The following is a 67,077-nucleotide window of genomic DNA, read 5'->3' as shown; positions in this document are numbered from 1 at the left end:
TAAATTATTTAAAGAAAGTACATAGGTCATAAGGTATCACTAAAACATGGCAAAGAAGAGTTATTTTGAAAATATAATCAGTAAGTTTGCTTCTATTATAACCAAAACATTTACAATAAAAATGTGTTAATTAGTTCAGACTGGACTGATCGTACAGTGGGCAGAGTGCTTGCCTGCTGCAGACAGCGTTCAATTCCTAGCACCCCAAATGACTCCCCAAGCCTCACCTGGAGTCATCCCCAAATCTCCAGCCAGGAGAAAGCTCTGAGCACTGCCAGGTGGCCCCCAAACAAACATAGACAACACATAGAGGGTTTGAGTGAAAAAAATTTAATGACCTGAAGTTAAATTAAAATGACATAAAATTTTCCCTTTAGGTAACAGAAAATATCCAACATGTGAAATCTCTTAGGGGAAAACAGTAAACTGAAAATATTAAAAAATTGGCTACCATTGGATAGCAAGATGATTTCATAACTAAATAAATGTAAAATTCACTGTATCACTGTCGTTCTGTTGCTCATCAATTTGCTCGAGTGGGCACCAGTAACATCTCCATTGTGAGACTTGTTACTGTTTTTGGCATATCAAATACGCCACGAGTAGCTTGCCAGGCTCTGCCGTGTGGGTGAGATACTTTCGGTAGCTTGCCGGGCTCTTCAAGAGGAGCAGAGGAATTGAACCCGGGTCGGCCACGTGCAAGGCAAACGCTTTAACCATTGTGCTATCTTAAATATGAAATTTAATTACCAAAGTTAACATAATTTAAACACTAGGTATAAAAATTTTTTAAAATTAATGTTTTATTGAATCATCATGAGATAGTTACAAAGCTTTTGTGATAAGGCTTCGGTCATACAATGTTCCCATACCCATCCATCCAGTGTACAGTTCCCACCTCGAATATTCCCCATATTCCTCCTGCCACCCCATCCGCACCCCAGCCTGTCTCTATGTCAGTGGCTGAAATTTTTCTTCTCCCCTCCCTCTCTCTCTTCCTGTTTTGGGCAGTATGCTTGTAGGCCACATTTTATCAAGAAGTATAATTTTGGGGGGGAGGGGGGTCACACCCAGCGATGCTCAGGGGTTACTGCTGGCTCTGCATTCAGGAATTACTGCTAGCAGTGCTTGGGGGACCATATGGGATGCGCAGGATTGAACCCTGGTGACTGCGTGCAGGCAAATGCCCTACTGCTCCAGGCCCAAGAAGTATGAATTTCAATCTTGAATGTTTTAATTTTTTAAGTTGAATTCACTTAACATAAATATTAATAAAGGAGACTGCTCCAAATTTCAACATGTAAATATTAAATATATATTACGAATTATTAAATCACTATTCATACAATTATTTAATTATTACTCTTTTTTAAATTTTTTATTGAGTCACCATGTGGAAAGTTACAAAGTTTTCAGGTTTAAATCTCAGTTATACAATGCTCGAATACCCATCCCTTCACCAGTGCTCATATTCCACCACCAAGAATCCCAGTATAGCTCCACCCCGCCCCCTCACACCCCAACCCCCCCACACCCCCTAGCCCCCCCACCCTAAGCCCCGCCCCCCGCCTGTGTAACTAATAAATTTCACTTTACTTTCATTTTGATTGCATACAATATTTCAACAAAACTCACTATTATTGTTTGGAGAGTCTGTCCCCTAAAGTCAGACCTGCTGAAAAGGAAGCATTAGATAATTTGTTTTCCATTGCTAAATTATTTGAAGAAGTCTAATCCAACTTTGCTTTTTCAGCGTTTATTATCGCCCGCACTTAAACGCGGGTGTGGAGAGTCCGGGACTGTGCCAGGCTGCCGCCAGCGCATCCTCCAGGGCTTCTGGCCCCTGGGGTCGCGCCCGCCCTCACCCCGCGGGCATCCCGGGACCTCGAGGCGCTGCAGCTGTGCCCGCGCCTTGGCTCACAATTCGCACTCACGGCTCAGAAACGTCCGATTCTGTGCGAACCACCAACCACGCCCTGATCTTTAGTCTCCCCTCTCTCGTAGATGCCAAACGTTGCCTGAAACGCTTTTGCTGGCGTTTCTAGGCGAGAATCAAGCACCGAATCAGGCGGCGGGCAGCCGGGCGATCACGGGCTCCTCTTCCGGGGAGATGCGGTGGCGAAGGAGTTGCCGCGGCCGCCGGGGTGGCGCTAGTCTTCAGGGAGATAAAGCAGTCGGCGGAATACCTGGAGCGATAGCACAGTGGGTAGGGCGTTTGTCTTGCACGCAGCCGACCCGGGTTCGATTCCCAGCATACATATCGCTAGTAACCCCTGTTGCATCGCCAAATTTCTTCCAAACATTAAGCAAGCCTGTACTGCTAGCTTGGACTCGCGCCGAAACGCCACCTGCGCGCCCTCCAGCAGAATCCCGCTTGTGGGAACCAGTTAAGAGAAAGAGCGCCGCCAGTTGCCATCTTCGTGCCAGCGCATCCTCAAAGAAGCACTTCTGAAGCTCGCCATGGTCCCCAAGTACTTGCTGATGGCAGGAGTGATGCTCTACCTCCTCCCTGAGTGCACTCAAGAATGGAGCCAGGCTCTGGAAAACAGTGAAAAGAAGGAAATCACTACGCTTCTGAGTCAACTGCAAAACATTCCGTCTCACTCATGCCTGAATGACAGAGCAAACTTCCAATTTCCGTGGAAGAGAGGCAGTAGCACCCCAATCCAGAAGAGTCAAGGCGCCTGTTTCTACCAACTGATGCTCCAGCACATGTTCGTGCTCTTCAGCACTAAGCACAGCCGCGCTGCCTGGAACCACAGCGTCCTGGAGAAGCTACTCTCAAGCCTTCATTACAGCCTGGAACATCTACATCTAGAGCCCAGAGAACAGGGCAGCCCAGCTTGTCTCTCCTCGGGAATGAAAGAACTTGTGAGAAAGTACTTCCGAAGAATCAAGCTCTATCTGAAACAAGAGAAATACAGTACGTGTGCTTGGGAGATTGTCAGGGTGGAAATTCAAGCCTCCTCTTTCCTCATGAAATAATCATCAAAGTGAAGGCAGCATGCCAGAACGGTGTACTTGGCACATTCAAAGGTGTATTTGGCACATTCAGATCACCAATTTCTGTATCAGCGGATACAAACATCTGAGAGTAGATCTCAGATATTTTAGAAATATATCATCATTTTAGAAATATATCATCATTATTTTCATTATAATTATTTTAGAAATATATCGTCAAGTATCCGTTAAAGAGAACATGAGCAATTTTATTAAATGAACATTTGTATGACTATATAATGTATTTAAGCAAGGTGTCAAAAATCAGATAGGACAGACATGTAACGCGATTTAGAGATGACCGCTGGACTAGAGCTGATACCAACTGAATTTCACGGGTCATCAAAAGACCACATGGCCACCCACCATGAGATGGTCAGACTTCTTCGTCAAAACCTTGAACAAATGGTTTAAGGCTCTTGGTGTTCCTGGAGCGAACAGATATCATTGGGCTATACTAGCACTCAACAAGGATGAATGGAGACATTACTGGTGCCCGCTCAAGCAAATCAAAGAGCAATGGGATGACAAGTGATACAAGTGATTAGTCATGTTGTATGGACACAGTAAGAAATACATTAGGCTTGTAGAGTGGCTGTCCTGAGGACATCTTCTAGAGATCTCAGGCTACAGTGCTGAGGCCAGATTACTTGTTCCTAACCCTAGCAGTTGTTACTTTTTGGATCATGACACAATTTGTTCATGACCATGCTCTTAACTTATAGTTAAGTACTATGGTGCTTTGACCTGGCCCATTTCAATGCCACGGTAGCTCATAGGCTGTCCTGGGTCCATTCAGTCCTTCATTGAGACCCTGCTTTTGGGTGCTAGGAAGTAGTCCTTGAGGATTAAGTCAAGGAAACAGATGTCAAGGAGTGAATATTTTTCTAAGTCAATTAACTCCCAAATTACAAAAACACAGCGTTAACTGTCTTCCTGTGTTGGGAAATACAAAAAAGACATTACTCTGAATTAGCTGTGCAAAGGACATAAGGAGAAGAGAAAAGCAATATTTACAAGTTAACAGAGTCTGATTAGGAGGTAAAGGAGATTGACTGATTGGGGAAGCAGAGCACAGATAAACACAGAGGAATGGGAGTGTCTAAGGAGCACTGTGAATGGGTGCTACTACCCACATTCCCAAGACTTAAATACCATTTATAGTTATAAAAATTATTTATTTAATAAAATCGACCATGTTCTTCTCTTTAACAGATACTTGATATATTTATAAAATAATGCTATTCTTTGGCCCTCAAATATTTGCCCGCTGATACATAAATTGGTTTCCTTTGGGGTCTTAACAGCATTTGAATTAATTTGAGAATACCAGATATACCCTTCTTCAAGTGTACTAAATTTTCTTCTTCGGTGATTGTTTTATGAAGAAAAAGGAAGCTTGAATCTCCCCGCCCCTTCCCGCCCCCCCCCCAATCTCCCAGGCACACGCACTGTGCTTCTCTTGATTCAGATAGAGCTCGATTCTTCAGAAGTACCTTTTCACAACAGTTCCCAAAAAGAGACAAGCTAGACACGGTTCCAGGCAGCGAGGCTGTGCTCAGTGCTGAAGAGCATAAAGATCTGCTGGAACATCAGTTGGTAGAAACAAGTGCCTTGACTCTTCTGGACTGGGTTGCTACTGCCTCTCTACCAAGGAAATTGGAAGTGTGCTCTGTCATTCAGGCATGAGTGAGACGGGGTGTTCGGCAGTTGACTCCAGAGCATAGCGATTTCCCTCTTTTCACTGTTTTCCAGAGCCTGGCTCCATTCTTGAGAGCACGCGGGGAGGAGGTAGAGCATCACTCCTACCATCAGCAAGTACCTGGGGACAATGGCGAGCTTCAGTGCTTCCCTGAGCGTCCTCGAGGGAACCTGCTGGCACGGTGACGGTGACAGCTACTGGTGGCTCTTTTTCTTTTGGCTGGATCCCAGCAAGCGGGATTTTGTGGATGGCCACGAGAGGGCGCGCGGGTGCCGCTTCTGGGCGTTGGGGCGCGGGTCCAAGTCAGCAGCCCAGGCCCGTCGCTGAGCGGACTCCGCGGCCGGCCGGCAGCTTTAATAGTGCACTGAAGCCCAGCGCCGCCGCGGCGGCATCGCCCGGGCAGAGGAGCCCACGATTGCCCGGCTGTCCTTCCGCGTGATTCGGTGCTTGACTCTCTCCTGGAAACGTCAGCAAAAGCGTTTTTGGGCAACTGTTGGGGTTTTTGAGAGAGGGGAGGCTAAGGATCCGGGCGTGTTTTTTTGTTGGCACGGAATGGGACATTTCTGAGCGGGAGAGGGAATTGTGAGCCAAGGGCGCAGGCACAGCTGCAGCGCCTTGAGGTCCCAGGGATGCCCGCGGGGGGAGGGCGGGAGCGACCCCTGGGGCCACAAGCCCTGGGGGAGCAGCCTGGCACAGTTCTGGGACTCTCCACACCCGCGTTTAAGTGCGGGAGATACAAGAACACTAAAAGCTTAAAAAAGCAAAGTTGGATTAGACTACTTCAAATAATTTCATTCATGATTAATAGTTAAATAATTTTATGAATAGTGATTTAATAATTCCTAATGTATAGGTTTTAATACTTAGATATTGAAACTGGGAGCAATTTTTTTACTAATATCTATGTTAAGTAAATTAAGCTTAAGAAATTAAAGCATTTAATTTAACATTTAATTTAACATTCACACCTACATATTTTATCCCTAACTTTTAAATGTTTCCTTTGGTAATTGAATTTCATATTTATATTTAAATTTATTTAACTATGAAATTATTCTTTATATCTAGTCGAAGCAAGTTTTTTAATATTTCCAAATTTACTCTTTCAAATTTAATCCTTCCCCCGGAGAGATTTGACACGTTGGATGTTTTCTGTTCCATCAGGGGAAAATTTTGTGTACTTTTATTTATTTTTTTTTATTTTATTGAATCACCATGTGGAAAATTACAATGCTTTCAGGTTTAAGTCTCAGTTATACAATGCTGAAACAACCATCCCTTCACCAGTGCCCATATTTCACTACCAAAAAAAAAATAACACCAAAAACCCAGTATACCTCCCACCCTGCCCCCCCACAACTGATAAATTTCACTTTACTTTCTCTTTACTTTGGTTACATTCAATATTTCAACAAAAACCTCACTATTATTGTTAGGAGTTCCCCACTAGAGTCAGACCTGTTGTGAAGTGTTGGGGATGGGCCTAGGCACCCCCTGCCTCTGTCCCTGTAAACAGGGATTGGGTGAGGAGGGGGCCTAGGCACTCCCTACCTTAATTCCTGTAAACGGGAATGAGTATGGAAAAACGTGGCATGAGGGCGACTCATCTCCTGACAGCCGACCTTGACAGGCGGCCGAAGGGCCACCATGCTCTGGCTACCTGCCTCGTGAGAAAAGTTGAAGGGCCACCATGCTCTGGCAGCTGGACTCGAGAGGAGGCTGAAGGGAGGATTGGCTCGCGTCTGCCATGGCCATGCTCAAGGCCACATCTGCTTTCCCATGTTTCTCAAGGCTGAGAGAAGGAACCGAAAAACAAGTAATATTGGCAAAAATAAAGTTGCCTGGGGGCTGGAGCGATAGCACAGCGGGTAGGGCGTTTGCCTTGCACGCGGCCGACCCGGGTTCGATCCCCGGCATCCCATATGGTCCCCCAAGCACCACCAGGAGTAATTCCTGAGTGCAAAGCCAGGAGTAACCCCTGAGCATCGCTGGGTGTGACCCAAAAAGAAAAAAAAAAATTAAAAAAAAAAAAGTTGCCTGCACCGCTTGAGTAATGTTTATGCCACTTATGTAACCTGCTGATCATTGCTAAAATAAGACTATATAAACCCGCTTGGATTTCAATAAGCTTGCTGTATGCCGTATATTGCATGCAGTCCTCCCTAGCCCACTCAACTCTCATTCCCTCTCTCCGGCCCGGGTTCAAGTTGGCCGAATGGGCCGCGGCAGTAAAGAGATATGAGGTCTCATATCTCAAGAGATATGAGGTTTTGGATTTCTGTATTTTAGCAACTAAGTCCAGGGAAATTTCTTCCAGATATTGGATTATTGCAAGCTTGTAACTCTCATCTGTGGTCGTCATAATATGGCAGTCACCATGCCCTTCACCCCTGGCAAGAAAAAAGGCGAGAGAGAGAAATACCTTTCCCGTCCTGGGCAGGCATGAGGCCGAGGCTTAGTTCTCAGTCTGGAGACATTCTACATACCAAAAGTAGTTTAGCTGGCCTCTGGAGTCATGCTTGTGCATCTGCGGAGAGGCCGCTGGGATCACCAAATTTTGTGTAATTTTAATTTAACTTGAGGTCACTAAAAATTTTTTTCACTTGAACCCACTTTGTGATATTTGTGATGTTTGTTTGGGGCCACCTGGCAGTGCTCAGAGCTTACTCCTGGTTGGAGACTTGGGCATGATTTCCGATGAGGCTTGGGGAGTCATGTCTGTAGCATGTAAGCACCCTGCACACTGCACTAGCACTCCAACCTGACCTAGCACATACCCTTGATTGTATATTATTTAGTTATTATGGAAGCAACTTACTGATCATATTTTGAAAATGACTCTTCTTCTGCACCATGTTTTGTGAAACCTTATTATCTATATACTCTCTTCAGGTGCCAGAATCATAGACAATGAGTAATGAAGGCTGTTGTGGAGAAGCAAAATAAGATGAAATATTGCAGAACCAGGTCGGCTTTTAGCCTTTACTGCTGGCCCTGTGCAACTCCTCCCTTTTCCTTCTTGACTCTACATCCGTTTCGTTTTAGCAGCAGTATTTTGTCAGGTCACCAAAATACCCCTAGAACATTCACTCCTCAAAACTTTTTTTCAACATTTTGAAAAAATGTAGGACTCCCTTTTCACTACACTTCCTCTGTGATTTTGCCGATCAAATAGAAACCTTGAAGCTAGAAACTACTAGAGATCAGACATGCCTGTGTGAATGGGAAGTGTAGATGGAGAAATGGAGAAATGGATTCAGTAAATCAGTCCGGGAAAGGGTGGAAGAAAGAGTACCAGGTCTCAGGATCTGCCAAAAAAGAGCAGCAGTCCTTCCCACTTCCCTCTAGCAGACCACTCCTTTTCACACAAATCTCACCCTCCATTGCTGAAGACTGTATATCAGTTTCACCTCCAACATAAGGATAACCGTTTCCCCTATTAAACCAGATACCTTGAGTAAACCAGGTGCCTTGAATTCCATGGAACCCAGCTTTTGAAAGTTATTGACAAGAGATAGAACTACTTCACAGGAATTGAGACAAATACTATTCTGAGGTGATTTAATCAAAACACTTAAGTATATAAGTTTTAATAAATAATACTGGGGGTGGAGCCATAGCACAGCTTGTAGGGCGTTTGCCTTGCACACAGCCAACCCGGGTTCGATTCACAGCATCCATTACGGTCCCCCAAGCACCGCCAGGAGTAATTCCTGAGTGCATGAGCCAAGAGTAACCCCTGTGCATCGCCAGGTGTGATCCAAAAAGCAAATAATAATAATAATAATAATAATAATAATAATATTTTGCTGGAGAGATGGTACAGTGTTTAAGGCACCTGCTTTGCATGCAGCCAGTTCAGATTTGATCGCTGGCATCCTGTACAGTTCACAGAGCACCACCAGGAGTGATTCCCTGAGAACAAAACCAGAGCCATTCCAGGACAACACCAGGTGTTGCCCCAAAACAAAAGAAATGAATAATTTAAATTCAGGTTGCTTCTCTTTGACAATTTAATAAATAACACTAGCATAGGTGAAATAATGTTCCAAATTTTAATGCATCATAGTAACAAAATATATTATATAAAATAATAAATATCAGATTGAGAATCAAATAAATAATAAATACATAAATAAATAACATCTGGGTGATCCTCTCTGAGGAACCTTTCTGAGGCTGAATATTTTTTAACATGTATTCAACATGTATTCATGTATGTAATAACATGGATAAAGTACTAGCTGAATCATTTCAATAAATTATATAATTTAAATTTATGTAAGCGGCTTCTCAAAAGTCCGTAGCCATGTGCAATGTCTGATGACATGTTCCTGATTGAGGTGCAGTTCACGAAGACTCCAGGTCTTCATCCTTAATGCTCCACCTTCCTTGCAAGGCTGCCGAGAGCGTCAGGGATCTCATGATTTCCACTCTGACCACCTCCCACGCACACTCGCTGTATTTCTTCTCTCGCAGGTAGCGAGCGATGCCCCGGAAGTACCTCTTCATGGCCACGGTGGAGCCCCAGAGGCCAGGGGCAGAGCCCTCGTCTGCACTCAGCTGCACCAAACACGAGTCCAGGTCTTCCAGCTGCCGGTGCAGCCCCGTGCGCAGCGGCTCCAGGAGGGCCGGGCTCCAGGCGGCCGCCGAGCCCTCTCTCAGCAAGAGCTGCAAGAGCTGCTGGAGCATCTCGTGCAGCGCAGACAGGGCCGGGGCCTTCTGCAACTGGCCGTCGGCCACCGCCTCCCAGGGGAAGCCGAAGTCTCTTCTGTCCCGCAGACAGGACAACGGGGACACTCTCCTCATCTGGCCCAGCAGCTCCAGGTTCCTCCTGCTGACCAGGACGAGGTTGTGAGGAAGGACACAGCCCAGAGAGCCAGCAGGGCCCCAGCTGAGTGGCCATGAGCAGAGGCAGCAGGAGGGCCATTGGGAGCGGGAGGAAGGTGCTGGTCTGGCTGAGCTGAGCTTAAGAGTCTGGATTCTCTGATGACGTTATCTGAGTGTCACCCTTAAATAGGCTACCACTGCTGTCTATTGCAGCCCATTTTCTGGTTGTCATAGAAGTATTCTCCATGTGACTTCAAGCAAGAGCTTAAACTTTTGATTTGGTGAGTCACAAAATAAATAGAAAATGTGTATGACTGCCAATGAAAAATCTTTTGTTTTCATGGCATTAGTGTGAGTAGGTAGGTATATCTATGCACTCACTGTTTCCTTTACGATTCTTGCTCTTCTATGTCTTAGGAACATAGTTTCAGACCTGTGCCTTCCATTGTGTACACAACCCTTAGATGAGGTAGGAAGACAATCTCTCCCCAGCTTGCAGGTGACTGTGTTTGGGGAAACCAACCTGCCCTTGTAATTTGGTCCTTACAAACCAGAGACGTTTTCCTTTACAATCTGATTTACTTAGAGGGTGATGCATATTAACAAAAGAGCTTCTCTGATACTGTCCTATTGGAGACATTTGTGCATGTCTATTGGTTCTGCTTTGTAGGCTCACAAGGTCAGGATAACACATACTTTATCCTTTTTCCAACTTTTCTTACTATAGAGCTGAGGTGACACCCGGGCTATTCTGGGATCTCAGCAGGAATCCAGGTTCTGAGGAAATTGTAGAAATGTTAGGAATCGGTTAATCCCTACATCCTTTTATACTAAGCCCAGCATTACCTCATACACAAGGCAGACATCGCATCTAGGAACACAATCCCTCTGGAGTTAGAATTCTCAAGCTACATTTACTGCAGCCCAAACATGTATCGCAGTACCTGAAGAATCTAGAATTCTCCAATTCTAGGGGCAATTGTTTCATTGTCCTCCTAAGGTAAACTTCAGCACCTTCCCCCTTGTCTCTGCATTTTCAGGGTGACTCTTCCACTATCCCCACCTTTTCTCCAGAAACCAAGGGATGAAAAACTGAGATGGTGAGTATTTCTGTATAAAAATAAAAAGAAAGGGCGCGGGCGAGGAAAGGGACGCCTCACTGCACCGAGCCAGGCCCAGGGCCTAGGGCAGCAGCTGTCTCTCCCGCCACCTGAGTTCGGTAGCCTCCAGCCACTTCCCCCACCCCGGGGAGGTTGATGGCGAAGATGTGGCAGGCGAAGGAAGGAACGGAGCCATGATGGTTGGTCTCACTTGCAGTTTATTCCAATCTTCCCTCTATACACTCTCTGTCCTCTCTACACCTTTCCACCTCTATACACTTTCCACCTCTATACACTTTCCCCCCTTCACCTTCTCTCCGAACCCCTTTTATTGATCATGGCCCTTCCAAAGGGCGCATACATTGACGTCACCAAAGGCACCAAAAGATCTTACAGGAAGAACATTGAGGCAACATAATTCTCTTGTATCTGCAGGCCGTTAATCTAGGCCCCCCCCCCCCAAGAAGATACAAAACCAAAACTGAAGCCTTCTTTGGGCTGAAAGCACTCGGATTTACATCCCAAAGACCAGGCTGGGCTGCAGCCTGGAATCTACAATGTCAAATCAAGCCTGGCTAGCACCTTAGATCTGCCTGCGGGTCAAAGATCAGCTAGGTTTCTGTGACAAAAGGTTTCTGTGACAAAACTCCAGAAGGCAGCTGGAAAAGGGGAAATATTCCAACAATTTCTGCTTGAATTGTGGTCTATTGAGTCAAGGTTCGGTCTGAGGTAAATACAAGTAAAGGAATTTAAAACAGACAAAGGAGCTGCACCATTCCTTTCTTTTATTTTCAAGACCTTAGACTTTTTTTTTAATTTCAACTTTCTAAGAAAGCAAAATTCTACAAAATTCTTTGTGTAGACACAAAGAATAAATAAATGTAGGTCTGAATGGTATGAGAAGGATAGCAGGAATTGATCTGACCAAGGCCAAAATCACATCCAGAAATTAGCAAAGTACAAGAAATTGGGTAGTAGAGATTATGACAGAGGGGAAGAATAAGAGCAGACACAGAATTACACAGGCAAAACTATGGTGATGTTTCCTACATTTTCATTGAGAATATCTGCTCTATTCTAGGTAGATGATTTGGTGTCCTCTTTGTAAATAGACACCCCAGATTTTCTTTGAAAAATTCTCATAAAAGAATATATTTTGTGTGACTTGAATAAAATGTTAATTTCTACCATGTAATAAAGTAATTTTTAACCCTTTGAGGGCTGATTTATTTTTTGCTTTTTTGGGGTCACACCCAGCAATGCACAGGGGTCACTCCTGGCTCATGCACTCAGGAATCACCCCTGGTGGTGCTCAGGGGACCATATGGGATGCTGGGATTTGAACCTGGGTCGGTCGCGTGCAAGGCAAACGCCCTACCCGCTGTGCTATCACTCCAGCCCCAAGGGCTGATTTTTTTATTGGAAGTTGTTACTGTGACTTCTGTGATTTCTTGGGATCCTAGGAATAAACTAAAGCTTTGCAGAGTCCACTCAGCAAGGGCCAAACAGGACCTGGACTGAGTAGTGAAACCTTTGGATTAGAACCTTGAGATAGGCCTGTGCTTTTATTGCAAACATTGTTAGTGACATAATGCATTGGAGAAAAATTAAGCCCTTACAGTGGCCAAATCTTGCACTGAATTACACTATGTTTAGTTGAATAAAATAGCAGTTATTAATCAAGCGTAAAGCATTGACCAGGTCTTTACTTGCTTATAAGGTTTAACAAGTTCCAACACTCACTGGTCTTGCTTTGTCTCTGTTCTATCACACCTGCACAGCCAGAATACACTAAGGCAGACCTTGGCGGGGTTTGTCCAGTGTGGCTATCATCTGGGTTGAATGCTGGTTGTAATCATATGCACAAAGCACAGTGAGTCATTTCCTATTCTGACTCATTTTGCATAGGCAGCTGATCCCTCTAAGCTGTAGGCTCTTTCTCTTCAAATGGCAGATACTAGAGTCTGAATGTGTGTGATATGCTTCGCTCCCAAATCTATAAGTTCAAGTCCTAGTGTCTGATAGGATGGCATTAGTAAGTGGGGCACTTGGGGAGGTGCTTACATACCAGGGGACCCCAACCTCAGGAAGGAGATTAGTGGCTTAAGTAAAGCCTCAGACATACTTCTCTTTTACAGATACTTGATGAAATATTTCTAAAATAATGGTAATGAAAATAAAGATGATATATTTTTAAAATATTTGAGAGCCACCTTTTGGCTCTCAGATACTTGTCCGCTGATATAGAAATTGGTGGTCTGAATGTGCCAAATACACCTTTGAATGTGCCAAATACACCTTTCTGGGGTGCTGCCTTCTCTTTGGTGATTGTTTCATGAGGAAAGAGGAGGCTTGAATTTCTCCCCTGACAATCTCCCAGGCACACGCACTGTATTTCTTTTGATTCAGATAGAGCTTGATTCTTTGGAAGTACTTTCTCACAAGTTCTTTCATTCCCGAAGAGAGACAAGCTGGGCTGCCCTGTTCTCTGGGTTCTAGATGTAGATGTTCCAGGCTGTGATGAAGGCTTGAGAGTAGCTTCTCCAGGACGCTGCGGGTCCAGGCAGCGAGGCTGTGCTCAGTGCTGAAGAGCATGAAGATGTGCTGGAGCATCAGTTGGTAGAAACAGGCGCCTTGACTCTTCTGGATTGGGGTGCTATTGCCTCTCTTCCAAGGAAATTGGAAGTGTGCTCTGTCATTCAGGCATGAGTGAGACGGGGTGTTTTGCAGTTGACTCAGAAGCGTAGCTATTTTCCCTCTTTTCACTGTTTTCCAGAGCCTGGCTCCATTCTTGAGAGCAGGCAGGGAGGAGGTAGAGCATCACTCCTGCCATCAGCAAGTACTTGGGCACCATGGCGAGCTTCAGTGCTTCCCTGAGCGTCCTCGAGGGGGCGCGCTGGCACGGTGACAGCAACTCGTGGCGGTTTTTCTATTAGCTGGTTCCCAGCAAGCGGGATTCTGCTGGAGGGCGCGCAGGTGGCGTTTCTGGGCGTTCTGGCGCGAATTCAAAAATATTGGAAGAAATTTGGCGATGCAACAGGGGTTACTGGCGATATGGGATGCTGGGAACCGAACCCGAGTCGGCTGCGTGTAAGACTAACGTCCTACCCACTATGCTACCGCCCCAGTTGCTCCGCCGGTTGCTTTATGTCCCTGAAGACTAGCGCCACCGCGGCGGCCGCGACAACTCCGCCAACGCATCGCCCGGGCAGAGGAGCCCGTGATCGCCCGGCTGCCCGCCGCCTGATTCGGTGCTTGACTCTCGCTGGAAACGCCAGCAAAAGCGTTTCGGGCAACTTTTGGAGTCTACGAGAGAGGGGAGGCTAAAGATCAGGGCGTGGTTGGTGGTTCGCACAGAATCGGACGTTTCTGAGCCGTGAGTGCGAATTGTGAGCCAAGGCGCGGGCACAGCTGCAGCGCCTCGCGGTCCCGGGATGCCCGCGGGGTGAGGGCGGGCGCGACCCCAGGGGCCAGAAGCCCTGGAGGATGCGCTGGCGGCAGCCTGGCACAGTCCCGGACTCTCCACACCCGCGTTTAAGTGCGGGCGGTAATAAACGCTGAAAAAGCAAAGTTGGATTAGACTTCAAATAATTTTATTAATGAGTAATAGTAATAGTAATAATTGTATGAATAGTGATTTAATAATTCCTAATATATATTTTTACTATTTAGATATTGAAATTTGGAGCAGTTTATGTTAAGTGAATTTAACTTAAAAAATTAGAACATTCAAGATTAAAATTTATATTTCTTGGGATTGGAGCGGTGGGGCATTTGCCTTGCCCGCAGCCCACCAGGGTTCAATCCTGCGCATCCCATATGGTCCCCCAAGCACTACTGGCAGTAATTCCTGAATGCAGAGCCAGGAATAACCTCTGAGCATCGCTGGGTGTGACCTCCCCCCAAAAAATATACTTCTTGGTAAAATGTGACCTACAAGCAAACTGCCCGAGAGAGAGAGAGAGAGAGAGAGAGAGAGAGAGAGAGAGAGAGAGAGAGAGAGAGAGAGAGAGAAGGACAGAAGAACAATTTCAACCACTGACATAGAGACAGGCTGTGGTGCGGGTGGGGTGGCAGGAGGGATATGGGGAATATTCGTGTTGGGAACTGTACACTGGAGGGATGGGTGTTGGAACATTGAATGACTGAAGTCTTATCACAAAAGCTTTGTAACTGTATCTCATGATGATTCAATAAAACATTAAGTAAAAAATAATATTTTATACCTACTCTTTAAATTATGTTTACTTCGGTAATTAAACTTCATATTTAAGGTTATATTTATTTAATTATGAAATCACCTTGCTATCCAATATTTTAAAATCTAGCCAGTTTTTTTTTAATATTTTCAAGTTTACTGTTTTCCCCTAAGAGATTTCACATGTTAGATATTTTCTGTTGCCTCAAGGGGAAACTTTATGTCATTTTTATCTAACTTCAGGTCTGTCCCGACCCTCGGGACTTGGTCAACGTGGGTAGCCGGGAGAGGGTGCGAAAGTGAAAAGGAGACAGACAAAAGGAGAAAGAGACAGACACAGACAGACACAAGAATGGGAGAAAGCTCCAATTTATTTCTCCTAAGCTAGTCTTTTATAATTGATTATATGAGGAAGTGGGCAGAATGGGAGAATAGCAAAGAATGCAAACATTTAACAAAACTGGATGTGGGCCCCGATGGCAGTTTCCCTGGGCATTGTTCTGCAACCTTTCCCAAGAAGCGGTTGTTCCTAGTTACAGGTCAGTTTGTACTGACATATTGGTTCCCAGGCATGGGTTTTTGGCTGTTCTTAGGCATTGGTTCCCGGCACAGGTCATTAAAATTTTTTTCACTCAAACCCTCTATATCTTGTCTGTGGTTGTTTGAGGCCACCTGGCAGTGCTCAAAGCTTAATCCTGGCTGGAGATTCGGGGATGACTCCAGGTGAGGCTTGGGGAGTCATTTGGGGTGCTGGGAATTGAACGCTGTCTGCCGCAGGCAAGCACCCTGCCCACTGTATGATCAGTCCACCCTGACCTAATTAACACATTTTTACTGTAAATGTTTTGGTTATAATAGAAGCAAACTTACCAATCATATTTTCAAAATGACTCTCTTCTTTGCTATGTTTTAGTGATACCTTATGACCTATGTACTTTCTTTAAATAATTTATGTCAGGTGCCAGATCAGTAGGACAGCAGGTAAGGAAGGATGTTGTGGAGAAGTGAAATGAAATGAAACGAAGCAGGACCAAGTCGGCTTTCAGCCTTTACAGATGTTTCTGTGCAATTCCTGCCTTTTCCTTCTTGATTCTGCAACCATTTCATTTTTGCAGCAGCATTTTGTCCGGCAGCCAAAATGCCCCTAGAACAATCACTCCTCAAAACCTCTTTTCAACATTTTGAAAAAGCCTAGAGCTCCCTATTCACTACATTCTCTCTGGATTTTGCCAAATAGAATCCTTGAAGCTAAAACTCACAAGAGATCACACATGCCTGTGTGCATGGTAGTAAGGTGGAGGGAGTGGAGAAGGAGAAATGAAGAGATGGATTCAGTAAATCAGTCCGGGAGAGGATGGGAGAAAGAGTGCCAGGTCTCAGGATCTGCCAATAAAGAGCAGCCATCAGACCACTCCTCACTCAAACCTGAGCTGAAGACTGAGTGTAAATAAGTTTCACCTCCAACATAAGGGTAACCATTTCTCATATTTTCCAAGATGCCTTGAATCCCATGAAAGCCCAGATTTTGAAAGATGTTTATAGGAAATGAACTACTCCACAGGACTGAAGACAAATACTTTTCTGAGGTGATTTAATTGAAACGCATGAGGATTTAAGTTTTAAAATGAACACTCAGCTGGAGAGATGGTTGAGCATTTAAGATAGTTGCTTGTATGCACTCAACTGAGATTCTATCAGAGGCACTCTGTTTGGTTCATGGGAGCACCACCAGGAGTGATCCCTGAGCACAGAACCAGGAGTAAGCCCTGTGTAACACCAAGGGTGGCCACCCCAAAAAAGAAATGAATAATTTAAATTCAGTTAGCTTCTCTTTGACAATTTAATAAATAACACTATTATAGGTAAAATAATGTTCCAAATTTTAATGCATTATAGTAACAAATAATATTATATAAAATAATAAATATCAGATTGAGAATCAAATAAATAATAAATACATAAATAAATAACATCTGGGTGATCCTCTCTGAGGAACCTTTCTGAGGCTGAATATTTTTTAACACGTATTCAACATGTATTCATGTATGTAATAACATGGACAAAGTACCAGCTGAATCATTTCAATAAATTATATAAATTAAATTGATGTAAGAGGCTTCTCAAATGTCCGTAGACATGTGCAATGTCTGATGGCATGTTCCTGATTGAGGTGCAGTTCACGAAGACTCCACGTCTTCATCCTTAATGCTCCACCTTCCTTGCAAGGCTGCCGAGAGCGTCAGGGATCTCATGATTTCCACTCTGACCACCTCCCACGCACACTCGCTGTATTTCTTCTCTCGCAGGTAGCGAGCGATGCCCCGGAAGTACCTCTTCATGGCCACGGTGGAGCCCCAGAGGCCAGGGGCAGAGCCCTCGTCTGCACTCAGCTGCACCAAACACGAGTCCAGGTCTTCCAGCTGCCGGTGCAGCCCCGTGCGCAGCGGCTCCAGGAGGGCCGGGCTCCAGGCGGCCGCCGAGCCCTCTCTCAGCAAGAGCTGCAAGAGCTGCTGGAGCATCTCGTGCAGCGCAGACAGGGCCGGGGCCTTCTGCAACTGGCCGTCGGCCACCGCCTCCCAGGGGAAGCCGAAGTCTCTTCTGTCCCGCAGACAGGACAACGGGGACACTCGCCTCATCTGGCCCAGCAGCTCCAGGTTCCTCCTGCTGACCAGGACGTGGTTGTGAGGCAGGACACAGCCCAGAGAGCCAGCAGGGCCCCAGCTGAGTGGCACCAGGGCCATGAGCAGAGGCAGCAGGAGGGCCATTGGGAGCGGGAGGAAGGCGCTGGTCTGGCTGAGCTGAGCTTGGGGTGAACCCTGGAGTCTGGGTTCTCTGAAGACGCTCTCCCAGTATACCCCTTAAATAGGGTACCCAGATTTTCACTTTTGCCCTCTACTTTTGCCCTCTACTTTTACTTCCCATTTTCTGGTTTTCATTTAAGTTTTCTCCATGTGGCATGAAACAATGTCTTAAACGTTTGGTGGGGGGTTGGGGGGCAGAAAAATGTAATTTTCCCAGGAAATTTGTATGACTCAATCCAAATGTATGCTTGGCAGCCATTGAAAAAGTTCTTTCTCTGAACGACAGAAGTGTGTTAAGGTAGGCATAAAAGTATACTTACTTTTTTGTTAATTATATTTGCTCTGCTATCTTTTAGAAACAGTTTTAGACCTATGTCTACCACTGTCTACTCACTCCTTAGTTGATGTAGAAAGAATTGTGGGTGTCTGTAAGTGTTTGGGGAAACCAGCCCTCCCTTGCAGTTCTCTAGTAAAAACAAAGGTAGTTTTCATTTACTTTTGATTTACGTAGAGAGTGATGTATATTACCAAAGGAGCTTCTCTGATAATTCCCTATTAGAGACATTCCTATAGGTCCATGTGGTTCTCTTCACTAGGGCCATAAGGTCAGGATAAATAGAAACTATGCAAGAAAGCAAAATTCAACATGTGTGTAGACACAACATAAACGTTGGCTCCAAAGTCTGTATACAGAAATTGGTCACACTGGTCAATGGTTAGAGCTTGTCACAAATGTGTGTGTCTTTGTGTCTGTGTGTGTCTGTGTGCTCACGCCGGGCAGGTGAGAGGGGAAGAGCAGTTAGAATTGATAAGAGACCAGTATGACAATAACAATTAGAATAGATCACTCTGGACAGAACCACTGAGTGTTTATAGTTGGTCAAGTTATATACATGATAACCTTCTGTATTGAGAACCATAGTGCTCAGAAGGAAAGTTAGAAAAACAGATCGAGAGAAGAGGAGGAGAAGGAGGAGAAGGAGAAGTGGAAGGAGGAGGTGGAGGAGTGGGAAAGAGGAGGAGGAAGAGGAGGAAGAGGACGAAGGAAGAGGAGAAAGGAGGAGAAGGAGGGGAAAGAGGAGGAAGTGCAATCACTAAACAACTAGGAATCCCACAGCTCTCTCTCTCCACCTGCAATCTGTAGTCTCATGCCACTACCCTATCCAGGACGCCCAATGCCATGGACGGACGAAGGAGGAAAGAGGGTCAGGCTGGCTGGTGATAAGGTGCTGTTTATTTCATTCTCCCCTCATGCCTGTCCCAATCTCACTAAGCTCCTCATTCCCATCTCCTCCTGTCTCCCTTGCTCATCTCTCTGCACTCTGACTCGCTGCCTTGGTCTCTCTCTAGTCTCTCCCAATTCCCAGCATTGGGGGTAGCAACCACACATCTAGGTGGGGTAGCACAATCAACATATCAAAGCCTTCTGACCACCTGCAGCCAGGAGATCCAGCTCAAGGGCGAAATACCACCCAGGGATTTTTTTTCTCCTTTCATTAGTCCAATAACCATTTAAACATTCATCTTAATTAATAATATTAGTCATGTTGTATGGACACAGTAAGAAATAAATTAAGCTTGTAGGGGACGCTCTCTTGGGGACATCTCGCGAGAGATCTCAGACTACAGTGCTCAGGCCAGATTAATCTTTCCTAACCCTAGCAGGGTCCTAATCTAGTTGTTACTTTTTGGATCATGACACAATTTGTCCATGACCATATTCTTAACTTATAATTATTATGGCTCTTTGGCCTGGCCCATTTCAATGCCATAGTAGGTCACAGCTTGCCCTGGGTCCATTCAGTCCCTCGTAGGGACCCTGCTTTTGAATGCTAGGAAGTAAGGGCAACTGAGGCTTAAGTCGAGAAAACAGATGCCCAGGAGTGAATATCTTTCTGAATAAATTAATTCCCAACTTACAAAAGCATAGCATTAACTGTCTTCCAGTTTTAGAAAATACAAAAGTACATTACTCTGAATTAACTATGCAAAGGACATAAGGAGAAGAGAAAAGCAATATTTACAAGTTAACAGAGTCTGGTTAGGAGGTAAAGGTGATTGACTGGTTAGGGAAGTAGAGCACAAAGAAAGAGTTTACAAATAAACACAGAGGCATGGGAGTGCCTTGCAAGCACTGTGAATGGGTGCTACCACCCACATTCCCAAGAATTTCAATACAATTTATAGTTATAAAAATTATTTATTTAATAAAATTGATCATGTTATTCTCTTTAACAGATAGTTGACAATATATTTCTAATATAATGCCACCTTTTGGCTCTCAAATATTTGCCTGATGATACATATATTATTTTCCTTTGGGGTCTTAACCGCATTTGAATTGATTTGAGAATGCCAAATAACACCCTTCTTCTGGTGTGATATATTCTCTTTGATGATTGTTTCATGAGGAAAAAGGAGGTTTGAATTTCCCCCCTAACAATCTCCCAGGCACATGCACTATATTTCTTTTGATTCAGATAGAGCTTGATTCTTCGGAAGTACTTTCTCACAAGTTCTTTCATTCCCGAAGAGAGACAAGCTGGGCTGCCCTGTGCTCTGGGCTCTAGATGTTTCAGGCTGTGATGAAGGCTAGAGAGTAGCTTCTCCAGGACGCTGCGGGTCCAGGCAGCGAGACTGTGCTCAGTGCGGAAGAGCATGAAGATGTGCTGGAGCATCAGTTGGTAGAAACAGGCGCCTTGACTCTTCTGGATTGGGGTGCTACTGCCTCTCTTCCAAGGAAATTGGAAGTGTGCTCTGTCATTCAGGCATGAGTGAGACGGAATGTTTTGCAGTTGGCTCAGAAGCCTAGCGATTTCCCTCTTTTCACTGTTTTCCAGAGTCTGGCTCCATTCTTGAGAGCAGGCAGGGAGGAGGTAGAGCATCACTCCTGCCATCAGCAAGTACTTGGGGACCATGGCGAGCTTCAGTGCTTCCCTGAGCGTCCTCGAGGGGGCGCGCTGGCACGGTGATTTCTACTGGCAGCGCCTTTTCTCTGGATCCCTGGAAGCGGGATCCTGCGGATGGCCACGAGAGGGCGCGCGGGTGCCGTTTCTGGGCGTTTTGGCACGCGTCCAAGTTAGCAGCCCAGGCGCGTCACTGAGTGGACATCGCGTCCGGCCGGCAGCTTTAATAGTGCACTGAAGCCCAGCGCCGCCGCGGCCGCCGCCGCAGCTCCTTCGCCGGCGCATCGCCCGGGCAGATGCGCATCGCCCGCGCATCGCTACGATTGCCCGGCTGCTCTCCGCCTGGTTCGGTGCTTGACTCTCCTGGAAACGCCAGCAAAAGCGTTTTTAGGCAACTGTTGGGGTTTTTGAGAGAGGGGAAACTGAGGATCCGGGCGTGGTTGTTGGTTCGCGCAGAATCGGACGTTTCCGCGCCGTGAGTGCGAATTGTGAGCCAAGGCGCGGGCACAGCTGCAGCGCCTCGCGGTCCCGGGATGGCCCCGGGTGAGGGCGGGCGCGACCCCAGGGACCAGAAGTCCTGGAGGATGCGCAGGGGGCAGCCAGGCACAGTCCCGGGACTCTCTCACCAGAGTTTATTGCGGGCAATACTAAACGCTGAAAATCGAAGTTGTATTGGGCTACTTCAAATAATTTCATTAATGATTAATAATTGAATTACGATCACGATAGCCCGTTAAACACCGATTTCTCGGGCGGGCCCAGTAGCATCTCATTTTGTCCTTTCCTGAGATCTTTGAAGTCCATCTGGACTTGGCCCTCCCAACGATGTTGCACTGGGGGCTCTTCAGGGTCAGGGGAATGAGATCCAGCTTGTTACTGGATTTTGCATATAAATGCACCATGGGAAGCTTGCAAGGCTGTCCCATGGGGGCAGGAAACTCTCAGAAGACTGCCAGTTTCTCCCAAAGGGAGAAGCAGGCTAAAGATATCGCGCGGCCAAGCTTGCTTTTAAGTCTCTGGATGTTGGCCGTTGATGGGATTACACACACCTGGGTTCCTCTGCTGGTACCTTCATGCATGAGGCCTGTCCAAACATGTAGAGATTAAATAATTGTATGAATAGTGACTTAATTTCTAATATAGTTTTTAATATTTAGATATTGAAACTTGGAGCAGTTTTTGCTTTAATAATATTTATGTTAAGTAAATTAAACTTAAAAAATCAAAACATTCAAAATTAAAATTCATACCTACATAAAACTATATTTTATCCCTAATCTTTAACTAATGCTTACTTAGGTAATTAAATTTCATTTTTATGTTTATGGCCCTTGGTGGGATTACACGGCACTGGGGGCAGTCCCTGGGTGTGACCTTCTAGCTACTGGAAGGTGGGAAATCTGGGTGGAAGAGGCCCAGTCCCAATCAGAGCAGGCTTGGAGGTCTCAGCCCCCAAGTCCCACACACCTGGGACCTGTTCCTTCATGTGTGAGGCTTGTCCAAGACCAACTTGCAGAGACTTTAAAACCAAGCTCCTTAAGAGTGGTGCAGAGAGTCTCTTGTTCCTGTGCCTGGCTGTCTTCCCTGGGCCCTTGGAGGGGGTGGGCTTCAGGTTCCCTACCCGCCCCAGCAGAGTTTCCACCACCAAAGACCTCCGGAGCCTAGCCATAGCCTAGCCATAGCCATGCTCAAGGCTCCTCTCCACACATTCAGACAGCCTCACGCATGAAGGAACCGGCAGGGGAACCCAGGTATGTGGGACCCGGGCCTGAGACCTCCATGCCTGCTCAGATCAGGACTGGGCCTCCTCTGCCCAGATTTCCCATCTTCCAGTAGCTAGGAGGTCACACCCAGGGACTGCCCCATTTCCATGTAATCCCACCAACGGCCAACATCCAGAGACTTTAAAACCAAGCTCCCAGAAGACACCTTATAGCCTAGGTCTCCCTCTGGGAGAACCTGGCAAGTTACCAAGAGCTTCCTGTCCACATGGGAGAGCCTTGCAAACTCCCCATGGCGTATTCATATGCCAAAACCAGTAACAATGATGGGTCTCATTCCCCTGACCCTGAAAGAGCCTCCAATGTGGCACTACTGGAAAGGACGAGTAAAGAGAGGCTTCTAAAATCTCAGGGCTAGGATGAATGGGGAGATGTTACTGAGACCACTTGAGAAATTTGACTATCAACAGGATGATGATGATGATGATGATGATGATGATGATGAAGATGTTTAAATTCATTTAACTATAAAATTTTTCTTGATATTTGGTGGAAGCAGGTTTTTTAATATTTTCAAATTTACTCTTTCAAATTTAATCTATCCCCCGGAGAGTTTTGACATATTGGATATTTTCTGTTCCTTCAGGGAAAGATTTCTGTAACTTTAATTTAAATTATTTTTTCACTTGAACCCACTTTGTGATACTTGTGACGTTTGTTTGTGGTCACCTGGCAGTGCTCAGAGCTTACTCCTGATTGGAAACTCGGGGATGACTCCTGATGAGGAGTCATCAGGAGTCATCCCTGAGGCATGGGGATGACTCCTGATGAGGCATGGGGAATCTATTGGGGTGCTGGGAAATGATCGCCATCCATAGCATGCAACCACCCTGCCCACTGTAGGATCACTCCAGCCTGACATAGCACATATCCTTAATTGTATATTTTTTGGTTACAATGGAAGCAACCTACTGATCATATTTTGAAAATGGCTCTTCTTCTTTACCATGTTTTGTGATACCTTATGATCTATATACTCTCTTCAAATAGTTTATTTCAGGTGCCTGAGTCATAGGACCGTGGGTAAGGAAGGACATTGTGGAGAATTGAAATAAGATGAAACATAGCAGAACAAGGTCAGCTTTCAGCTTTACAGAAGCCCTGTGCAATTCCTGCCTTTTCCTTCTTGACTCTGCATCCATTTCATTTTTGCAGCAGCATTTTGTCAGGTCACCAAAATACCCCTAGAACATTCACTCCCCAAAACCTCTTTTCAACATTTTGAAAAAAATGTAGGACTCTCTTCTCACTACACTTTCTCTCTGATTTTGCCAAATAGAAACCTTGAAGCTAGAACTGGCAAGAAATCAAACATGCCTGTGTGCATGGGCAGTAAGGTGGAGGGAGTGGAGAAGGAGAAATGGAGAGATGGCTTCAGTAAATCAGTCCAGGAGAGGTTGGGAGAGAGAGTACCAAGTCTCAGGATCTGCCAATATAGAGTAGCTGTCCTTCCCACTTCCCTCTAGCAGACCACTCCTCACACAAAATCTCACCCACTCGAGCTGAAGATTAAGTGTAAGTCAGTTTCATCTCCAACAAAACGGTAACCATTTCCCCTAGTAAACCAGGTGCCTTGAATTCCATGGAACCCGAGATTTTGAAAGATATTGACCAGAGATAGAAGTACTCCACAGGCATTGAGACAAATGTTCTCCTGAGGTGATTTAATGAAAGCACTTAAGTATTTAAGTTTTAAAAATTAAAACGCTGCTGCATCTGATGGAGAGGTGGTACAGTGTTTAAGGCACCGGCTTTGCATGCAGCCAGTCCAGATTTGATTGCTGGCACCCTGTACAGTTCACAGAGCACCACCAGGAGTGATTCTCTGAGCACAGAACCAGAGTTAGCCCTGGAAAACACCAGGTATTGCCTCCCAAAAAGAAATATGTATAGGGGCTGGAGAGATAGCACAGCGGGTAGGGCGTTTGCCTTGCACTCGGCCGACCTGGGTTCAAATCCCAGCATCCCGTAAGGTCCCCTGAGCACGGCCAGGGGTAATTCCTGAGTGCAAACCCAGGAGTAACCCCTGTGAATCGCCAGGTGTGACCCAAAAAGCAAAAAAAAAAAAAAAAAAAAAAAGAGGTATGTATAGTTTAAAGTCCGGTTGCTTCTTAGCTATAAAAAATAAAAAATAAAATTTATATAGCTAAGCATGTAGTCATACAATTTCCAATAATTGATGACAGTATGAAGTTTTAGGAGCTTGTTTTCTTTTACATACAACTTTCTTGTTCTATTTGCAGCCTTAATATGTAGAAAATAAAACATGTAATATGCAATTTGAATTTTATAATTAATATACAATTATTAGGTATATCATATATACTTTATACTAATTCATTTTATATTTAAGAAATCTCCCAGTTTGGATAACAATTCATTTTTAGTCTTACTTTTAATTACTGGTCTTATTTTATAATGCAATAATAGAACCTATGAGTTTAGTGTGGTTCATGAAGAAAAATATTAAATAAACTGAGAAATAGAATAAAATTTATTTTATTCTATAAAATAATTTTATTCTAATAAAATAGCTAAGCATTAAGCTATTGAAAAAAAAATGCTTGCATTCGGTAGACTTGGAGCACCTGTAAGGGCGATTAGAGGCCACCCTAAAAAGCTCTGTCGCTCTGGAAGAGCATGGCAAGCTGCTGAGAGTATCCCGTCTACACAGCAGAACCTGGCAAGCTACCCATAGCGTATTCGATATCCCAAAAACAGTAACAGTAACAATAATGGACTTTATACAAATAAAATAAATTTAAAAAAATAAAATTGATCTAAGAGTCTTTTCAAATGTACATAGACATGTGCAACAGTGCTGTGACAAGTTTCTGATTAAGTTTCAGTTCAAGATGATTCTGGGATGACTTCATTAGGGATGACTTCATCCTTAATGCTCCTCCTTCTTTGCAAGGCTGCTGAGAGCATCAAGGGATCTCATGATTTCCACTCTGACCACCTCCCGTGCACACTCATTGTATTTCTTCTCTCTCAGGCAGCGAGCGATGCCCCGGAAGTACCTCTTCATGGCCACGGTGGAGCCCCAGAGGCCAGGGGCAGAGCCCTCGTCTGCACTCAGCTGCACCAAACACGAGTCCAGGTCTTCCAGCTGCCGGTGCATCCCCGTGCGCAGCGGCTCCAGGAGGGCCGGGCTCCAGGCGGCCGCCGAGCCCTCTCTCAGCAAGAGCTGCAAGAGCTGCTGGAGCATCTCGTGCAGCGCAGACAGGGCCGGGGCCTTCTGCAACTGGCCGTCGGCCACCGCCTCCCAGGGGAAGCCGAAGTCTCTTCTGTCCCGCAGACAGGACAACGGGGACACTCTCCTCATCTGGCCCAGCAGCTCCAGGTTCCTCCTGCTGACCAGGACGTGGTTGTGAGGCAGGACACAGCCCAGAGAGCCAGCAGGGCCCCAGCTGAGTGGCACCAGGGCCATGAGCAGAGGCAGCAGGAGGGCCATTGGGAGCGGGAGGAAGGCGCTGGTCTGGCTGAGCTGAGCTTGGAGTCTGGATTCTCTGATGATGTTATCTGAGTGTCACCCTCAAATAGGCTACCCACTGCTGTGTTTTACATCCATTTTATGGTTTTTCATAGAAGTATCTTCAATGACACTTCATTGACTTCAAGCAAGAGCTAAAACATTTGTTTTGGTGAGTCACAAAATTAATAGGAAGTGTGTATGACTCAACCCAAAAGTAAGTTCAGCAGCCATTGAAAAATCTTTGTTTTCATGCCATTAGTGTATAGGTTCTCAACGGCTGCTCCTCACATATGGGAGTATAAAACAAGGCCCCCATAGCCATGCCACCGGACTCCACACCAGGCTGTTTTCACCCGGGGCACCCCAGAGGTGAGCGGGTGAGAAACCTCTCTACCTCAAGGGACCAGCCCTGCCAGCCGACCTCCACTACCCAAGTGCCATCACGCTCTAGGCCGCTTTCCGGATGTTCTGGCCGAGCCTCACGCATGAATGAAGTCCCATGGAACCCAGATAATGCAAAACTTTGTGACCTTGGACTCTGGACTCAACAGACCTAGAAGCAGAGATCCTCTGCTTGCTATCCCCCAATCTCCAGTGATCACACCCATAAACCATACCCTGCCACACCCTGCCGGCACCAGATAATCTCCTCATAGACCACCTTCAGATCTCAATGGCTGTTCCTCCCAGATGGAAGTATTAAATGAGGCCCCCATAGCCATGCCACCAGATACAATCCAGACTGTTTACACTCAGGGTGCCCCAGAAAGGGGTGGGTGAGAACCCTCCCCACCCAAAGGACCGAGCCCCAGCAGCTGACCTCCACTACCCAACCACCAACATGCTCTAGGATGCTTTCCTGGACACATTATAAGACACTTCCTACCCATTTTCCATAATTACCACGCCATACTTGATGAAGCTCAGACAGTAGGCAATAAATCATAGAGAGTAAAATGAATAAATATATATATACACATATATATGCACCTCTCGATGAGCCCAGCAAGCTACCGAGAGTATACCACTGCCACAGGCAGAGACGGGGAAGCTACCCGTGGCATATTCGATATTCCAAAAACAGTAACAATAGGTCTCATTCCCCTGACCCTGAAAGAGCCTTCAATAGTTGGGTAAGATGAGCAAAAAGAGGCTGCTAAAATCTCAGGGCTGGTGGGAGGAATAGAGACATTCCTGGTGCCTGTTGGAGTAAATCAATGATCAAAAGGGTGACAGTGATACAGTGATACAGTGTAAAGGTAGATATATGTATGCACTCACTATTTTCTTTATGATTCTTGCTCTTCTATGTTTAAGGAACATAGTTTCAGACCTGTGCCTTCCATTGTGTACACAACCCTTAGATGAGGTAGGAAGACAATCTCTCCCAAGCTTGCAGGTGACTGTGTTTGGGGAAACCAACCTGCCCTTGTAATTTGGTCCTTACAAACCAGAGACATTTTCCTTTACAATCTGATTTACTTAGAGGGTGATGCATATTAACAAAGGAGCTTCTCTGATACTGTCCTATTGGAGACATTTGTGTATGTCTATTGGTTCTCTTTCATAGGCTCGTAAGGTCAGGATAACACATACTTTATCCTTTTTTCAACTTTTCTTACTATAGAGCTGAGGTGACACCCAGGCTATTCTGGGATCTCAGCAGGAATCCAGGTTCTTCTCAGAAAATTGTAGAAATGGTGGGAAGTGGTTAATCCCTACATCCTTTTATACTAAGCCCAGCATTACCTCATACACAAGGCAGACATAGCATCTAGGAACACAATCCCTCTGGAGTTAGAATTCTCAAGCTACATTTACTGCAGCCCAAACTTGGTACATGTATCGCAGTACCTAAAGAATCTAGAATTCTCCAATTCTAGGGGCAATTGTTTCATTGTCCTCCTAAGGTAAACTTCAGCACCTTCCCCCTTGTCTCTGCATTTTCAGGGTGACTCTTCCACTATCCCCACCTTTTCTCCAGAAACCAAGGGATTAAAAACAGATTTTTCTGAGTATTTCTGCTTGAATTGTGGTCTATTGAGTCAAGGTTCGGTCTGAGGTAAATACAAGTAAAGGAATTTAAAACAGACAAAGGGGCTGCACCATTTCTTTCTTTTATTTTCAAGACCTTAGACTTTAATTTTCTTTAATTTCACTTTCTAAGAAAGCAAAGTTCTACAAAGTTCTTTGTGTAGACACAAAGAATAAATAAATGTAGGTCTGAATGGTATGAGAAGGAAAGCAGGAATTGAGCTGACGAAGGCCAAACTCACTGTCACTGTCACTGTCATCCCGTTGCTCATCGATTTGTTCAAGTGGGCACTAGTAATATATCTCATTGAGAGACTTATTGTTACTGTTTGTGGCATATCCAATACGCACAGTAACTTGCCAGGCTCTGCTGTATGGGCTCCATACTCTCAGTAGCTTGCCGGGCTCTCCGAGAGGGGCGGAGGAATCGATCTCCGGTCAGCCGCGTGAAAGTTGAAAGCCCAACTGCTGTGCTATTGCTCCAGTCCAAGGCCAAAATCACATCCTGAAATTAGCAAAGTACAAGAATTACAGAATTACACAGGCCAAAATATGGTGATGTTTCCTACATTTTCATTAGAATATCTGCTCTATTCTAGGTAGATGATTTGGTGTCCTCTTTGTAAATAGACACCCCAGATTTTCTTTGAAAAGTTCTCATAAAAGAATATATTTTGTGTGACTTGAATAAGATGTTAATTTCTACCATGTAATAAAGTAATTTTTAACCCTTTGAGGGCTGATTTTTTTATTGGAAGTTGTTACTGTGACTTGTGTGATTTCTTGGGATCCTAGGAATAAACTAAAGCTTTGCAGAGTCCAGCTCAGTGAGGGCCAAACAGGACCTGGACTGAGTAGTGAAACCTTTGGATTAGAACCTTGAGATAGGCCTGTGCTTTTATTGCAAACATTGTTAGTGACATAATGCATTGGAGAAAAATTAAGCCCTTACAGTGTCCAAATCTTGCACTGAATTACACTATGTTTAGTTGAATAAAATAGCAATTATTAATCAAGCGTAAAGCATTGACCAGGTCTTTACTTGCTTATAAGGTTTAACAAATTCCAACACTCACTGGTCTTGCTTTGTCTCTGTTCTATCACACCTGCACAGCCAGAATACACTAAGGCAGACCTTGGCAGGGGTTTGTCCAGTGTGGCTATCATCTGGGTTGAATGCTGGTTGTAATCATATGCACAAAGCACAGTGAGTCATTTCCTATTCTGACTCATTTTGCATAGGCAGTTGATCCCTCTAAGCTGTAGGCTCTTTCTCTTCAAATGGCAGATGCTAGAGTCTGGATGTGTGTGTTATGCTTCTCCCCCAAATCTGTAAGTTCAAGTCCTAGTGTCTGATATGATGGTATTAGTAAGTGGGGCATTTGGGGAGGTACTTACGTCCCAGGAGCCCCCAACCTCAGGAAGGAGATTAGTGGCTTAAGTAAAGCCTCAGAGACACTTCTAGCTACTTCCAGATTATTCAAACATGACAGTCTAAGGTATAAGAGAGCCCTCCCTTAACTGTACTGGAGCCATGAGTTTGTAATTCCTGCCCTCACGAGAACTGTGTGCAACAATTTCTAATATTGATTAAAGTTTCCCAGTCAGTTATGTTTTGTCATCACAACCCCTGCTAGCAACAACAATCAGGCAAGAAGAAGAAATCAAAAAAATCAAATTGAAAAATTAGTTTGAACATTGCAATTTGCAGGTTACATAATAAGAAACATAGGAGACTATAAACGGTCACCAAAAAGCTCCTGGAACAAAACACCAGTATAACAAAGTGGCTGGCTACAAAGTCAATATGCAAAAATTAGTCGCATTCCTATATGAAAATATGAATCAGAGGAGAGAGAGAGAGAGAAAGAGAGAGAGAGAGATCAAACAGTTTATCCTGTTCAAAATAGTGTCCAAAAACATCCAATACCTAAGATTCAACTTAGCAAAAGAGATGGGAGATCTAGGCCATGAAAAACATGTCACTTAAGAAAAAATTAAAAGGAGAACTTGGGAAGTGGAAAAGTGTTCTGTTCTCTTGCATGGGAAAAATAAATATTGTGAAAATTATCATCCTACGCAAACTACCATGTAGATTCAATGGAATGCCCATTCAAATTCAGAGAACATTCTTCTAGGACTTAAAACTGTAATAGAGGAGGGCTGGAGCGATAGTACTGTGGGTAGAGCGTTTGCCTTGCACATGGCCTATCCAGGTTCCATTCCCAGCATCCTAAATGGTCCCTCAAGCACCTCCAGGATTAATTCCTGAGTACAAAGCCAGGAGTAACCCCTGTGCATCGCCAGGTGTGACCCAAAAAAAGCAAAAATAAAAATAAAAACTAATAGTGTTTTTTATTGCATTGACCCTCTCGGAGAGCCCGGCAAGCTACCGAGAGTATTGAGCCCGCACGGCAGAGCCTAGCAAGCTACCCATCGAGTATTCGATATGCCAACAACAGTAACAACAATTGGCCTCATTCACCTGTCACCGAAAGAGCCCCCAATATGGCAGCATTAAGAAAGATGAGCAAAGAGAGGCTGAAAAAATCTCAGGGACGAACTAGACTGCCAAAATGAAGAAAGACTAAAATGATTGTCTACTTTCAATGCACAGACACTGGCATCAGAAGCATCCATCGAGGACCTGATGGTGCAAGAGCAGAAGATCAAGTACGACATCACTGGTCTGACCGAAACAAGGAGACATCAATCACATCACACCATTTTCGACACTGGAGAAGAATTGTTCCTCGGAACATGTGACAACAGCGGCGTTGGTGGCGTTGGTGTCCTTGTCAACACGAACTTGGCCATAAGCATCAATTCATTCGAATGCCTAACAAACGGAATTGGACAATTATGCTTGAATAGATGTGGCTCAATGCCTGCAGTTTCTATCTTCATCGTCTACGCACCAACTTCCAACTACAATGAAGAAGAAATTGAGAGGTTCTACATGGAACTGGAGAAGTTCTATAAAGAAGACCACACCTTCTACAAGATCATTGTTGGTTATTTTAATGCCAAGATATGTCGGAGAAGGTCGCCTGAAGAACTCCATATTGGGACACATGGCCTAGAATGGAATGATCATGGCGAGAGACTGTCTGAATTCATCATGTCGACCATCCATGGTAGCTCACAGTTCCAGAAGGCCGAATCTAAACGCTGGACATGGGAGTCTACCGGTGGACAGTTCCACAATGAAATTGACCACATCATATTCAATCAAATGCCTGACCGATGTTGCTGTTGTCCCAAAATTCCAAACGGGATCAGACCACCGTCTCCTTCATGCGAAATTCTACTTCACAGACTGGGAAGAAAAGTCTGCAAAATTTAAGTTTAAGAAGACAACTTTCAGAATGACCATCAACTGGGAGCTCTTTGGCACTGTTGCAGCAACGTGGGAAGATGCCGTCTGTGACAATATTGACAAGAAATACGATCGACTGGTTCAGCACCTCCATGTCTGTGCGAAGAATGCTGAGAGTGAGAAAGCCACAAACAAACGCCTGTCTTCGGAAACTCTCGAGCTCATTCATCAACGTGGTTTGGCGCGAGCCTCAGGCAACCACAAGCTAACATCTGAGCTCACAAAGCTGTACAGAAATGCGATAAAGGAAGACCTCAAAGAAAGAGGAGCAGCAGTGTTGGCCAGTGCAGCAGAAGCCAGGAAAAGTAGTCGCAACGCTCGCCTGTCCTTCGCCAACTACAAGACCAAGATGACTGCCCTCCGACGTCCCGATGGATCTATCACATCCTCCAGAAAGGCAATGGAGAAAATTATTCATGACTTCTACTCAGATCTCTTTGACAGCCATGTCTACCTGCCCACATACCAAATTCCGCAGGATGGATATGTCGTTCCCAACGTTCTCCCTTCTGAAATCTGACATGCCATTTTGCTGGTAAAGACTCGAACAGCACCTGGTCCGGACAAGGTCAGACCTGAGCACCTGAAGAATCTGCCGCCAGTACTCTTCAATACACTGGCCCGACTCTTCACACGCTACCTGTCTGAATGCAAGGTTCCATCCCAGTGGAAAACCAGTAGGACCGTTCTGTTGTACAAGAAGAGAGACATCCACAACATCGGCAACTATCGCCCAATCTGCCTGCTGTCTGTCATCTACAAGTTGTTCACTCGTGTCATCCTGAATAGAATAGACAGAACACTAGGCGAAGGACAACCATGGAGCAAGCTGGGTTCCGATGGGGATTCAGCACGATAGACCCTATCTACACAGTGACCAAACTCATTGAAGTTTTGCAAGAGTTCAAGATGCCACTCTGTCTAATGTTCATCGAATTAAAGAAGGCCTTCAATTCTGTTGAGACTGAGGTGGTCATCGAAGCCCTGGCCAAACAGGGCGTCCAAACTCAGTATATCAAAATCCTCGGTGAGCTGTATTGTGGATTCACCATCAGGATCTCACTATTCTACAAGGAAGTGATCATTGATGTAAAGAGAGGGGTGCAGCAGGGTGATACCATTTCACCTGAACTCTCCAGTGCCGCCCTTGAGAACATTATGCGACGACTGGAATGGGAAGGAATGGGAGTGAAGATAGATGGTTGACAATTACACCACCTCTGCTTCGCTGATGACATCGTTCTCATAACACCAAACATTAGCCAAGCAGCACAAATGCTGACCGACTTCGACCACGAGTGTGGAAAGGTAGGATTGCAGCTGAATCTCAACAAGACGATGTTCATTGAAAACGAATTAGTCCCTGAAGCTCCATTTGCTCTCAATGGAATGAACATCTCAGAATGCAGCAGCTATGTGTACCTGGGTCAAGAAATCAACATGAGGAATGACTTGGTGGCAGAACTGTGCAGGAGAAAGAGAGCAGCGTGGAATGCATTCAAGAGCATCGAAGAGGTGGTTAAGAGATCGAAGAATCTCCAGCTCCAGGCACATCTTTTCTATTCCACCGTTCTTCCTGCACTAACATATGCCTCAGAGACCTGGGCCCTACGCAAACAGGATGAGAATGCTATTAGGTATCCCAAAGAGGAATCGAAAGAGCTATGCTGGGAATATCATGTCTCACTCAAGTGAGAGAAGGAATCTGTAGTTCTGATCTCTGTCGACGGTCAAAAATCAGGGATGCTATCTCATTTGCCAAGGCATCAAAAATCAGATGGGCTGGTCACCTAATGCGATTCAGAGACGACCGCTGGACTAGAGCTGTTACCGACTGGATTCCACAGGACGTCAGAAGACCTCATGGCCACCCATCAACTAGATGGTCAGATTTCTTCGTCATATCTCTGAATGAATGATTTGAGGCTTTTCCTGTTCCTGGAGCGATCAGATATCATTGGGCTGCACTAGCTTGCGACAGGGACAAATGGAGACATTACTGGCACCCGCTCAAGCAAATCGAAGATCAACGGGACTACAAGTGATACAAGTGATTGCATTTACCCAGCAAGCTACTGAGAGTATCCCACCCGCATGGCAGAGTCCAGCAAGCTACCTGTGGCATATTTGATATGCCAAAAACAGTAACAACAAGTCTCACAGTGGAGACATTACTTGTGCCCGCTCAAGCAAATTGATGAACAATAGGGACATTGTCTCAGTGCTGCAGAGTTTGTATGCATCCACAGAAGATGTGAATAGCCAAAGTCATACTGAAAAATAAAAAGCTGGGTGGTATCACCTTACCCAACTTGAAACTATACTATAAAGCTATAGTGAACAAAACTGAATGTTACTATAATAAATATGATTCTGACCAATGGTCAGAATCAAATATCCAAAGACAAGTCTCCATATCTAATGACACCTAATATTTACATAGGAACTAAAAATATGAAATAGAGTAAAGACAACCTCTCCCACAAATGGTGCTGGGGAAACTAGAAAACCATGTGTAAAAATTAATGCTGATCCAATTCTTACTCATTACACAAAAGTCAGTTCAAAGTGCATCAGAGGCCTGGACATCAGACTGGATCTCTAAGTACTTTGAGGAAAATATAGGCAGAACACTGCATTACTTGGACCTCAGAGATATCTGCAGTGATAATGATACCACTGGAAATAGCAACAGAATCAAAAATATCCAAAAACATCAAATTAAAGGGTTTCGGCATGGCAAAGGATACATGGGCAAAACAAAATGACTGCTAAGTGAATGAGAGAAATATTCACACTCAGCACATCTAATCACTTGTATCACTTGTCATCCCGTTGATCTTCGATTTGCTCAAGCAGATGCCGGTAACATCTGCATTTGTCCCTATTGTGTGCTAGTGCTAGTGTAGCCCAGTGATATCTGCTCGCTCCAGGAACAGGAAGAGCCTCAAGTTGTTCATTAAGGGTTTTAATGAAGAAGTCTGACCATCTCGCTGGTGGGCAGCCACTCGATCTTTTGACATCCCGTGGAATCCAGTTGGTAACAGCTCTAGTCCAGTGGTCGTCTCTGAATCGAATTACGTGTTCGGCCCATCTGATTGTTGACGCCTTGGCAAACGAGACAGCGTCCCTGATTCTTGACCATTGATGGAGTTGGAACTCCGGATTCTTTCTCTCACTTGAGTTAAACATGATACTCCTAGCATAGCTCTTTCAATTCCTCTTTAGGATACCCAAATAGCATTCTCATACTGTTTGTGTAGAGCCCAGGGCTCTGAGGCGTGTGTTAGTGCAAGAAGAACGGTGGAATCGAAAAGATGTGCCTGGAGCCAGAGATTCTTCGTCCTCTTAACTCTTCTTCGATGCTCGTGAAGGTATTCCATGCTGCTCTCTTTCTCCTGCGCAGTTCTGGCATCAAGTCGTTCCTCATGTTGATTTCTCAACCCAGGTATACATAGCTGCTGCATTTGGAGATGTTCATTCCATTGAGAGCAAATGGAATCAGCATCCCTGATTCTTAATCGTCGAAGGAGGTTGGAACTCCGGATTCCTTCTCTCACTTGAGTGAAATGTGATATTCCAAGCATAGCTCTTTCAATTCCTCTTTGGGATACCTGAAGAGTGTTCTCGTCCTGTTTTCATAGGGCCCAGGTCTCTGAGGTGTATATTAGAGAAGGAAGAACAGTGGAGTTGAAAAGATATGCCTGGAGCTGGAGGTTCTTTGTCCTCTTAACCACTTTCTCTATGCTCTTGAAGGCGTTCCATGCTGCTCTCTTCCTTCTGTGTAGTTCTGGCACCAAGTCGTTCCTCATGTTGAGTTCTCGACCCAGGAACAAGATGTTGATTCCATTGAGAGAAAATGGAATATCAGGGACTAGTTTGTTATCATGAACATTGTTTTGGTGAGGTTCAGCTGCAGTCTGACCTTTCCACACTCATGGTTGAAGTTGGCCAGCATTTGTGCTGGTTGGCTAATGTTTGGTGTTATGAGAATGATGTTATTAGGGAAGCAGAGGTGGTGTAGTTGCCAACTGTCTATCTTCACTCCCATTCCTTCTCATTCTAGTCATCGCATGATGTTCTCGAGGGTGGCACTGAAGAGTTTGGGTGAAATGATATCACTCTGCCTATCCCCTCTCTTTATGTCAATGATCACTTCCTTGTAGAAAGGTGAGATCCTGGTGGTGAATCTGTAATACAACTTATGGAGGATTTTGGTGTACTGAGTTTGAATGCCCTATTTGGCTAGGGCTTCGATGACCGCTTCAGTCTCAACAGAATCAAAGGCCTTCTTTGAATTGATGAACATTAGACAGAGCAGCATCTTGAACTCTTGCAAAACCTCAATGAGCTTGGTCACTGTGTGGATATGGCTGGTCGTGCTGAATCCTTTTCGGAACCTGACTTGCTCCCATTGTTGTCCTTCATCTAGTGTTCTGTCTATTCTACTCAGGGTGACTCGAGTGAACAACTTGTAGATGACGGACAACAGGCAGATTGGGTGATAGCTGCCAATTTTGTGGATGTCTCCCTTCTTGCACAACAGGATGGTCCTGCTGGTTTTCCATTGGGACAGAACCTTGCATTCGAACAGGTAGCATGTGAAGAGCTGAGCCAGTGTATTGACGAGTACTGGCGGCAGATTCTTCAGGTGTTCGGGTCATGACTAATATTTTTAATTAAGATAAAAGTTTAAATGTTTATTGTACTAATGAAAGGAGAAAACCTCTGGGTTTTGCTCTTGAGCCTGACCTCCTGGCTGCAAGCAATCAGAAAGGGCTTTGATATGTTGATTGTGCTACCCCACCTTGGTGTGGTTGCTACCCTGATTGCTGGAAGTTGGGAGAGACTAGACAGAGACCTTGGTGCTGAGTCAGAGCGGGACGAGCTGAATGATCCAGACAGGAGGAGATGGGAATGATGAGCTTCATGAGACTGGAACAAGCATGTGAGGAGAATAAAATAAATGGCAACTGATCACCAGCCAGGCTGGCCCTCCTTACCTCCTTCGTCTGCCATGGCATTGGTCCTTGATGGGGTAGTGGCAGGAGACTACAAAATGCAGGCAGAAGAGAGAGCTTCAGGATTCCTAGTAGTTTAGTGATTACACCTCCACCTCTTCTCCCACCCCCTCCCCTTCCTCTTCTTGCTCCTCTTCTTCCTCCTTCTTCTTCCTCCTCTTCCTCCTTCTCCTTCCTCCTCTTCCATCCTCCTCCTGCTCTTCCTTCTGCTTCTCTCTGTTTTCTCTCTTTCCTTTTAAGCATTATGGTTTTCAGTACAGATACTGAAAGGTTATCATGTATATACCTTTACCAACTTTAAACACTCAGTGGTTCTTGTCCAGAGTGATCTGTTCTAACTATTATTTTCATACTGATCCCTTCTCAATCCTAACTACTCTTCCTCTCTCACCTGCACGCATGTGTACACACACATACACACACACATTTGTGACAAGCTGCAACCATTGACCTGTGTGACCAATTTCTGTATATAGACTTCGTAGCCAACATTTATGTTGTGTCCATACACATGTTGAGTTTTTCTTTCTTGCATAGTTTCTGTTTATCTGATCTTATGGCCCAGGTGAAGAGACCACATGGACCTACAGGAATGTGAGGGAAATATCAGAGAGGCTCCTTTGTTAATATACATCACTCTCTACAGTAAATCAAATGTAAATGAAAACTATCTGTTTTTAATAGATAATTGCAAGAGAGGGCTGGTTTCCCCAAACACATAGACACCCACAATTCTTCCTACATCAACTAGGGAGTGTGTAGACAGTGGGAGACACAGGTCTAAAACTTTGTTACTAAAATATAGAACAAACATCATTAAAGAAAAAGTGACTATACTCTTATTTCTACCTAAACACACTTCTGTTTTACACACAAATAACTTTTTCAATGGCTACTAAGCATATATTTAGATTGAATCATAAACATTCCCTGGGAAAATTACATTTTTCTAACCCCCTCCCCCCCAAAAAGGTTTAAGACATTGTTTCATGCCACATGGAGAAAACTTAAATGAAAACCAGAAAATGGGAAGTAAAAGTAGAGGGCAAAAGTAGAGGGCAAAAGTGAAAATCTGGGTACCCTATTTAAGGGGTATACTGGGAGAGCGTCTTCAGAGAACCCAGACTCCAGGGTTCGCCCCAAGCTCAGCTCAGCCAGACCAGCGCCTTCCTCCCGCTCCCAATGGCCCTCCTGCTGCCTCTGCTCATGGCCCTGGTGCCACTCAGCTGGGGCCCTGCTGGCTCTCTGGGCTGTGTCCTGCCTCGCAACCACGTCCTGGTCGGCAGGAGGAACCTGGAGCTGCTGGGCCAGATGAGGAGAGTGTCCCCGTTGTCCTGTCTGCGGGACAGAAGAGACTTCGGCTTCCCCTGGGAGGCGGTGGCCGACGGCCAGTTGCAGAAGGCCCCGGCCCTGTCTGCGCTGCACGAGATGCTCCAGCAGCTCTTGCAGCTCTTGCTGAGAGAGGGCTCGGCGGCCGCCTGGAGCCCGGCCCTCCTGGAGCCGCTGCGCACGGGGCTGCACCGGCAGCTGGAAGACCTGGACTCGTGTTTGGTGCAGCTGAGTGCAGACGAGGGCTCTGCCCCTGGCCTCTGGGGCTCCACCGTGGCCATGAAGAGGTACTTCCGGGGCATCGCTCGCTACCTGCGAGAGAAGAAATACAGCGAGTGTGCGTGGGAGGTGGTCAGAGTGGAAATCATGAGATCCCTGACGCTCTCGGCAGCCTTGCAAGGAAGGTGGAGCATTAAGGATGAAGACCTGGAGTCTTCGTGAACTGCACCTCAATCTGGAATATGTCATCAGACATTGCACATGTCTACGGACATTTAAAATGACTCTTACATCAATCTTAATCATATAATTTATTGAAAAGATTCAGTTAAGACTTTATCCATGCTATTAGTTGAATGCATGTTAAAAAATATTCAGCCTCAGCTTATCCGTCCTCAGAGAGGATTACCAGAATGTCATTTATTTATGTACTTATTATTAATTTTATTCCCAATCTGACCATATTTATATTTATTTTCATAATATATAATAGATTTTGTCATTATGATATATTATAATTTGGAACATTATTTCACCTATGATAGTGTTATTTATTAAATTGTCAAAGAGAAGCTAACTGAATTTAAACTATTCATTTCTTTTGGGGGGAGGGCCACACCTGGTGTTATGCAGGGCTTATTCCTGGTTCTGTGCTCAGGGATCACAGCTGGTGGTGCTCATGAACCAAACAGAGTGCCTCTGATAGAAACTCCATTGAGTGCATGCAGAGCAATTGTCTTAAATACTTAACCATCTCTCTAGCTTAGTGTTCTTTTTAAAACTTAAATCCTTATGCATTTCAATTAAATCATCTCAGAAAAGCATTTGTCTCGAGTCCTGTGGAGTAGTTCGTTTCTCTTAAACATCTTTCAAAATCTGGGGTTTCATGGGATTCAAGGCATCTTGGAAAATATCAGAAACAGTTACCCTTATGTTGGAGGTGAAACTTATTTACACTCAGTCTTCAGCTCAGGTGGTGAGATTTGAGTGAGGAGTGGTCTGGTGGCTGCTCTTTATTGGCAGACCCTGAGACCTGGCACTCTTTCTCCCACTCTTTCCTAGACTGATTTACTGAATCCATCTCTCCATTTCTCCTTCTCCACTCTCCCACTTTACTACCCATGCAAACAGGTGTGTCTGATCTCTTGTGAGTTTTAGCTTCAAGGATTCTATTTAGCAAAATCCAGAGAGAATGTAGTGAAAAGGGAGCTCTAGTTTTTTTCAAAATGTTAAAAAGAGGTGTTGAGGAGTGAATGTCTAGGAGCGTTTTGGCTACCTGACAAAATGCTGCTGCAAAAATGAAATGGTTGCAGCAAGAAGGAAAAGTCAGAAATCGCACAGGAACAGCCGCTAAGGCTGAAAACAGACTTGGTCCTGCTTCGTTTCCTCTCATTTCACTTCTCCACAACATCCTTCCTTACCCGCTGTCCTACTGATCTGGCACCTGACATAAATTATTTAAAGAAAGTACATAGGTCATAAGGTATCACTAAAACATGGCAAAGAAGAGTTATTTTGAAAATATAATCAGTAAGTTTGCTTCTATTATAACCAAAACATTTACAATAAAAATGTGTTAATTAGTTCAGACTGGACTGATCGTACAGTGGGCAGGGTGCTTGCCTGCTGCAGACAGCGTTCAATTCCCAGCACCCCAAATGACTCCCCAAGCCTCACCTGGAGTCATCCCCAAATCTCCAGCCAGGAGAAAGCTCTGAGCACTGCCAGGTGGCCCCCAAACAAACATAGACAACACATAGAGGGTTTGAGTGAAAAAAATTTAATGACCTGAAGTTAAATTAAAATGACATAAAATTTTCCCTTTAGGTAACAGAAAATATCCAACATGTGAAATCTCTTAGGGGAAAACAGTAAACTGAAAATATTAAAAAATTGGCTACCATTGGATAGCAAGATGATTTCATAACTAAATAAATGTAAAATTCACTGTATCACTGTCGTTCTGTTGCTCATCAATTTGCTCGAGTGGGCACCAGTAACATCTCCATTGTGAGACTTGTTACTGTTTTTGGCATATCAAATACGCCACGAGTAGCTTGCCAGGCTCTGCCGTGTGGGTGAGATACTTTCGGTAGCTTGCCGGGCTCTTCAAGAGGAGCAGAGGAATTGAACCCGGGTCAGCCACGTGCAAGGCAAACGCTTTAACCATTGTGCTATCTTAAATATGAAATTTAATTACCAAAGTTAACATAATTTAAACACTAGGTATAAAAATTTTTTAAAATTAATGTTTTATTGAATCATCATGAGATAGTTACAAAGCTTTTGTGATAAGGCTTCGGTCATACAATGTTCCCATACCCATCCATTCAGTGTACAGTTCCCACCTCGAATATTCCCCATATTCCTCCTGCCACCCCATCCGCACCCCAGCCTGTCTCTATGTCAGTGGCTGAAATTTTTCTTCTCCCCTCCCTCTCTCTCTTCCTGTTTTGGGCAGTATGCTTGTAGGCCACATTTTATCAAGAAGTATAATTTTGGGGGGGAGGTGGGGTCACACCCAGCGATGCTCAGGGGTTACTGCTGGCTCTGCATTCAGGAATTACTGCTAGCAGTGCTTGGGGGACCATATTGGATGCGCAGGATTGAACCCTGGTGACTGCGTGCAGGCAAATGCCCTACTGCTCCAGGCCCAAGAAGTATGAATTTTAATCTTGAATGTTTTAATTTTTTAAGTTGAATTCACTTAACATAAATATTAATAAAGGAGACTGCTCCAAATTTCAACATGTAAATATTAAATATATATTACGAATTATTAAATCACTATTCATACAATTATTTAATTATTACTCTTTTTTTAATTTTTTATTGAGTCACCATGTGGAAAGTTACAAAGTTTTCAGGTTTAAATCTCAGTTATACAATGCTCGAATACCCATCCCTTCACCAGTGCTCATATTCCACCACCAAGAATCCCAGTATAGCTCCACCCCGCCCCCTCACACCCCAAACCCCCCACACCCCCTAGCCCCCCACCCTAAGCCCCGCCCCCCGCCTGTGTAACTAATAAATTTCACTTTACTTTCATTTTGATTGCATACAATATTTCAACAAAACTCACTATTATTGTTTGGAGAGTCTGTCCCCTAAAGTCAGACCTGCTGAAAAGGAAGCATTAGATAATTTGTTTTCCATTGCTAAATTATTTGAAGAAGTCTAATCCAACTTTGCTTTTTCAGCGTTTATTATCGCCTGCACTTAAACGCGGGTGTGGAGAGTCCGGGACTGTGCCTGGCTGCCGCCAGCGCATCCTCCAGGGCTTCTGGCCCCTGGGGTCGCGCCCGCCCTCACCCCGCGGGCATCCCGGGACCGCGAGGCGCTGCAGCTGTGCCCGCGCCTTGGCTCACAATTCGCACTCACGGCTCAGAAACGTCCGATTCTGTGCGAACCACCAACCACGCCCTGATCTTTAGTCTCCCCTCTCTCGTAGATGCCAAAAGTTGCCTGAAACGCTTTTGCTGGCGTTTCTAGGCGAGAATCAAGCACCGAATCAGGCGGCGGGCAGCCGGGCGATCACGGGCTCCTCTTCCGGGGAGATGCGGTGGCGAAGGAGTTGCCGCGGCCGCCGCGGTGGCGCTAGTCTTCAGGGAGATAAAGCAGTCGGCGGAATACCTGGAGCGATAGCACAGTGGGTAGGGCGTTTGTCTTGCACGCAGCCGACCCGGGTTCGATTCCCAGCATACATATCGCTAGTAACCCCTGTTGCATCGCCAAATTTCTTCCAAAGATTAAGCAAGCCTGTGCTGCTAGCTTGGACTCGCGCCGAAACGCCACCTGCGCGCCCTCCAGCAGAATCCCGCTTGTGGGAACCAGTTAAGAGAAAAAGCGCCGCCAGTTGCCATCTTCGTGCCAGCGCATCCTCAAAGAAGCACTTCTGAAGCTCGCCATGGTCCCCAAGTACTTGCTGATGGCAGGAGTGATGCTCTACCTCCTCCCTGAGTGCACTCAAGAATGGAGCCAGACTCTGGAAAACAGTGAAAAGAGGGAAATCGCTATGCTTCTGAGCCAACTGCAGAAAACCCCGTCTCACTCATGCCTGAATGACAGAGCACACTTACAATTTCCTTGGGAGAGAGGCAGTAGCACCTCAATCCAGAAGAGTCAAGGCGCCTGTTTCTACCAACTGATGCTCCAGCACATGTTCGTGCTCTTCAGCACTAAGCACAGCCGCGCTGCCTGGAACCACAGCGTCCTGGAGAAGCTACTCTCAAGCCTTCATTACAGCCTGGAACATCTACATCTAGAGCCCAGAGAACAGGGCAGCCCAGCTTGTCTCTCCTCGGGAATGAAAGAACTTGTGAGAAAGTACTTCCGAAGAATCAAGCTCTATCTGAAGCAAGAGAAATACAGTACGTGTGCTTGGGAGATTGTCAGGGTGGAAATTCAAGCCTCCTCTTTCCTCATGAAATAATCATCAAAGTGAAGGCAGCATGCCAGAACGGTGTACTTGGCACATTCAAAGGTGTATTTGGCACATTCAGATCACCAATTTCTGTATCAGCGGATACAAACATCTGAGAGTAGATCTCAGATATTTTAGAAATATATCATCATTTTAGAAATATATCATCATTATTTTCATTATAATTATTTTAGAAATATATCGTCAAGTATCCGTTAAAGAGAACATGATCAATTTTATTAAATGAACATTTGTATGACTATATACTGTATTTAAGCAAGGTGTCAAAAATCAGATAGGACAGACATGTAACGCGATTTAGAGATGACCGCTGGACTAGAGCTGATACCAACTGAATTTCACGGGTCATCAAAAGACCACATGGCCACCCACCATGAGATGGTCAGACTTCTTCGTCAAAACCTTGAACAAATGGTTTAAGGCTCTTGGTGTTCCTGGAGCGAACAGATATCATTGGGCTATACTAGCACTCAAAAAGGATGAATGGAGACATTACTGGTGCCCGCTCAAGCAAATCAAAGAGCAATGGGATGACAAGTGATACAAGTGATTAGTCATGTTGTATGGACACAGTAAGAAATACATTAGGCTTGTAGAGTGGCTCTCCTGAGGACATCTTCTAGAGATCTCAGGCTACAGTGCTGAGGCCAGATTACTTGTTCCTAACCCTAGCAGTTGTTACTTTTTGGATCATGACACAATTTGTTCATGACCATGCTCTTAACTTATAGTTAAGTACTATGGTGCTTTGACCTGGCCCATTTCAATGCCACGGTAGCTCATAGGCTGTCCTGGGTCCATTCAGTCCTTCATTGAGACCCTGCTTTTGGGTGCTAGGAAGTAGTCCTTGAGGATTAAGTCAAGGAAACAGATGTCAAGGAGTGAATATTTTTCTAAGTCAATTAACTCCCAAATTACAAAAACACAGCGTTAACTGTCTTCCTGTGTTGGGAAATACAAAAAAGACATTAATCTGAATTAGCTGTGCAAAGGACATAAGGAGAAGAGAAAAGCAATATTTACAAGTTAACAGAGTCTGATTAGGAGGTAAAGGAGATTGACTGATTGGGGAAGCAGAGCACAGATAAACACAGAGGAATGGGAGTGTCTAAGGAGCACTGTGAATGGGTGCTACTACCCACATTCCCAAGACTTAAATACCATTTATAGTTATAAAAATTATTTATTTAATAAAATCGACCATGTTCTTCTCTTTAACAGATACTTGATATATTTATAAAATAATGCTATTCTTTGGCCCTCAAATATTTGCCCGCTGATACATAAATTGGTTTCCTTTGGGGTCTTAACAGCATTTGAATTAATTTGAGAATACCAGATATACCCTTCTTCAAGTGTACTAAATTTTCTTCTTCGGTGATTGTTTTATGAAGAAAAAGGAAGCTTGAATCTCCCCGCCCCTTCCCGCCCCCCCCCCAATCTCCCAGGCACACGCACTGTGCTTCTCTTGATTCAGATAGAGCTCGATTCTTCAGAAGTACCTTTTCACAACAGTTCCCAAAAAGAGACAAGCTAGACACGGTTCCAGGCAGCGAGGCTGTGCTCAGTGCTGAAGAGCATGAAGATGTGCTGGAACATCAGTTGGTAGAAACAAGTGCCTTGACTCTTCTGGACTGGGTTGCTACTGCCTCTCTCCCAAGGAAACTGGAAGTTTGCTCTGTCATTCAGGCATGAGTGAGACGGGGTGTTCGGCAGTTGACTCCAGAGCACAGCGATTTCCCTCTTTTCACTGTTTTCCAGAGCCTGGCTCCATTCTTGAGAGCACGCGGGGAGGAGGTAGAGCATCACTCCTGCCATCAGCAAGTACCTGGGGACAATGGCGAGCTTCAGTGCTTCCCTGAGCGTCCTCGAGGGAACCTGCTGGCACTGTGACGGTGACAGCTACTGGTGGCTCTTTTTCTCTTGGCTGGATCCCAGCAAGCGGGATTTTGTGGATGGCCACGAGAGGGCGCGCGGGTGCCGCTTCTGGGCGTTGGGGCGCGGGTCCAAGTCAGCAGCCCAGGCCCGTCGCTGAGCGGACACCGCGGCCGGCCGGCAGCTTTAATAGTGCACTGAAGCCCAGCGCCGCCGCGGCGGCATCGCCCGGGCAGAGGAGCCCACGATTGCCCGGCTGTCCTTCCGCGTGATTCGGTGCTTGACTCTCTCCTGGAAACGTCAGCAAAAGCGTTTTTGGGCAACTGTTGGGGTTTTTGAGAGAGGGGAGGCTAAGGATCCGGGCGTGGTTTTTTGTTGGCACCGAATGGGACGTTTCTGAGCGGGAGAGGGAATTGTGAGCCAAGGGCGCGGGCACAGCTGCAGCGCCTTGAGGTCCCAGGGATGCCCGCGGGGGGAGGGCGGGAGCGACCCCTGGGGCCAGAAGCCCTGGGGGAGCAGCCTGGCACAGTTCTGGGACTCTCCACACCCGCGTTTAAGTGCGGGAGATACAAGAACACTAAAAGCTTAAAAAAGCAAAGTTGGATTAGACTACTTCAAATAATTTCATTCATGATTAATAGTTAAATAATTTTATGAATAGTGATTTAATAATTCCTAATGTATAGGTTTTAATACTTAGATATTGAAACTGGGAGTAATTTTTTTACTAATATCTATGTTAAGTAAATTAAGCTTAAGAAATTAAAGCATTTAATTTAACGTTTAATTTAACATTCACACCTACATATTTTATCCCTAACCTTTAAATGTTTCCTTTGGTAATTGAATTTCATATTTATGTTTAAATTTATTTAACTATGAAATTATTCTTTATATCTAGTCGAAGCAAGTTTTTTAATATTTCCAAATTTACTCTTTCAAATTTAATCCTTCCCCCGGAGAGATTTGACATGTTGGATGTTTTCTGTTCCATCAGGGGAAAATTTTGTGTAATTTTATTTATTTATTTTTTATTTTATTGAATCACCATGTGGAAAATTACAATGCTTTCAGGTTTAAGTCTCAGTTATACAATGCTGAAACAACCATCCCTTCACCAGTGCCCATATTTCACTACCAAAAAAAAAAAAACACCAAAAACCCAGTATACCTCCCACCCCGCCCCCCCACAACTGAAAAATTTCACTTTACTTTCTCTTTACTTTGGTTACATTCAATATTTCAACAAAAACCTCACTATTATTGTTAGGAGTTCCCCACTAGAGTCAGACCTGTTGTGAAGTGTTGGGGACGGGCCTAGGCACCCCCTGCCTCTGTCCCTGTAAACAGGGATTGGGTGAGGAGGGGGCCTAGGCACTCCCTACCTTAATTCCTGTAAACGGGAATGAGTATGGAGAAACGTGGCATGAGGGCGACTCATCTCCTGACAGCCGACCTTGACAGGCGGCCGAAGGGCCACCATGCTCTGGCTACCTGCCTCGTGAGAAAAGTTGAAGGGCCACCATGCTCTGGCAGCTGGAGTCGAGAGGAGGCTGAAGGGAGGATAGGCTCGCGTCTGCCATGGCCATGCTCAAGGCCACATCTGCTTTCCCATGTTTCTCAAGGCTGAGAGAAGGAACCGAAAAACAAGTAATATTGGCAAAAATAAAGTTGCCTGGGGGCTGGAGCGATAGCACAGCGGGTAGGGCGTTTGCCTTGCACGCGGCCGACCCGGGTTCGATCCCCGGCATCCCATATGGTCCCCCAAGCACCGCCAGGAGTAATTCCTGAGTGCAAAGCCAGGAGTAACCCCTGAGCATCGCTGGGTGTGACCCAAAAAGAAAAAAAAAAAAATTAAAAAAAAAAAAGTTGCCTGCACCGCTTGAGTAATGTTTATGCCACTTATGTAACCTGCTGATCATTGCTAAAATAAGACTATATAAACCCGCTTGGATTTCAATAAGCTTGCTGTATGCCGTATATTGCATGCAGTCCTCCCTAGCCCACTCAACTCTCATTCCCTCTCTCCGGCCCGGGTTCAAGTTGGCCGCGCGGGCCGCGGCAGTAAAGCGATATGAGGTCTCATATCTCAAGAGATATGAGGTTTTGGATTTCTGTATTTTAGCAACTAAGTCCAGGGAAATTTCTTCCAGATATTGGATTATTGCAAGCTTGTAACTCTCATCTGTGGTCGTCATAATATGGCAGTCACATGCCCTTCACCCCTGGCAAGAAAAAAGGCGAGAGAGAGAAATACCTTTCCCGTCCTGGGCAGGCATGAGGCCGAGGCTTAGTTCTCAGTCTGGAGACATTCTACATACCAAAAGTAGTTTAGCTGGCCTCTGGAGTCATGCTTGTGCATCTGCGGAGAGGCCGCTGGGATCACCAAATTTTGTGTAATTTTAATTTAACTTGAGGTCACTAAAAATTTTTTTCACTTGAACCCACTTTGTGATATTTGTGATGTTTGTTTGGGGCCACCTGGCAGTGCTCAGAGCTTACTCCTGGTTGGAGACTTGGGCATGATTTCCGATGAGGCTTGGGGAGTCATTTGGGGTGCTGGGAATTGAACGCTGTCTGTAGCATGTAAGCACCCTGCCCACTGCACTAGCACTCCAACCTGACCTAGCACATACCCTTGATTGTATATTATTTAGTTATTATGGAAGCAACTTACTGATCATATTTTGAAAATGACTCTTCTTCTGCACCATGTTTTGTGAAACCTTATTATCTATATACTCTCTTCAGGTGCCAGAATCATAGACAATGAGTAATGAAGGCTGTTGTGGAGAAGCAAAATAAGATGAAATATTGCAGAACCAGGTCGGCTTTTAGCCTTTACAGCTGGCCCTGTGCAACTCCTCCCTTTTCCTTCTTGACTCTACATCCGTTTCGTTTTAGCAGCAGCATTTTGTCAGGTCACCAAAATACCCCTAGAACATTCACCCCCCAAAACTTTTTTTCAACATTTTAAAAAAATGTAGGACTCCCTTTTCACTACACTTCCTCTGTGATTTTGCCGATCAAATAGAAACCTTGAAGCTAGAAACTACTAGAGATCAGACATGGCTGTGTGAATGGGAAGTGTAGATGGAGAAATGGAGAAATGGATTCAGTAAATCAGTCTGGGAAAGGGTGGAAGAAAGCGTACCAGGTCTCAGGATCTGCCAAAAAAGAGCAGCAGTCCTTCCCACTTCCCTCTAGCAGACCACTCCTTTTCACACAAATCTCACCCTCCATTGCTGAAGACTGTATATCAGTCTCACCTCCAACATAAGGATAACCGTTTCCCCTATTAAACCAGATACCTTGAGTAAACCAGATGCCTTGAATTCCATGGAACCCAGCTTTTGAAAGTTATTGACAAGAGATAGAACTACTTCACAGGAATTGAGACAAATACTATTCTGAGGTGATTTAATCAAAACACTTAAGTATATAAGTCTTAATAAATAATACTGGGGGTGGAGCCATAGCACAGCTTGTAGGGCGTTTGCCTTGCACACAGCCAACCCGGGTTCGATTCACAGCATCCATTACGGTCCCCCAAGCACCGCCAGGAGTAATTCCTGAGTGCATGAGCCAAGAGTAACCCCTGTGCATCGCCAGGTGTGATCCAAAAAGCAAATAATAATAATAAAAATAATATTCTGCTGGAGAGATGGTACAGTGTTTAAGGCACCTGCTTTGCATGCAGCCAGTTCAGATTTGATCGCTGGCATCCTGTACAGTTCACAGAGCACCACCAGGAGTGATTCCCTGAGAACAAAACCAGAGCCATTCCAGGACAACACCAGGTGTTGCCCCAAAACAAAAGAAATGAATAATTTAAATTCAGGTTGCTTCTCTTTGACAATTTAATAAATAACACTAGCATAGGTGAAATAATGTTCCAAATTTTAATGCATCATAGTAACAAAATATATTATATAAAATAATAAATATCAGATTGAGAATCAAATAATAATAACTACATAAATAAATAACATCTGGGTGATCCTCTCTGAGGAACCTTTCTGAGGCTGAATATTTTTTAACATGTATTCAACATGTATTCATGTATGTAATAACATGATAAAGTGCTAGCTGAATCATTTCAATAAATTATATAATTTAAATTTATGTAAGCGGCTTCTCAAAAGTCCGTAGACATGTGCAATGTCTGATGGCATGTTCCTCACTGAGATTCAGTTCCCGATGACTCCACGTCTTCATCCTTAATGCTCCACCTTCCTTGCAAGGCTGCTGAGAGCGTCAGGGATCTCATGATTTCCACTCTGACCACCTCCCACGCACACTCGCTGTATTTCTTCTCTCGCAGGTAGCGAGCGATGCCCCGGAAGTACCTCTTCATGGCCACGGTGGAGCCCCAGAGGCCAGGGGCAGAGCCCTCGTCTGCACTCAGCTGCACCAAACACGAGTCCAGGTCTTCCAGCTGCCGGTGCAGCCCCGTGCGCAGCGGCTCCAGGAGGGCCGGGCTCCAGGCGGCCGCCGAGCCCTCTCTCAGCAAGAGCTGCAAGAGCTGCTGGAGCATCTCGTGCAGCGCAGACAGGGCCGGGGCCTTCTGCAACTGGCCGTCGGCCACCGCCTCCCAGGGGAAGCCGAAGTCTCTTCTGTCCCGCAGACAGGACAACGGGGACACTCGCCTCATCTGGCCCAGCAGCTCCAGGTTCCTCCTGCTGACCAGGACGTGGTTGTGAGGCAGGACACAGCCCAGAGAGCCAGCAGGGCCCCAGCTGAGTGGCACCAGGGCCATGAGCAGAGGCAGCAGGAGGGCCATTGGGAGCAGGAGGAAGATGCTGGTCTGGCTGAGCTGAGCTTGGGGTGAACCCTGGAGTCTGGCTTCTCTGAAGACATTCACACTGAGCATGGTCTTAAATAGGGAAGGCAAATTTCATTTTTTCAATCATTGGTATACACTTTTGCTTCCTTTTTTTTGTTTTCATTTAGATCTTTTTGTATGGTCCAAGATGACATCATCAATATAAATTCTTAAGTTTAGAAAAAAGAAATTTACTTTCTCAGTAGACTTTTTCTCAATCTACATGGATATTTATCAGTGAAATGAGAAAGATCTTGTTCTAAGAACAGAAGTGTTAGTGGTTGTGCATTTGTGCATGCACATGCATTCTCACAGCACACACACATGCACACACACACACATACACTGCCTCTCTCACTCATGCTCTTTCCTATATCAATATTGCATATGTGTGTTCTATTAACGCTTTTTGAATCCCTGTACCTATGCTCCAGGAAGGCTGGTTTGTCAACTCTATGATTTTCTGTATTCAGTGAAATTCACCCAGAAGCTGAAACTTATCACGAATATTTTCTGATGTAATTACGCTTCTTTGAGGCCCAAAGTTCATATAATATAGACATTGTCCTTTTCTCCATCACCGTCTCATTGTGGCTCTGTGGTGAACTTCAAGCTCTTCCAGTTCTCGGAAGGAATCCTGGTTTTACTCGGGGACATATGACGTTTGGGATTTTAATTCCAAGATAATTTTCCTTTCCCAGCATCACCTCAGTCATCAGGTACATATTACATTTAGCAACAATTTCCCTCTGAAATATCTGTGCCTTCAAACTGAATTCTCTGGGGTCAGAGTCGGTCCTAAAGACTTGAGAATTCTTCATCATTGAATCGACTTGGTTTTTGTTGGGAAAACAATTGATCTTCTAGGATCGCTGCCCTTGTTTTTCCACAAGAAATGTGTGTAGGAGATCCATTCTTGGTGGTGAGTTGTCCTCTCCCTGTCCACATTCTAGGACTGCCTCCCATTTCTCACAGAAAATATATATTTTGCCGTAGTAGGTGAAGGGTTCACTGTTCAAACCTTTTCTATACGGAATATTCCTGTTCCTTATATTATTGTTTTATGCTGTATCTCTGTAAAAAATTGCTTTATTGAAATTGGTGAACTTCAGTTGCTGAAAAAGTGAGTAGTTTGTAGTGATTCTTCTTGTGTGGCCATCTGTGTCCTTTTCTTTACTCATTCAATATTTCTCATTTCGTGTGTGTGTGTATGTGTGTGTGTGTGTGTGTGTGTGTGTGTGTGTGTGCATGTGATTTCCTTTTTAGTTTGTGGCTTATGGGTTAAGATTTTCCTGAGGTTAATGCAAGCAAAGGGAAGTAATAGTAAGCATAGAGGCTGCACCATTTTTCATGATGGTTCTTAAGGTTTTACTTTGGTTTCTCATTTCAACTTTCATAGAAAGCTAAAGTCAAAGTGTGTAAAGGCAAATATAGGCCTGGATGTTATGAAATTGAAAACTTTTCTGCTCAGAATCAACTTTTCTGCTAATAAAATGGCATAGTGTAAATTAAATGAAAACTTGATATGGAACATTGGATACTAAGGGCTATGATAGAGAGGATAAAAATAAATATTGAATCACACAAATGCAAAACAATGGTGATTGTTGCCTAAGATTTAATAATAACAGCTGCTTTGTTCTTCTGGGTACTAACCCAGTTCATTAGAACTGTCCTCATCTTTTAAAATTCAGCCACCTGATTTTGATTTTTTAATATCATACAGAACTAAATTGTTCTGAAAATTGAAAAAAGAAGTATAAAATTTCTCTCAGAGATATATTACAAATTTTTAGTGACCAATTATGGGATGGTTCTTGGAAGTTATAATTATGAATTGAGTTTTCTTGTGAATTTAAAAACAAACAAAAAGAACCTGATTGTTACCATTCTAATGATGTTTCGTGGACCCTGATTACCTCAGGACTCCCTGATTCCAGAAGAGTCCTTATTCAAACCAGCCTGTTAACTAATTTCTCTCACCTGCAGCTCAGCAGAAATTTCCTCTGGAACTTCCCACTTGGAATTTAGTGAAGATGCTTTTCTCTATCTTTCCCTACAGTGTTTGAGGTGTGATGGTAAAGAAACCTTAGTATGGCATGATGGAGTAGTAGCATACATTTTTCATCAAAAGCCCCAAATGCTTTAAAAGGAATCGCAACTTTCTTTCCAAGACACTATTGTCTTGCCTTTGTGTGGTTCAATATTCGTTTTCATCCTCTCTCTGTCATAACTCCTAGTATCCAATATTTCATATCAATTTAATTTACACTATGCCATTTTATCATCAGAAAAGTTGATTCTGAGCAGAAAAGTTTTTACTGACACTTTAAAGCCAGACATATTGTTTGGTATTTTTTATTACATTTTTAAAAGCTTATCCTGGTAATGGGGGAAAAATAACATAAAGCTCAACTGAAATATAGATGTCATTAATATCAATACTAATATGATTTTCTGAAACAATAAAGTGATGATTGAAATGATTGAATGAATCATGAAATGTTATTTGCATCAGATTGAAATGTTATTTGCATCAGAAGTGAAGGTAGGTTAAATAACTTGGTCAACAGAGTTGGGTTGGTTGAAGATGTGGTCTCCTGGAAAGTGGATGGGACCAGATGGGAGTCACAGAACTCAAAAGTTAAAGGAATTATTCTGATTTCTTTTTAAAGGCAGAAATTCCATTTTAATGTAAACACATCTCTGAGATATTTAAAACCTAATCACATGGCTTACATTACAAAGAGACAGCATTCCTTAAAATTCTTAATTCAGGACTTCTTTAAATTCCAAACCATTACTGAGAACTTGACAAGTTTTGTTGGTGCAATGAATAGGTATTGATATTTCCTAAATTAATAATGCAAACTGAGAAAGCTTTACTTTATTAGGCAAGCACATTCTATGAATTCTTAGAGCAAGATAGAATGAATCTTCAACTGCTGGTATTCCCTGTTTCTTTGTATTTCTAAGGGGAGGCTCTTCTGCTTAAAGTGTTCACAGTATGTAAATGAAAGGTGGAGGGATAATTCCAGTCTCTTGAACCAGCTTTTCACTTTATCAATCTTTTTCTCTCTGTTTTTGCTAATAAAATGGCGTAGTATAAATTAAATGTGACTGCCCATTACCTGAAACATGAAAATGTTTTTTATAAGGAAATGGGCTAAGTTAAGTTTTGGGGTCAGTTTTTACCAGCAAAAAAACTCATTATAATACTAAATTACAGATTTCTTGGAATAGAAGTCAGCTTTCCAAACTTGAAGGAAGTTGTATCCCTCTTGTGCCAGTAGGTGGCACTCTTCCTCTTTAAAGGACCCTTTTTGCCACACCAACAGCATTGCAGCAGGACATTGAAGGGTAAATTGTGCCGCATGTTGGAATCAGTACATGTTACATGTTCTCTCAATCTCGGTGGCATGTGTAACCTCTTAATAATAATACAAACCACCACATCTTAAGTGAATATACAAATCATAGTTTTCTCCAATAGAGTTATCTACCATCAGTTATTTTTTACAGACTTACAAACTTTCATGATACGTTTCAGTCATACAATGAATCTAGTACCCATCCCTCCACAAGTGCCCATTCTTTTTTTTTTTTTTGGTTTTTGGGTCACACCCGGCGATGCACAGGCATTACTCCTGGTTCTTCACTCAGGAATTACCCCTGGCGGTGCTCAGGGGACCATATGGGATGCTGGGATTAGAACCCAGGTCGGCCGTGTGCAAGGCAAATGCCCTACCCGCTGTGCTCTTGCTCCAGCCCCTACAAGTGCCCATTCTTCACCACCAGTGTTCCCAGTATCCCTCCTGCCACTCCCCATCGCCCCCTCCCCACTCACCCCATCACAGGCACATTCCCTTTTACTCTCTCTCTCTCTCTCCTTTTGGGTGTTATGGTTTGCAATACAGGTAGTAAGTGACCATTATGTTTGATTTATAGTCTACTTTCAGCACACCATCTCCCACCCCAAGCGAGCCCTCAAGCATCATTCACTTAGGGGTCCCTTCTCTATCCCAGCTGACTTTTCCGCCAGCATGTGAGGCCAGCTTCCAAGCCATGAAGTGATCCTTCTGGCCCTTATCTCTATTATCCTTGGGTGTTAGTCTCCCCTTCTGTTACTTTATATTCCACAAATGATGCAGTCATTCTACGTCTGTCTTCTCCCTCTGACTCATTTCACTTAACATGATACTCCTCATGTCCATCCACTTACATGCAAATTTTATGATTTCATCTTTTCTAACAGCTGCATGGTATTCCATTATGCAGATGTATCAGTTTCTTTAACCAGTCATCTGTTCTTGGGCACTTGGGTTTTTGGTGCTGCAATAAACATACAAGTGCACATGTCATTTCTACTATATATTTTTTGCATCTCTAGGATATATTCCTGAGTGCAGACCCAGGAGTTAACCCCTGTGCATTGCCGGGTGTGACCCAAAAAAGAAAAAAAAAATGTAAATTTAGTCAGGAAGAACACAATCAATAGTATTAAAGTATAGAAGGGAAAATTAATGGTTTATTTGTTATCTAATGAACTAAGGTGATAATAGTAAAAATTGTGAAAAAAATTAGAAAATTATTTAAACTGAGAATCTATATTTGGCAAAAATAATGTGGAAAGGAACTATAAGCAAATGAGTCATTACAACCTTCTCCCCTTGCTTAAATATAGCCCCAAAATCAACAGGGAAAAACTGGCTCCGATCTGTTTGATTGTCCAATTTCAGAATGGGTGTAATGGGTTTAGAATTATTAAGCAATCTCCCTCCAAAAACCAACTCTGTCAAATAGACTCCCATGTTCATGTTCTATTTCTTTTGCCTTTGACCTTAGAGATTCCACTCATTTCCAAAATTACTTTATTTAGCACCTTTGTGTGCACCAATTGTAGTTTGTTTTCTACATTTACAATAACTAGATTACTGCTGTCACATTCTACATTGCATCTTAATATCTACCAGTCTATTAACGATTTCTCCAATTGGCTTACACTACAGGTCTGCACTCTATAAGCTTGTATGAGTTTTCACAAAAGCATAGTATGTAGCACTGTAGAACTGTCTTCCCGTTGTTCATCGATTTGCTCGAGCGAGCACCAGTAATGTCTCCATTGTGAGACTTGTTGTTACTGTTTTGGGCATACTGAATACGCCACGGGTAGCTTGACAGGCTCTGCCATGTGGGCAGGATACTCTTGGTAGCTTGCCGGGTTCTCCAAGAGGGACAGAAGAATGGAACCCAGGTCAGCCGTGTGCAAGGCAAATGCCCTACCCGCTGTGCTATCGCTCCAGCCCAGCATAGTATGTAATACATATCATTAAAAGGTCATATAAGTACCTGAGCAGTTAAGTACATAAATATCTATGAGTGTTGACTTCTGCTCAGACAATGTTTAACTTTGTTAGAAAGTGAATAGTCTTCCAAAATGGACTATAACATTTTGTAATCCCACAATCAATAAATAAGTAACCAATAAATCTGTTATTGTGAAATTTCACTATCCTTAAGTAGTTCTCTCTCTTTTGTTTTTGATCCGAGTTAAATAGGTATGTAGTAGAATATTGCTTTCTCACTGTAATTTTGCTACTAGATTACATTTGCATCTTTATACATGTTTATTCACAATTTGTGTATCTTCTTGGGTTAGGTGTTATTTTTTCTCAGATCTTTACTCAGTTTTAATTAGGGTGTTTGTTTTCTTTGGTGGAATTGTCTGTATTTTGTATATATGACCTTTTATTTATTTATTTTAATTGGATATCAATTTTTTATAAGTTTTCAATTGAGGTTTTATGGTTTCCTATACTATTAATAATGGTTTATCATGCACATAATTCCAGCACCACACACTTCCCTCTTCACTACTGTATCACTTTACTAGTATACCCACTTCCCTCTCCCAAGAACCTCAACACCCCTCCCTTCACACCCCTCCAGTACAACTCAATTGTGTGAATCAGTTCTCCCATTATGAGTGAGCTCAAAGATCACTTCTGGCCATGCGCAGGGACCATACATATACAGTGACTGGGATAGAACAGGGTTGGCCTCGTGCAAATAACTTACCCACTGCACAATCTTATTTCTCTGTGAGACAAAAGTCACTTTCTATGCTCTGGATATGGGCGCCAGGGAAGACGAAGGATAGAAGTGGAGTCAGCATGAGCTCTGCTCTCCACGGGTGGAAATGGGACATGGCTCCTATCTCTTATCTCTTAAGAAACCCTCCTCCTTTTCAGTGGCTCCCTTTTGAGGTCCCGCTTTGCCATACTCAGTAGCTAAAAACTACTCTTAGCACAAATCAGAACCTACCCGTGGTATACACTGACTATGCTGGGTCAGGTGTGTCCTGGAGAAATCAGCCTCTGACTGTTCAGCCTGTCAGACTGTCTTGAGGCCCAGATTTTGCAAGATCTAAAGGATGACTGTGAGGAAGCAAAAAAAGTGTTTGGCTGGCATGGAGCACCCCTGCAGACTTTGATTTTGTGCTCAGAGAGATCCCTGCCTCTCCATACCCACTTACCCTAGTACACGAGTCTCTGCCAAAATGGCACCTAGTTCATCTCACAAGTTTTAATCAGTCACCAGCAGGTGGAGCCTAACCCAGGCGGTTGGGGACAAAGAGTAAAATGATTGGATTCTTCTATCCATCGCCCCCACCCCCTGCCCACAAAAGTCACACAGCAAAATGGTCCCCCTTTCCCCCAGCTTCATATTTATCTTTCTCCTTTCCACTTACTCAACCACCAAGGTGTTGCTCCCTCATCTCATCTCACTTTTGGGGGGATCTCCCAAGAGGTGAACAAAAGGTCCTGGAGCCCCACCAGTGGTTCTTGGTTAACCAGGCAGTTTAATGCAAGGACCTGAGTGTGCAATGCTGCTGAGGTCCTGTCCTGCCACCCTGGATAACTGGGTTACTCCAATGGGGACCCTTCAGGGACTATTTGCCAGACAACACTCCAGTGTCAGGAAGCAGCTGCTTCCGGAATGCTTCCTTTCCCCAAGGTAATCACCCAACAGGGAGAATTCATTTGAGTTCAAAGTTTGTTGCAGCACAGATAAATAGACAGGCCTGACCTTTAATAACCTGCCAAGATCTTTGGCTTATGTCATGGTCTTCTCTGTTTTCAGCCATTATCACTAAATTTTGTGTTCACCGTCCACTGGCTTCTATTCTAACATCTAAAAATGCTGAGAAAGGGGATTGGGCGGGGACCAAGAGATGGTTTGGTGCCTAAAGTGTCTGCCTTGTCAGCATGAGACCAAGAGCTCCATTTGAGTGCCTCCTACATGCACCTAACAGAGTCTTGAGAGCTGTGTTGAATGCTATTCTCACGGAACAAGCGATTTCTGGCCACATCACACGACCAGGTAAACATGAACTTCCTAACTAAAGGCTGCAACCCCCAACAAGCTCTGCAGCTAAAAGATGCACAAGTTCCATGGCCAGGTGTGTGAGTCCCTGACCGCTGCATGTGCAGGTACCACAACGAGAGTGTGACCCCAGTGAGCACCACAACCAAATGTGGAGGCGCACAATCAAGCTTTTGTACAATCCCAGTGATGGCAACAGCATCAATAAGGGAAGGGGAAGAAGACAGGAAAGAACATTTTTGAAAGGAGGGGGAAAAATCCCTCTGTCTCAACTACTTGTCCTGACTACCCCTGAAATATGAAGCTCTAATTTGGAAGGATGAAGTTTCTCTTATTATTACTAAATGCTCACCAAAGACTCTTGGCCCTTGTGAGGCATGATTAACTTCAGGCCAGCACTAATTCATGTTTAAGGAAATGAGGGGACAAAAGAAACAAAGGATTGGCCTAGGTCCTGCAGCATGCTCAGGAATGGAGGCATGGCGTTTCCAATTTCTCACTTTATAAGCACTAAATGATTGCTTAGTACGTATTTGCCTTTCTAATGATGCTGTTATGCAAAAGCAACACATATTAAAGTGGGATGCAGAGAACTGAGTGGTTTATGTTACCAAAACATCAGTGTCACCGTCCTTAACATTTGCTTTGTTATGAAAGTCAAAGGCTACTCTCAAGTAGAGCTCAAGCATGCTTTTTAAAAAAAATTAGTAAGCTCCCAAGTAAATTTCAAGGATGATGATGATATGACTCCTCATGCCAACCAGGTTCACTGTGGTTTTGCTTAGGCCCCATAGAACTGAGAGTCACCAGGACAACACCTGGTGGTTCGAGGGTCATGTTATTGTATCTGAGAATCATGCCATGTATCTGAGAATCATGGTGTGGGGGCTTTAAGAACTAAGGGATATTCTCTAAGAAAATAAACTCATTTAAACAGTTAGAAAGAGGATGTTCTGCCAACTGATGGATCCACGTCCATAAATAATGCCTCTGGAAGAGTCAAGGACAGCCCTATTCAGTACCTGGCCTCTGTGGTCCAGGCAAATGGTCTCTGGCCGTAGACTCCCTGCAGAGCAGTCAAACACAATTCTCAATTCGGTGGAGAGGTTGAATATTAGCAGCTCAGTTCCACACAGTACTTTGCAGATGGTTTCACATGCATTCTTTGAGTTACAGCTGGGCCATTGAGACTCAGAAAGCTGCAGAGAGACAAGAGGCACAAGAAGGGAGGGGATTTGCCCAAGGGCCTCTGCTGACAAAGGAGCACAGTCAAATTTGAGCACAGAAGAGACTGAAGTCTGCTCTCTGTTTCACAGAGGGCAGGGCCTGAGACCTGATAGGCTGTGTAAATTAGTCTCCCTTCCTTCCTGGGCTCACTCCACTCCCCCTTTGCTAATGGTCAGCCCTAGACTGAACTCGGCTTGTACTGAATACTTAGGCTTCTTAAGGGAGCCTGAGACTTCAGCTGCTCCTGTTGATGAAAGATTTGCTCGTTGCTCTGGCAACGAATGTGGGAGTTTGAGAGAAGGGGGAGGTGCTGGGTGAGCTGGACAGAGGCTCTCTGAGACTTGTGGGAACTCGGTGTGTCTTATGCCAGCAGCCGCTGTGGGGGGAGGGGGCATTCTCTGTGCTGAGGCACGGGAGCTCTCTGAATCTAGTTCTCCTGGTTGCCTTCGCATGCAAAAACATCGTGCATGTGCCTGTGCCTGTGCACGTGTGTGTGTGTGTGTGTGTGTGTGTGTGCGCGCGCGCGCACGCGCGCGCGCGCAAATCTTGTGTATTTCTTTGGATTTAAACAGAATGGTCGACTTTTTTTTTCTTTCTGGTTTTTGTGCTACACCCAGCGGTGCTCAGAGGTCATTCTGGTGAGGGTCAGGAGACTATATGTTTATTCAGCTCCTGTCTTGGTCATGCTTGTGCTATCATATATCACTGTCACTGCCATCCCATTGCTCATCTATTTGCTTGAGCAGGCACCAGTAATGTCTCCATTGTGAGACTTCTTGTTACTGTTTTTGGTATATCAAATACACCACAGGTAGCTTGCCAGGCTCTGCCATGCGGGCGAGATACTCTCGGTAGCTTAGCGGGCTCTCTGAGAGGGGCGGAAGAATTGAACCCGGGTCGGCTGCATGCAAAGCAAACACCCTACCTGCTGCGTTATACCCCTGCTATCATATATACATACATACATTGCGCACACACACATACAGTTTTTTAAAAATTTTACGAATTCAGCCCACCTCCTCACAAGTGATGCAGAACACATGCTCTACTAGTGAGCAGCATCCCCAGCCCCTACAGTCATACTTCTTTTTTTTTTTTTTTTTTTGGTTTTTGGGTCACACCTGGCGATGCACAGGGGTTACTCCTGGCTCTGCACTCAGGAATTACTCCTGGCGGTGCTCAGGGGACCATATGGGATGCTGGGATTTGAACCCGGGTCGGCCGCGTGCAAGGCAAACGCCCTACCCGCTGTGCTATTGCTCCAGCCCCTACAGTCATACTTCTTGATCTTTCTAGATTTCTAGATAGAAGTCTTTTAGCTGGAGTAACCAAACTTTATGAAAACAGTGCTATTTTCTAGCTGACTTAGACATTTAGGGGAGATGGTTATAGAGATACACCACAAATTCTTCCTAGTCTTCATGATATCTTGGTTTTGCTTTGTTTAGCCACTCCCAGTGGTGCTGAGAACTTACTCCTAGTTCTGTGCTCAGCAGTCAGTTCTGGCAGTGCACAATGGACCATATGTGTGCCTGAGGTGGACCTGGGATTGCCCACGTGCAGGCAAGCACCTTAACCCTTGTCCTATCTCTCTGGCCCACCACCATGACTTCTTATTAAGGAAACTGACAAGAAGATTCTACTTTATTCTTCAAGGCAGTCCCTAGGCCAAGAAAGGATTCAAATATATTTCATTTAAAAGTATAATGTAATCATACTATTTCCTACTATCTTATGACTAAAATCCAAGTCTCTGGTAGTTTTGAGGGACATTTGATGTCTTACTCAAATATTCCTTTAAGGCCTGAGGACCAATAATGAGATCATAAATGTTATGTACACGCCTCCATTTCCCACCATCTAATACTCAAGCTTACATTCTGTTCCCTAAGACAGGTTCTTACTTTTGTATATATCTTATTTTCTATTTCTTATTTTTCATAACATTTAAAATTTTGCCTTTACCAGAAAACTCCTATGGTCTGAATCTATTAAATTCTCAGCTTGCAACTCTTACCATGCCCACTTTATACTAAAATGCAGTAGATTACTTCCTTTTATCCTTCATCCAACTGGGCAAGGAACTAATACATCATAAGAAATTATTTTTTTTTAAATCTCTTTGCCTTCAGGGGTCAGAGCTATAGCATAGTGGAGAGGGCATTTGCCTTGTACACAGCTGACCTGGGTTTGATCCCCAGCACTCATTATGGTCCCTTGAGCACCGCAAGGAGGAATTCCTGAGTGCAGAGTCAAGAGTAATCCCTGAGCATCGCTGGGTATGACCCATTTTTTAAAAATTGGAATAAGTCTCTTTGCCTTCAGAATATAACTGTCTTTAACATACAATTAGTATTAGCTAAATAAAAAATCTGAAATGCAGTTTTAAGGAATAAGAGAAATCAGTTTTATGATCTTTTAAACATGTGAGAAGACCCTCTATTATTATTTGGGACCTTCTTAAGTTGGGGCCTAGTGGTCACTCTGGCGGATATTTGGCAAACCTGGTCACGTGGTTTAATGCTTGGAACAATGATGTGGTGCCACTCAGGTCTCATGGTGCTGGGGCCACCAGCACCCTGCCAGTAGTGTTCTGGGAGCCAGGAGATGCTGGGCATAGAGTTCCAGTCCATACGCCCCTAAGACATGCGTCCCCGACCCCTGAGCATCTCCCTGGCCCGAGAATTCTGTGGCTGTGCTGGGGAGACCAAGTTCTTACCTTTATTTTGTCATCTTTCCATTTTTTCTCTATGGGCCATTTGGATCAATTATTTCTTGGGGATAAACATCAAGTAACGTATCTTTCTCTGGTGAAAATTTCACTTGTACTTAGAAGTCATACTTCTCAAGTCACATTCTTTAAAAAGTAAGAAGTTCTTGGTAGGTATTTCCAACAAACTGAATCAAATTTCCAACAAACTGAATCAAAAAAGTTAAGTGTGTTGAAGAGTAACCACGAGATCATATCACACTCTGTACATCATTTCACGTGTTCTTTTTGTTCCTCCTGTGACTCAGATCCTGTCAGCAGGCATGAGACTCAGAGGGGAAGGGACTTACCAATAAGAGTCAGATTTGGGCTAAGAATAAACTAGGGGCTGCTCTTCTCCATTTCACAAAGGACTGGAAGAAGGAGGAGTTGGAGGAGTTGTTTCCTCTCTCCATTGAGCCCAGCATGATACTCTACAAGTGGTAGGTACTAATCTTGTAAGAAGTTCCAGTAGGAACAGTTCCTCAGAAGAATAGCTAAATGTTTCCCAATCTTTCAAAATTCTGGCAGTATTGGGTTCACTACTATGCTTACGCAGCTATCAGAAAGTTTGCCTGAGACCCTCCCAAAAAACTGTAGAAGGAGAAGAGAGCATGGAGTAACAGGGTACACAGTTCACTGAGAATTTGGGGAATAACTTAATAGAAGTGATCTGTGAACACTTCACCTACTCTGACAGCACCCAACACTGGGGAAGGGAAGCATGACCCTCACTCATTGCTTGCACAATTTCCATCAGTGCCTGTGAACTGAAATCCTGGTTTAGCCAGTCATCCTGGTTGGTCTCTTCTCCCAAGATAATGCTTTCTTATATTGTATAACAAAATAACTTTAGCTGTTTATGATATTATGCTGGAATAAATAAGATCATATATGACTTATTTTAAGAGAAGAATTGAAGGTATTCTAGACACATTTTTGGTTTCCTTATGTTCTCTCTGCTAAACTATCCTACTTGATAATGATCAAAATGAAATATTAACAAATTTTAAAAAAATGTTTATTTATTCATTTTGGGTCACACCCAGCAATGCACAGAAGTTACTCCTGGCTCATGCACTCAGGAATGGCAGTGCTCGGGGGACCATATGGGATGCTGGGAATCAAGCTCGGGTTGGCTGCATGCAAGGCAAACGCCCTACCTACTGTACTATCGTTCCAGCCCCACAATGTTTATTTTAATGCCTTCTTACTGTTTGGAGTTTTCATTAATTTTTCTTGATAAGTAGCAGAGCTCAGGCTGGATTTACTCAATACAGAGAAAAGAATGCTAGACATTTAGCCAGAATGAGAGAAAGAAAGAAAGAAAGAAAGAAAGAAAGAAAGAAAGAAAGAAGAAAGAAAGAAAGAAAGAAAGAAAAGAAAGAAAGAAAGAAGGAAGGAAGGAAGGAAGGAAGGAAGGAGAGGAGAGGAAGGAAAGAAAGAAAGAAAGAAAGAAAGAAGAAAGAAAGAAAGAAAGAAAGAAAGAAAGAAAGAAAGAAAGAAAGAAAGAAAGAAAGAAAAAGAAAGAAAGAAAGAAAGAAAGAAAGAAAGAAAGAAAGAAAGAAAGAAAGAAAGAAAGAAAGAAAGAAAGAAAGGAAGGAAGGAAGGAAGGAAGGAAGGAAGAAAGAGAGAGAGAAAGAAAGGAAGGAAGGAAGAAAGAGAGAGAAAGAAAGGAAGGAAGGAAGAAAGAAAGAAAGAAAGAAAGAAAGAAAGAAAGAAAGAAAGAAAGAAAGAAAGAAAGAAAGAAAGAAAGAAAGAAAGAAAGAAAGAAAGAGCCAGCAATGAATTCAGTCCTTGTCTCTGTCCCTCACCACCACAGGGATGACCCTGAAGTTATTTCTAAATTCTGATCCAGCTGTCAATATCCATATCACCTTTGCTGAGAAAGAATTTTGTAAAATCTGTCAAAGGATGAGTGGTCTTTGTAACTAGGTAGTAGAGAATGGGGAAACATGAATCAAGAAATCATGAACCCACAGCGTAGTGATTTGTTGATGGCAGCAGATCATAGTTGTCTAGGAGAAGTTCCACATGGTCAGAATGCCCTGCAGTCCTTACTGAGTGGCAATTCTTCTCTATCCTTTACTAATTTCTGTGATTTTTCAGAACAAGCATCTTTGGTGTGAGAAACCAATTGTCGAACCTACCTCCTAGGAACAGTTTTATCTATATTGGCAAGAACTAGCCACTAGCCTTATGTTGGCAGTATGATTTGAGACCTATTTTCCTTGACTGTCCCATCATCTCGTGTGTGTGTGGGGGGGGTCGGTCTGTGTGGGTGGGTGGGTGGGTGTGGTGTGTTATAGAGTATACAATCTGAAGGGCTTAAGGGGTCACTGTGCCTACTCCATTGGTGCTTTCGTGGCCATGTGGTATTGGCCAAATTCAGGGCCTCACATATCCATGCACTCTATCACTTGATACTACACAGTACTCAGTATGTTATTTAGCCACCAAAATGTATGTGAGGTTATATGTATATCTTATCATTAACAAAAAAAATAACTAACAAAACGAACAAGAACAACCAGAAGACATCTGGTGTGCTTTTACTAATGCTGTTGTGAACATCAGGGATCATCTTCCAGAACCATTCATTCATGTTTATTCTGTAATGAATCAGGTAAAGTCCTCTCTCTCCTTCAAGGGGTTCTCATCTTCCAGGGACAAGAAAGGACAAGAATATTAAGTTGCTAGTGATCTAAAAACAGTTGAAGACCAGGCCTTGAGTTTTGGAGTTAAGAACTCGGGGGTGACTAACTGGATTTGTGACAGGGGTAATTAAGACATTTTCAGGACATGAAGTTCTTTTGCCTCTGTATCAGAGGTGGAAAGGGATGCTGGCAATGATTGTGCATTACAATGAAAACATTTTCCTAATGATAAAGTGAAGAGATCTGTTATAAAAATGAATTTGTGACTCTACTAATTAGTATTAGTATATACTAATAGAGTATCTACTAACAGTAACTATTCGTAAAACTTACTATGAATAGCATATTGATTATGGAGTTATAGTCAAAATACCTTTGCAGTTTTATGTTCAGATATTTTGGATCTACCCACCTTCTCAAGTCAGACAACATATGAGAGGATAATTAATCAAGAAAGAGGGTCTTTCATCCTGGGTCTACATAGTCATTAGGCTGGAGGAAGGAAACACATTTTAGTCCTCATTTATCTATCTCGAGTCTCCCTGACCCAAAGGTGACTTGTCCTGAGTGAAGTTGAAGATTTGTTCTCTTTATAACAAATCTATGACAAAAGGCCATTCCACTGTTTCTGTTAATCACTGCCAGGAAATAGCTTCTTATCTACTCTGGAGGAAAATTCCCACAAAGGAGAAGAAGGCTGCCTTCTAGACTTAGTCACTGGCACTGGTACATTTGGCCAACATGAGGCTCTTATCTTTTGAGGAATACACAGTTATCACATTGTGTTTTCTGCTTCCATTGAAATACATGGCTTGCCCACATCTTCCAAAAGTATTCAATATTAAAAGGGGTGAAGGGGCTCCTCTTAACATATTTCTATACAACCTGGGTATATCATTCAACTTTTACTTTCTTTTTGTGTTTATCTAAAAACATTTCAACCAGAAATCATAACAGAATATGAAAGAGTTATAGTGAAAGGGCAGTGCAATCACAGGGAATGAGGGAGAAGCATGCCCAGAAATTTCTACATTTGAAGAAAAAAACTATCATGATGTTGTAGAAAGTGCCTAGTAAGGGCTAAAGCCAATAGAATCTGATGAAAGGTCCAGTTTCTTTTGACCTGCAGAGGGAAGAAATTCAAGTGTGAGTCAAAGAATTAAAGAATAGAAAACGGGGTTCTTAGAGAACAATATGCAGTTAAGGATCAGGGTGTAGGCTTACTCAAAGAGAGAGTAGTATTATTTTAACATAAGACAGTTTACTAAAAGTAATAGTACACATTCTAAGAGTGTGGGCACACTCTAGAGAGAGTAGCATTATTTTGACAAACTTCTTGGTTATATAGAATAGATTTTTATAGGAACAGAAAAAGGGCAAATTCAGAAGGGGATTAATATTCCTTATATTCCAAAGAGTTTTGGAGTGTTGATTTCCTACAAAGTGCTACACAGATTTCACTCATATTTGATCACTTTCTGGAATCACCATGGTGCCAGTGGGTGTGCTTTGATATAATACAAATGTAGTATTATGAGTGTATAATGAAGTTAGAAGTCATCAGTGGATCATTTGGTTCTTCATCCTGGATTTTCTTAGACTTCTACTGACCTTAGGTTCTAACCTGTCTTGGACCTCATTGTTCTCATCTGTAATACATTAACTCTTTTGGCAAAAACAAATTAAAATTACCAGTATTATATATGACTATGTATGTAAGAGAGATACAAAAACATAAACTATCAAAGATAGAGGGGGTGTTACATCGATATATTAAAGAACAGCATATATAGTTACTAGTTATTAGGAACAAAGATACTTGCTTGAGGGAATGTTGCAGTTGGTAAGTTTTGCAAGGTCTTCAAAAAGAAATTTTTTTCTTGAGAGGCAAAGTTTTCTGATTCCTGGCTCAATATAGAAGTGAAGGAAAAGATTCAGAAAATCAACAGAATGGGGAAAAGGGAGTGAGCATGGAAAATATGTCAGATGCTAAAATAAGTGAAAAATTACAATATGTAAAAAAATTCAACAGTGAGGTAATTTTAATATATAAAGGGGAACTTTTGGCAGGGAGGGGAACACACCTGGCCCAGAATCACTCCTGAGGGCTTAGGGGACCGGATGTGGTGCTGGGGATCCAATATGGACTGGCCACATGCAACGTAAACACCCTATCCATTGTCCTATCTCTCTGGCTCAAGGTGAACATTTTTAATCTGATTAGCACAATGCAGAGGTGAATATGATATACTAGCAAAAATATTAAAATGATAAAATAAGTACACAAGTGCATTAATAAAATAATTTACAATTGGCCTTGTATCATCTTTATACTCGCATTTCCTTAATACTACCAATAAACATCAAGACAAATCTGATTACAATTCCTTGCATAATAAAGGCAGGGAAAAAGTTTTGAAATCACTTTTACATTGAGAATATGATATAATATATCTGTTCATAGTAATTGTCCTACTATGAGGACAGGTCTGGGGCCAGATAGATAGAACAAGGGTAAGACGCAAATTTACATTTTGGATTCCTGGCACTATATTCCTGAGCACCCATAGTAATGATCGCTGAGCACAGAGCCAAGAACAAGCCTTGGTTAAGCCAGGTTAGTGTAGTCCAGGGAAGGATTTCTTCAGGCCAGTCCAACCAAACTCTTGGGCTGAACTCACTGAAGGTCTTCTGGAACAGCTTTTTGGTTTGTTTGTTCTTTTTGTTTTTTTTGCTTTTTGGGTCACACCTGGTGATGCACTGAGGAATTACTCCTGGTGGTGCTCAGGGGACAATACAGGATGCTGGGAATTGAACTCGGGTCTGCCGCTCACAAGGCAAATGCCCTACCCAGCTGTGGTATGGTTCCAGCCCCCTGGAACATCTTTTGGAGAGCAGTGATATGAGCCTTCTTTGACCTTGATGCTATTTACCAGAAACAATAGAAAACAAGTGGTACGCGCTCCCATCCATCAGTAGGGCACTGAATAATTTCTGACGTACCTATTAAGTAGGGGTCAATACAACTATTTAAACATTTTAAAAATAAATCTGTGTGTGATGATCATGGCAGAGAGTCTCTTGCCCGAATGCCTGGCTGTCATCCCTGGGGCCCCTGGGAGGGGATGGGCTCCAGCTTCCCACCCCACCCCACCCCGAGCAGAGCACCTGGCGGCTGAAGACCACCGGAACCTAGCTACAGCCATGCTGGAGGCCCCTCTCCACGCGTTAGGACAGGCCTCATGCATGAAAGTACCAGCAGAAGAACCCAGGTGTGTGTAATCCTATCAATGGCTAACATCCAGAGACTTAAAAGCAAGCTCCCAGCGTGCAAAGATAACTTTCAGATATCTTTAATCTACTTCTCTCTCTGGAGAAACTGGCAATCTTCTGAGAGTTCCCTGCCCACATGGGACAGCCTTGCAAGCTGCCCATGGTGTATTCATATGCAAAATCCAGTAACAACTGGATCTCATTCCCCTGACCCTGAAGAGCCCCCAGTGCAACATCGTTAGGAGGGCCAAGTCGAGACAGACTTCTAAGATCTCAGGGAAAGGACGAAATGAGATGTTACTGAGCCCAACCAAGAAATCGGTGATAACAGGATATTGCGCTATTGTGATTGTGATTGTATGATGATCATCAAGTGGTGGAGAAAAGGTGTAAAAACAGCAGGATGGCATTGTAATGTATAAATATATAAATAGGAATATAAGAATATAGATTTATTCTTATTAGTCATCAATGTAGAGGAACTGAATTAAAAAGAAAATAATCCCAAACTGAAAAATATTGGCGGGAAACATGATGTCACAGTGCAAATTTATTCTCATACCAAAATGTAAATTTGCTAATTAAAGAAACACACATTATTGTACAGTACCCACACAGGGAGAATTCAGTAGAGAAATTACATAATCAACACTGGTGACAAAATTTCATGAAACATTTTTTAATGTTTTGAACCAGTATTCTACTCTCAGGATTTTCCTAAATACAGCAGTTTTGTGCCTAAATCTAGACATTTAATTTCTACGTATGATAAAAAAACAAGAGAGAGAGAAGTGTACGTTCTCGAGCAAATAATGGGCCAAGGACGTATAATACACTAGAAAATTATGTAAAACCAA

General features: G+C 43.8%; 4 protein-coding genes and 2 pseudogenes across 4 annotated transcripts; 2 read left to right on the top strand and 4 right to left on the bottom strand.

Moving 5' to 3' along the window:
- Positions 1 to 9,055: 9,055 nt before the first annotated feature.
- On the bottom strand, positions 9,056 to 9,635 carry LOC129399776 (interferon omega-1-like; annotated as a pseudogene).
- Positions 9,636 to 17,010: 7,375 nt separating this feature from the next.
- LOC129399686 (interferon omega-1-like) lies at positions 17,011 to 17,598 on the bottom strand. Its single transcript, XM_055120729.1, has one exon. It carries the CDS (start codon positions 17,596 to 17,598, stop codon positions 17,011 to 17,013), a length of 588 nt encoding a protein of 195 aa, XP_054976704.1.
- A 7,573-nt stretch (positions 17,599 to 25,171) lies between these two features.
- Positions 25,172 to 25,778, bottom strand: LOC129401966 (interferon omega-1-like; annotated as a pseudogene).
- Positions 25,779 to 37,415: 11,637 nt separating this feature from the next.
- LOC129399849 (interferon omega-1-like) lies at positions 37,416 to 38,003 on the top strand. Its single transcript, XM_055121185.1, has one exon. The coding sequence runs from the start codon at positions 37,416 to 37,418 to the stop codon at positions 38,001 to 38,003; it is 588 nt and encodes a 195-aa protein (XP_054977160.1).
- Positions 38,004 to 41,691: 3,688 nt separating this feature from the next.
- LOC129401965 (interferon omega-1-like) lies at positions 41,692 to 42,216 on the top strand. The gene has a single exon (XM_055125547.1). The coding sequence runs from the start codon at positions 41,692 to 41,694 to the stop codon at positions 42,214 to 42,216; it is 525 nt and encodes a 174-aa protein (XP_054981522.1).
- A 6,067-nt stretch (positions 42,217 to 48,283) lies between these two features.
- Positions 48,284 to 48,886, bottom strand: LOC129401964 (interferon omega-1-like). The gene has a single exon (XM_055125538.1). The coding sequence runs from the start codon at positions 48,884 to 48,886 to the stop codon at positions 48,284 to 48,286; it is 603 nt and encodes a 200-aa protein (XP_054981513.1).
- Between the last annotated feature and the right edge of the window lie 18,191 nt (positions 48,887 to 67,077).

The sequence above is a fragment of the Sorex araneus genome, chromosome 1, assembly GCF_027595985.1.
Source record: "Sorex araneus isolate mSorAra2 chromosome 1, mSorAra2.pri, whole genome shotgun sequence".
Taxonomy (NCBI): Eukaryota; Metazoa; Chordata; class Mammalia; order Eulipotyphla; family Soricidae; genus Sorex; species Sorex araneus.
This window is presented reverse-complemented; position numbering and strand designations above follow the sequence as displayed.

What these genes read in the sequence shown, in the direction of transcription:
- LOC129401964 (XM_055125538.1), bottom strand. Translation starts at nt 48,886, where the DNA reads ATGGCCCTCCTGCTGCCTCTGCTCATGGCCCTGGTGCCACTCAGCTGG.
- LOC129399849 (XM_055121185.1), top strand. Translation starts at nt 37,416, where the DNA reads ATGGCCCTCCTGCTGCCTCTGCTCATGGCCCTGGTGCCACTCAGCTGG.
- LOC129399686 (XM_055120729.1), bottom strand. Translation starts at nt 17,598, where the DNA reads ATGGCCCTCCTGCTGCCTCTGCTCATGGCCCTGGTGCCACTCAGCTGG.
- LOC129401965 (XM_055125547.1), top strand. Translation starts at nt 41,692, where the DNA reads ATGGTCCCCAAGTACTTGCTGATGGCAGGAGTGATGCTCTACCTCCTC.